The 60,948-nt window shown below is 43.2% G+C and overlaps 1 protein-coding gene across 2 annotated transcripts; it reads right to left on the bottom strand.

Annotated features, from left to right (window-relative positions):
* Nucleotides 1–257: 257 nt before the first annotated feature.
* On the bottom strand, nt 258–59,734 carry CARS2 (cysteinyl-tRNA synthetase 2, mitochondrial). 2 transcript variants are annotated; one of them, XM_050948923.1, is made up of 15 exons: nt 59,414–59,734; nt 59,070–59,120; nt 50,251–50,368; nt 45,667–45,738; nt 44,983–45,088; nt 44,094–44,177; nt 43,173–43,302; nt 42,689–42,822; nt 36,569–36,636; nt 33,320–33,386; nt 23,185–23,323; nt 20,844–20,967; nt 19,500–19,598; nt 17,499–17,759; nt 258–469 (listed from the first exon to the last, which is right to left on the bottom strand). In XM_050948923.1, exons 1-15 carry the CDS (start codon nt 59,680–59,682, stop codon nt 395–397), a joined length of 1,797 nt encoding a protein of 598 aa, XP_050804880.1. In that variant the 5' UTR covers nt 59,683–59,734; the 3' UTR covers nt 258–394. The 2 variants fall into 2 exon arrangements, with proteins under 2 accessions (XP_050804880.1, XP_050804889.1); XM_050948932.1 differs by lacking the exons at nt 45,667–45,738; nt 50,251–50,368; nt 59,070–59,120; nt 59,414–59,734 and having other exon boundaries at nt 44,094–44,149; nt 44,983–45,006.
* Nucleotides 59,735–60,948: the final 1,214 nt, after the last annotated feature.

Raw genomic sequence — 60,948 nt, 5'->3', positions numbered from 1 at the left:
GCATGAATAATCAGCAGGAGCAAAGGGAACTTCAGAGCTGCACTCTTGTTCTGAGTACCTATTTAAAATATGTGAACCTGGCTCATAGGCTAATTACTAGGATTATAGATCCCATTTTACAGCTGTTCAGTTGTGTTTATTGTTGCATTACTTGAACAAAACCACCTACGTTACTACCAGCTTATTTCACAATAGATGCAGAAAACGACCAATGACGTCTCAAAGGGAAAAAGCAAGTTGTGGCAAGCAGAGAGGTATTTAAGTTAACACTCTTTATTATTAGACACATTTCTGTAAGGTTCCTTTTTGAAACTTTGATTGGGAAATAATTAATTTAGTTGTTCCTAAAGCATTCATTGCAACATGATCAGTCCACTCATGTTCCTGTGCTATATCAGCTGCCAGTTTCAGTTCTTTGCTCTTCTCTTCGTTGATCCACCACTTCCCACGTAGAAGTAGTACCCCTGTCCTGTAAGGATAAATAAGTGGGTCAAACCCAGTAAATTTTTTAATACACACAGTACTTTGTACCTGGTTAAATTATTTAAATCCCTAGAAGCAGTCTAAGTGAATCTGAAACATTCTGTATTAAACTCAAAAGGCAAAAAAAACAAACAAGCAGGTACTTGATTATTAGAAAGCTGTATTTCCAAGCTGTCATAAACAGATAGTTAAGGGTTAATGTCTCTCTTACCTGTAAAGGGTTAAGAAGCTCAGTAAACCTGGCTGACACCTGACCAGAGGACCAATTGGGGGACAAGATACTTTCAAATCTTGGTGGAAGGAAGTCTGTGTTTGTGCTGTTTTTTTTGTTCGTCGTTCGCTCTTGGGGTTAAGAGGGACCAGACGTACACCCAGGTTTTCTCCAATCTTCCTGAATCAGTCTCTCATGTTTCAAAATAGTAAGTACTAGCCAGGAAAGGCGGATTAGTCTTATGTTTGTTTTCTTAACTTCTAAATGTGTCTTTTGCTGGCAGGATTTTTACCTGTTTGCTGTAACTTTGAATCTCAGGCTGGGGCTTGGGGGGGAGTCCCTCTAGTCTATATGAATCTAAATACCCTGTAAGCATTTACCATCCTGATTTTACGGAGATAATTTTTACTTTTTCGTTCTTTAATTAAAAGCTTGCTTTCTTAAGAACCTGATTGATTTTTCCTTGTTTTGGAATCTAAGGGATTGAGTCTAAACTCACCAAGGATTGGTGGGGGGGGTGAAAGGAAGGGAAGGTTACTTCCTCTTTGTTTTAAGATCCAAGGAGTTTGGATCTGTATAGCGTCCCAAGGCAACCCAGGGAGGGGGAAGGAGGGGAAACGGTTTTTTTCTCCTTGTTTTAAGACCCGAGGGGTTTGGGTCTTGGGGGAACAGGAAGTGTGCTAAACACTGTATTTTGGCTGGTGGCAGTGTACCGTAATTAAGCTTAAAAGTGATCATGCAGGTCCCACTTTTTGGACGCTAAAGTTCAAAGTGGGGAAAAGACCTTCACACAAGCGTCAATAGCATTGCTATTGATCAAGTTAAAAGAAAAAGGTGGTCCTATCTTTTCACAGAAAAGATCAAGTTACTTTGGGTGAAGAGGCAAAGACCGAACAATAATTTTTCAAAATGATGGCTACGTTATTGGGGAGGGGCTAGTGGAAACTCCATTTAGTTTAAATTAATATGGCATTGGCATGAGAAAAATATTGCAACTTCAGTTCTGAAACATTGCTGAGACCACATTCTGTGATAGGAGAAGAATATTGATTAGGTGATGAAGATACTCTAATGCCTACTGTTTTTTAAAACAATAGTGTGTACCTTCTCTTTGTCAGAATAGGTTTTCATGTTTATAACTTTTGCAGAAATAAAAGGGGCCTCCTTTATGGCCCCTAAATGAGAATAAACTGCCTAGTACATTTTGAGCTCTTTAAACTTTAAAAGAATGAAGCAAGGTTGAATATTTTTAATAAAATATCTTTGTATGATAGTCCCAACTAGTCACTTCTGCCTACTATTATTACGTAGCCATTCGACTGCAGTTTTGGGAAATAAACTGAAAGTGCCTCTGAAGAGTTCAACAAGCCAGTAATGGAATTTTCAGATCTACCAAGTTTGACTGGTAATAATGAGGAATATTTAAAGTAGTATGAGGTATTAAATACATATAGAACAGAAAAATAGAGTTTGATACATGAACAGATTGAACAGAGCAATAGATTATTTGTCAGCATGAGCTGTGTTAGTCAAAAAGAATTCAGTTCTATTAAACCTGAAATTAGCTTTCTACAGAGAAATGTGAAGTACATGCAAGAGTTACCAAATAAAGTTACATTATTTAAAAAACTGAGTAAAGTTAATTAATCTGTATCAGCAACAAGAGTGAGACACTGGACGAAATCCGTACCTTCAGTATCTGAGCCAATAAAGGGACAAATCCTTTTGTAACATTATGGTATTATGTAAATCAGATTTTGAGGATACATTTTTAAAGAAGTTTGAATATTTTTATATAGTTTAAGAAAATAAGCTTTCAGGAAAAAAAGTCTCTAGTGATTTATTTGAGGCTAAATTCAAATTAATAAAGACAAACTAACTTATTAGCATTCTAGGAATTAGAACTTGGGAGTTTTACTGGCTCCTCTTTAGTGCAGGTACTATCAAAAAAAAAAATTTTAAGTGGTTACTGTTGACAGATTCCAAATAGTTCTTACATTCTTATTTTAAAAAGACAGCAGGAACATGTCTCACTTTATAACCACGGCCGTCTCTACATGAGGCTTTTTTGTCAGTAATTTCCCACCATCGGTCCCAATAAAAGTGCTGGTGTAAATAGGATTCAGGCGGCCACCAGCATCTTTTCTACAGCAACATTCCTGCTGTTGCTGAAACAATGGGATATTTTTGGCACAAAGTAGTGCAGGCAAGGCCATACAACGAATAATTTGTGGCTAAGACTTTGTCAATATAGCTCTACAAGAATCACAGAATGTCAGGGTTGGAAGGGACCTCAGGAGGTCATCGAGTCGAACTCTCCGCTCAAAGCAGGACCAATCCCCAACTAAATCATCCTAGACAGGGCTTGTCAAGCCAGGCCTTAAAAATCTCTAAGGATGGAGATTCCACCACCTCCCTAGGTAACCTATTCCAGTGCTTCACCACCCTCCTCGTGAAATAGTTTTTCCTAATATCCAACCTAAACCTCCCTCACTGCAACTTGAGACCATTACTTCTTGTTCTCCATGTTGGAAACAAGTAAAATAGCATAAAGTGTCTGACCAAATCTATCACCTGTTTTAGACTGTAGCTGCTTAAAACAGAAATTCATCTGTGTCACTGCTAGTCCCAGCTCTAAGTGATGAGCCTCAAAAGTTCAGTGGCTCAGTTTTGCAAGGGCTGAGAACAAGGGGATGTCTGACTGTAACACAGATCTGAATACTTGTGCTACAATTACAGGGCTGAAGCGTTGGAAAGGATAGCAAGGCAAGAGGAATGGGAGGAGCAGTATTGGATTGAGGGAGATTACATAATCTCTTGAAGGAGAGAAGGCACCTCTTGAAATGATGGAAGATGAGAATGAGCCAATTAAGGTGTTTTTTTAAGGGGAAATATGGCTGGAGAAAGGGAAAAGACAAATAATTCAACAGTGGCATTATGGACAGACTAGAGGCAGAGAGAGAGGCTAGAAAAGAAGGCGGCTACAGGCACTTAGTTCCATTCCTTCTGCACTGTCCTATTTAAGTGAGAGGACTGAGGTTGCTTTTCACAATGACTTCTAGGAGGAAAGCCCCACCTTCCTATCCAAAACCAAAGTTAACAAAGAGCATGAAAGATCAGTGCAGATAGTGTCCCTGCTTCTTGTCAAGCCTACTCCAAATTGCTACCATTCTACATCATAACCATCACTGGCCCTTGTTTAATCCAGCTAAAAGGCCAGATGGGGATTTCAGAATATGGCAGAGAATGTTTTAACAGCTAAACAATAAGCTCTTAGTAATTACACAAGTAGCCACAGCTGCAGTAGAGAGGTGGGGGAAGAATATAAAGCTAACGGATTGATCGTACACGACCACTTCATTTCTACCCACTACTTGTCCAAATGCACGCAGCGTAGAGCAAGTACTGAGAGATACTGACAAAGCGTGTGAAAAGGGCAAAAATAAATGCTGTCTGACACTGGAGAAAGTCCAGAGAAGAGCAAAAATGATTAAGGTCCAGAAAACATGACCTATGAGGAAAGATTTAAAAAAACTGGGTTTGTTTAGTCTGGAAAAGAAAAGACTGACAGGGGACATAATTTACAAGTATATAAAAAGACGGTTACTCACCTTTGTAACTGTTTTTCTTCGAGATGTGTTGCTCATATCCATTTCAATTAGGTGTGCGCGCGCCACGTGCACGCTCGTCGGAAGATTTTTACCCTAGCAACACTCGGTGGGTCGGCTGGGTCACCCCTGGGAGTGGCACCGCTATAGCGCCGGATATATACCCCTGCTGACCCAACGGCCCTTCAGTTCCTTCTTGCTGGCTGCTCTGACAGTGGGGAAGGAGGGCGGGTTTGGAATGGATATGAGCTACACATCTCGAAGAACAACAGTTACAAAGGTGAGTAACCGTCTTTTCTTAGAGTGCTTTCTCATATCGATTCCAATTAGGTGATTCCCAAGCCTTACCTAGGCGGTGGGGTCGGAGTGAGACGTTGCAGAATGCAAAACTGCTGAGCCAAAGGCTGCATCGTCTCTGGACTGCTGAACCAATGCGTAATGTGAGGCAAAGGTGTGAATCGATGACCAGGTAGCCGCGCAACATGGGCCAGGAAAGCGGCAGATGAGGCTTGCGCCCGAGTAGAATGGGCGGTGAGATGGCTAGCCGGAAAGTGAGCCAATTCATAGCATGTTCGGATGCAGGATGTCACCCAAGATGAAATTCTTTGGGAAGAGACCAGCATGCCTTTCATCCAGTCTGCCACCACTAGAAAGAGCTGAGGCGAACGTCGGAAGGGTCTGGTCCTCTCGATGTAAAAGGCGAGAGCCTTGCGGACATCCAAGGTATGCAGTTGTTGTTCCCGACGTGATGAGTGCGGCTTCGGGGAAAAAGACTGGGAGAAAGATGTCTTGATTGACATGAAAGGCAGACACCACCTTGAGGAGGAAAGAGGCGTGCGGTCGCAGCTGTACCTTGTCCTTGTGGAATACTGTATACAGGGGATCCGCTGTCAAAGCCCAAAGCTCCGATACTCGTCTTGCCGAGGTGATAGCGACAAGGAAGGCTGTCTTCCAGGAGAGGTACAGCAGCGAGCAGGAGGCCAGAGGCTCAAAAGGGGCTTAGATCCCAGGTAGGGGTCAGGCGTCTGACTTGAGGGTACGACCGCTCCAATCACTTAAGGAACCTGGAAACTATGGGGTGAGAAAGTGCAAGGGTCATGAACTTTCCCCTGGGTAGAAGGCGGAAATAGCTGCCAAATGCACCTTTACAGAAGACGCCGCCAGGCCCTGCTCTTTCAGGGACCATAGGTAATCCGGGACAGATACCTGTCCGGGGACTAAGTTATTTTGAGCACACTAGTAGGAGAAACGCTTCCACTTGGCGAGATATGTTGTCCTCGTGGAAGGTTTCCTACTGCCCAAGAGCACCTGTTGTACTGAGGCAGAGCAACGCAACTCAGACTGGCTCAACCACACAGCAGCCATGCCGCGAGATGAAGGGATTGCAGGTCTGGATGGTGAAGCCTCTCGAAGTCCTGTGTTATGATGTCCAACCACAGTGGCAGGGGGATCGGGTCTGCCACTGAGAGGTCGAACAACAGGGTGTAGCAATGCTGCCTCGGCCATGCTGGAGCAATGAGGATCAGGTGGGCTCTGTCCCTGCGGAGCTTGAGTAGGACTCTGTGGACGAGCGGAAACGGTGGGAAGGCATGAAGTAGGTGCCTCTTCCATGGGATCAGGAATGCATCTGAGAGGGAGCCCGGGGAGCATCCTTGGAAGGAGCAGAACACTTAGACATCCTTGCCTCTCGAGAGAACAGGAGATGCCATGTGGGGAAAGCCCCACCTCCGGAAAACAGAATGGATAACATCCGGGTATACTGACCACTCGTGAGACAGGAAGGACCTGCTGAGGTGATCTGCCAGCGTGTTCTGGACTCGTGGAAGAAAAAGACACTACCAAATCGATAGTGGGCTATGCAAAAGTCCCAGAGGCGAATGGCTTCTTGACAAAGGAGGGAGGAGCATGCTCTGCCCTGCTTGTTTATGTAAAACATGGCCGTTGTGTTGTCCGTGAACACAGGTACACAACGGCCTTGTAGATGGTCCCGAAACACCTGGCATGCTAGACGGACTGCTCTCAGCTCCCTCACGTTGATGTGCAGGGCCAGCTCTTGGGGCAACCAGAGGCCTTGAGTGTGAAGGCTCCCGAGGTGGGCACCCCAACCCAGAGATGACGCGTCTGTGGTTAGGGCCACGGAGAGTTGCGGTGGGTGAAATGGCATCCCTGCGCAAACCAGAGAGGGGTCTAACCACCAAGTGAGAGAGTCGAGAACCTTCCTGGGGATAGTGAGCACTGAATCCAGACTGTCTCTGTGTGGACGGTATATTAAAGCCAGCCAGGTTTGGAAGGGATGGAGACGTAGCCTCGCGTACTTGGTCACGAAGGTGCAGGAGGCCATGTGACCTATTAGGCCAAGGCAAGTGTGCACCAACGTTGTTGGAAAGGACTGAAGACGTCGAATTATTGAAGCCATCGTTTGAAAACGCAACTGGAGGAGGCAGGCTCTGGCCAGACTGGAGTCCAGAACAGCTCTGATGAAGTCTATTCTCTGCGTGGGTGTCAGAGTAGACTTTTCTGTGTTGATCATGAGGCCTAGGCTCCCGAAGAGGTCTCTGACGATGCACAGGTGCTGCGATACTTGTGACTGGGAAGTCCCTTGAATGAGCCAATTGTCGAGATACGAGTAGACGTGTACTCGACAACGCCGGAGGGAGGCGGCTACTACAGCCATGCATTTGGTGAAGACCCTTGGAGCTGTTGAAAGGTCAAAGGGAAGTACCGTGAACTGAAAGTGTTGGTGGTTGACCACAAAACAGAGGTATCGTCTGTGTGGTGGATAAATGGCGATGTGGAAATAAGCGTCCTTCATATCGAGGGCAGCATACCAGTCTCCTGGATCCAGGGATGGGATGATGGTCCCCAGGGATACCATGCGGAACTTCAGCTTTATCAGGAATTTGTTGAGTTCTCGCAGGTCTAGGATCGGTCGTAGACCTCCCTTTGCCTTGGGGATTAAGAAGTAGTGGGAATAGAACCCCTTGCCCCTCATGTCTTCTGGCACCTCCTCTATGGCTCCCAGTTTTAGGAGCACCTGGACCTCTTGTAAGAGGACTTGCTCGTGAGAGGGGTGTCATAAACAGATAGCTAAGGGTTAATGTCTCTTTCACCTGAAGCACCTGACCAGAGGACCAATCAGGAAACCGGATTTTTTCAACTTTGGGTGGAGGGATTTGAGTGTTTTTGTCTTTGTTTTCTGGCTGCCTGCCTTCTCTGAGCTTTGGAGAAGTAGTTCTGTTTTCTAATCTTCTGTTTCTAAGTGTAAGGACAAAGAGATCAGATAGTAAGTTATATGGTTTCTTTTCTTTGGTATTTGCATGAATATAAGTGCTGGAGTGCTTTGATTTGTATTCTTTTTGAATAAGGCTGTTTATTCAATATTCTTTTAAGCAATTAACCCTGTGTTGTATCATCTAAATACAGAGAGAACATTTGTACTTATTTTTCTTCCTTTTTATATAAAGCTTTCTTTTAAGACCTGTTGGAGTTTTTCTTTACTTCAGGGAAATTGAGTCTGTACTCACCAGGGAATTGGTGGGAGGAAGAAATCAAGGGGAGATTTGTGTGTTGGATTGCTAGCCTGACTTTGCATTCCCTCTGGGGGAATAGGAAAGTACTTTTTGTTTCCAGGATTGGGAACAGAGAGGGAGATTCACTCTGTTTGGATTCACAGAACTTGTGTCTGTGTATCTCTCCAGGAGCACCTGGAGGGGGGAAGGGAAAAAGGATTATTTCCCTTTGTTGTGAGACTCAAGGGATTTGGGTCTTGGGGTCCCCAGGAAAGGGTTTTCAGGGGGACCAGAGTGCCCCAAAACACTCTAATTTTTTGGGTGGTGGCAGCAGGTACCAGGTCCAAGCTGGTAACTAAGCTTGGAGGTTTTCATGCTAACCCCCATATTTTGGACGCTAAGGTCCAAATCTGGGACTAAGGTTATTACATGAGTAGCAGCGGTGGGAGATAGACAGAATCCAGAAGCCAGTAGAAATATTGTATTTTTCTTTTCTCTGCTAAGGGCTTTTTAGCAGAGAGAAGCAGTTGGTTTTAAAAGGGAACCAGAGAGAAATTTTTTTTTTCTGCTCTCTCTGGCAGTTTGTGGCTTGCATGTTAAGCAGAAGTCGTTAAGGACTATTAACAGTCTTTTGTCACACAATAGCACTCCCATTGAGAGTCATACCAGCACTATATGAATGCAAATAAAGTGGTTTTTCAGGTTTACTTGACATTGAAGATTAGCTAGAGAGAGAAAAGGAAAAAAGCACTGTTGCTAGGCAGACTTCAGGAGGCAACAGAGAACCTGCAGTTCAGAAGATAAACACCGGAGGGCACCCCAACACAAGAAAACAGGAATCATGACTTCTAAGGCAAAAATTGCGGCCGAAGAACAAATCAAAGAAGCTGAACACAGGCGACAGATGGAGATGAAAGAAAGAGAAGAACAGATCAAAGAGGCAGCCAAAGAGGCAGCACACAAAAGAAAACTAGAAGAAGAAGAGGTGGCCCACAGAAGGAAGCAAGCAGAAGAAGAGGCAGCCCACAGAAGACAGATAGAACTCCAGAGGGAAGCCCACCAACAGGCCATGGAATTAGAAAAGGCTAAGCAACAGACTCCAGCCAACCCTAACAACCCGGCGCCACATATTGCTCCACAGCCCAGGAAATTTCCCACCTACAAGGCAGGTGATGACACCGAGGCCTTCTTGGAAAATTTTGAAAGAGCCTGTCTTGGGTACAGCATTCCCGAAGACCAGTACATGGTAGAATTGAGGTCACAGCTCAGTGGACCTTTAGCAGAGGTGGCAGCTGAAATGCCTAAGCACCAAATGAATGACTATAAACTTTTTCTAACCAAGGCCAGATACAGGATGGGGATAACCCCAGATCATGCCCGTCGGCGTTTCAGAAACCAAAAGTGGAAACCAGAGGAGTCATTTCCCAAACACGCCTACTACATTGCAAAAAACTATGAGGCCTGGCTAACAGGAAACAACATTCAAACCTTGGAAGAACTGAACCTCCTCATACAAATGGAGCAGTTCTTGGATGGTGTTCCTGAAGACATCACACGGTACATACAAGATGGAAACCCCAAGAATATCGCTGAGGCGGGGGAGATTGGAGCCAAATGGATGGAACTGGCAGAAAGCAAGAAAGCTACTGTCAAGGGGAACGATTACCACAGGGGGCACACAGACCATAAACCCTACAACCGAGGACAGCCAAAGACCCCACATACCACCCAAGTAAAGCCACAGATACCCTACCCTTCAACCTCACCAGTCTCCAGTAACTCACCTCGGCCCAGTGACCCATCAGATGGAAGATGCTTTAAGTGTAATGAACTGGGACATATCAAGGCCAACTGTCCCAAGAACACCATGCGAGTGCAATTCATTACACCACCATCACACCAAAGATCCCCAGGCCCGGATGCCTCTCAAATACCCTTGGAGCGAAGGGAAAATTTGAGAGTGGGCGGAAAGAAGGTTACTGCGTGGAGAGACACGGGGGCACAAGTGTCAGCTATCCACCAATCCTTCGTTGACCCCAAATTCATCAACCCAAAGGCCAAAGTTACAATTTACCCCTTCATGTCACAAGCTGTAGACTTGCCTACAGCTCAACTGCCTGTCCAGTACAAAGGCTGGTCAGGAATGTGGACTTTTGCAGTCTATGACAATTATCCTATCCCCATGCTACTGGGGGAAGACTTGGCCAACCAGGTGAGGCGGGCCAAGAGAGTGGGAATGGTTACACGTAGCCAAACCAGGCAAGCTTCCAGACCCATTCCTGTTCCTGAGCCGTCCACAGAGGCCCCGTCTGTGTTACCAGAGACCCAGACAGAGGTAGTGGACCCGGATTCCATGCCAACCACTGAAACAGCCACAGCACCTCCAGTCCCAGGCCCGGAACTGGAACAGCAACCAGCACCAGCCATTGCAACCCCATCTTCAAACTCAACGCCAGAGGGCGCCAGCGAGCCAAAACTGGCAGAAGCAACAGACAGCCATACCCAAAAGGCTCAGCCAGAGCCTGAAATACCCTCAGGTGCACCAGCGGAGAGCGGTTCACCAGCAACGGAAACAACCCCATCACCTACATCGCTTCCAGAGGGACCAAGCCCAAGTCCACAGTCTGAGGAAGAACTGGTGACCCCAGCCTCAAGGGAACAGTTCCAGGCTGAGCAGGAAGCGGATGACAGCCTTCAGAAAGCTTGGGCGGCGGCACGGAGCACCCCACCGCCTCTCAGCTCTTCTAATCGATCCCGGTTTGTTATAGACCAAGGACTTTTATACAAGGAAATTCTTTCTGGTGGACACCGGGAAGAATGGCAGCCGCAAAAACAGTTGGTGGTTCCAACTAAGTACCGGGGGAAGCTCTTAAGCTTAGCCCATGATCATCCCAGTGGCCATGCTGGGGTGAACAGAACCAAGGACCGGTTGGGGAAGTCCTTCCACTGGGAGGGGATGGGCAAGGACGTTGCCAAGTATGTCCGGTCTTGTGAGGTATGCCAAAGAGTGGGAAAGCCTCAAGACCAGGTCAAGGCCCCTCTCCAGCCACTCCCCATAATTGAGGTCCCATTTCAGCGAGTAGCTGTGGATATTCTGGGTCCTTTCCCAAAAAAGACACCCAGAGGAAAGCAGTACGTACTGACTTTAGTGGACTTTGCTACCCGATGGCCGGAAGCAGTAGCTCTAGGCAACACCAGGGCTAACACTGTGTGCCTGGCCCTAACAGACATCTTTGCCAGGGTAGGTTGGCCCTCTGACATCCTTACAGATTCAGGGTCTAATTTCCTGGCAGGGACCATGGAAAAACTGTGGGAAACTCATGGGGTGAATCACTTGGTTGCCACCCCATATCACCATCAAACCAATGGCCTGGTGGAAAGGTTCAATGGACCTTTGGGGGCCATGATACGAAAATTCATCAACGAATTCTCCAATAATTGGGACCTAGTGTTGCAGCAGTTGCTGTTTGCCTACAGGGCTGTACCACATCCCAGTTTAGGGTTTTCACCATTTGAACTTGTGTATGGTCATGAGGTTAAGGGGCCATTACAGTTGGTAAAGCAGCAATGGGAGGGGTTTACGCCTTCTCCAGGAACTAACATTCTGGACTTTGTAAGCAACCTACAAAGCACCCTCCGACACTCTTTAGCCCTTGCTAGAGAGAATCTAAAGGATGCTCAGGAAGAGCAAAAGGCCTGGTATGACAGACATGCCAGAGAACGTTCCTTCAAGGTAGGAGACCAGGTTATGGTCTTGAAGGCGCAACAGGCCCATAAGATGGAAGCATCATGGAAAGGGCCATTCACGGTCCAAGAGCGCCTGGGAGCTGTAAACTACCTCATAGCATTTCCCAATTCCTCACTAAAGCCTAAAGTGTACCATGTTAATTCTCTCAAGCCTTTCTATTCCAGAGACTTACAGGTTTGTCAGTTTACAGTCCAGGGAGAGGATGCTGAGTGGCCTGACGGTGTCTACTACGACGGGAAAAAAGACGGTGGCGTGGAAGAGGTGAACCTCTCAACCACCCTGGAACGTCTGCAGCGGCAACAAATCAAGGAGCTGTGCACTAGCTTCGCCCCACTGTTCTCAGCCACCCCAGGACGGACTGAACGGGCATACCACTCCATTGATACAGGTAATGCTCACCCAATCAGAACCCCACCCTACCGAGTGTCTCCTCATGCCCAAGCTGCTATAGAACGGGAGATCCAGAACATGCTACAGATGGGTATAATCCGCTCATCTACCAGTGCATGGCCATCTCCAGTGGTTCTGGTACCCAAACCAGATGGGGAAATACGCTTTTGCGTGGACTACCGTAAGCTAAATGCTGTAACTCGTCCGGACAACTATCCAATGCCACGTACCGATGAGCTATTGGAAAAGTTGGGACGTGCCCAGTTCATCTCTACAATAGACTTAACCAAGGGGTACTGGCAAGTACCGCTAGATGAACCTGCCAAGGAGAGGTCAGCATTCGTCACACATGCGGGGGTGTATGAATTCAATGTCCTTCCTTTCGGCCTTCGAAATGCACCCGCCACCTTCCAGAGGCTGGTAGATGGTCTACTAGCTGGACTGGGAGAATTTGCAGTTGCCTACCTCGATGATGTGGCCATTTTTTCAGACTCCTGGCCCGAACACCTACTACACCTGGAAAAGGTCTTTGAGCGCATCAGGCAGGCAGGACTAACTGTTAAGGCCAAAAAGTGTCAAATAGGCCAAAACAGAGTGACTTACCTGGGGCACCAGGTGGGTCGAGGAACCATAAACCCCCTACAGGCCAAGGTGGATGCTATCCAAAAGTGGCCTGTCCCAAAGTCAAAGAAGCAGGTCCAATCCTTCTTAGGCTTGGCCGGATACTACAGGCGATTTGTACCCCACTACAGCCAAATCGCTGCCCCACTGACCGACCTGACCAAAAAGACCCAGCCAAATGCAGTTAAGTGGACTGATGAGTGTCAAAAGGCCTTTACCCAACTTAAGGCAACGCTCATGTCTGACCCTGTGCTCAGGGCCCCGGATTTTGACAAGCCATTCCTAGTAACCACCGATGCATCTGAGCGTGGTATAGGAGCAGTGCTCATGCAGGAAGCAACAGATCACAACTTCCATCCTGTCGTGTTTCTCAGCAAGAAACTGTCTGAGAGGGAAAGTCACTGGTCAGTCAGTGAAAAGGAATGCTATGCCATTGTGTACGCCCTGGAAAAGCTACGCCCATATGTTTGGGGACGGCGGTTCCAACTACAAACTGACCATGCTGCACTACAGTGGCTTCATACTGCCAAGGGGAACAACAAGAAACTTCTTCGTTGGAGTTTGGCTCTCCAAGATTTTGATTTTAAAATTCAACACATCACAGGAGCTTCTAACAAAGTAGCTGATGCACTCTCCCGTGAGAGTTTCCCAGAATTCAGTAGTTAAAAAGTGTTCTTAAAATGTAGAAGTCTGTTAGTTATATACTTAGGAGTATATGTAAAGGTGTATGTGTTGTATTAATCTGTTTATTTTCAAGTTCTAGAAGGAAATCGCCGCCAGTGAGCTTCCCCACTGTCTGCAATTTGGGGGGCGTGTCATAAACAGATAGCTAAGGGTTAATGTCTCTTTCACCTGAAGCACCTGACCAGAGGACCAATCAGGAAACCGGATTTTTTCAACTTTGGGTGGAGGGATTTGAGTGTTTTTGTCTTTGTTTTCTGGCTGCCTGCCTTCTCTGAGCTTTGGAGAAGTAGTTCTGTTTTCTAATCTTCTGTTTCTAAGTGTAAGGACAAAGAGATCAGATAGTAAGTTATATGGTTTCTTTTCTTTGGTATTTGCATGAATATAAGTGCTGGAGTGCTTTGATTTGTATTCTTTTTGAATAAGGCTGTTTATTCAATATTCTTTTAAGCAATTAACCCTGTGTTGTATCATCTAAATACAGAGAGAACATTTGTACTTATTTTTCTTCCTTTTTATATAAAGCTTTCTTTTAAGACCTGTTGGAGTTTTTCTTTACTTCAGGGAAATTGAGTCTGTACTCACCAGGGAATTGGTGGGAGGAAGAAATCAAGGGGAGATTTGTGTGTTGGATTGCTAGCCTGACTTTGCATTCCCTCTGGGGGAATAGGAAAGTACTTTTTGTTTCCAGGATTGGGAACAGAGAGGGAGATTCACTCTGTTTGGATTCACAGAACTTGTGTCTGTGTATCTCTCCAGGAGCACCTGGAGGGGGGAAGGGAAAAAGGATTATTTCCCTTTGTTGTGAGACTCAAGGGATTTGGGTCTTGGGGTCCCCAGGAAAGGGTTTTCAGGGGGACCAGAGTGCCCCAAAACACTCTAATTTTTTGGGTGGTGGCAGCAGGTACCAGGTCCAAGCTGGTAACTAAGCTTGGAGGTTTTCATGCTAACCCCCATATTTTGGACGCTAAGGTCCAAATCTGGGACTAAGGTTATTACAAGGGGTCCCTGAAGAGGGACGGGTGGGGGTGGGGTTTGAAACAAACTGGAGGTGATATCCCACTTCCACCATCCAGAGGACCCAACGATCTGAGGTTAGCTGGGACCAGGCAGGGAGGAAATGGGAGAGGCGGTTGAAAAAGGAGGGAGAAGGATCCGGTAGGATAACTGGTGGGTCATCCTCGGACGTCCCATCAAAAGTTTTGTTTGGGCCCTGTTGGTGGTTTAGGAGGCACTTGATTGGGTTCCTTGAGGACCAGACTGCCTCCGCCGATTCCCCCTGCCACGCCTTCTGGTAGTGTCCTCACGCAGCCTAGACTGGTTGTAAGGGCGGTGTGGCTGGGGGCGGAAGGACCTTAGTTGGGACACTGGCGTGTACATACCCAGCGAGCGTATTATGACCCGGTTGTCTTTCAGACTTTGCAACCTGGGGTAGGTTTTGTCTGAGAAAAGGCCCTGGCCCTCAAAGAGTAAATCCTGACTGGTCTGTTGCAATTCAGGGGCAAGGCCTGAAGCCTGGAGCCAGGAGATACGCCTCATCGTCACTCTGGATACCAGAGTTGTGGCAGCTGAGTCCGCTGTATCCAGGGAGGCCTGGAGGGAGGTTTTTGCTACCTTTTTACCCTCTTCAAGCAGGGCCGTAAACTCTGGACGGGACTCCTGGGGAAGAAGCTCCGTAAACTTCCCCACGGACACCCACGTATTTAAGTTATACTGACTTAGGAGGGCTTGTTGGTTTGCCATCCTAAGTTGGAGGCCCCCAGCCGAGTATATATTGCGGCCTAGGAGGTCCATGCGTCTAGCCTCTTTTGCCTTAGGAGCGGAAGCTTGCTGGCCATGACACTCCCGTTCGTTCACAGATTGGACGAGCAGGGTGGTGGGTGGGTGTAGAGATATTCGTACCCCTTTGAGGGGACCATATATTTTCTCTCTACTCCCCTAGCTGTAGCTGGAATTGAAGCTGGGGATTGCCAAATGGTGTCCGCATTGGCTTGTATAGTGCGGATGAACGGGAGAGCTACTCTAGTGGGTGCATCAGCCGATAAGATGTCCACGACTGGGTCCTCTATTTCAGTGACCACCTCCATCTGCAAGTTCATATTCTGGGCCACCTGCCTCAAGAGGTCTTGATGGGCTCCGAGATGGATTGGTGGAGGGCCTGAGGAGGATGTTCCTGCTACTGCCTCATCAGGTGGCGAGGAGGAGAGGCCTGAGACCAACTGGTCCTGAGGTGGGTCGTGCACTTGAAGGGCGTCATCTGCATCAGGTGGAACCTCAGTGATTGCAGAGGGAATTGGAGCCTCGTCCGTGCCCATAGGGGGAGGGCGGCTCACTGTCACCTCTGGTACCCGGTGTTGTGACAGGGCCGAGCATTGAGCCACTGATGGAGCACCTTGGGCCTGGTGGTATGCCCATGGTGTCCAGAAGGACCAGTGATGAGGCCCTTGTTCGTGGGTTTGTCCCTGCGGATATGGCTGGGGACGTCAGATTCCCCCTCCTGATGGCAGAATGCACTGCCAGCCTGAGACGATAATGATGTGTGTCTAAAAGGCCATGGTGGTGCCGAGAGACCCTGGGAGGGCGGTACCGGGAGCTATGGCAGTACCGGGAGCAAGACCGGGACCTTCTATCGTACCAGTGCCGGGAGGTCGACCGGGATCTCGAGTCCCTTTGCCTGGAGCGACTGTGGGATACACGGTACCGAGATCAGTGCCGAGAGCCAGATTGGTACCGGGAGTATCTGTCTGGTGAACGAGATGTTGAAAGTTGCCGCGAGTGCGACCGGTACCACGATGGAGACCGGTGCCAGGACTGCAAGCGGTGCCGGGAGCAGGAACGACGTGATCGAGAGCGTCTGCGAGACAGTGATCTGGAATGACGTCTCTCTGGTGGACCGATGGAAGGAGGCCTAACGAGGGCCGGCTTGCCGATGGATTGAACAACCCGCACCGGGGGTTGAGGACATATCAGCTCCGTCATAGCAATGACCTTCCTTGCCATAGAGAAGGTCTCTGGCGTAGAAGGGAGAACAAGTTCAACCAGCCGGAGCCGGGGAGCTGTCTGGCACCGGACTCAAAGGCCCTTGTGGTGCCAGGTGGAGCTGCAATCTGTGGTGCCAGCTTCGACGGTGCCGCAGCGGATGACGGTGCTTGATGAACAGTCTTAGACGAGTGCTCCTTCCCCAAGGCCGGAGTCGGAGCACTATGTTGTTTCCCAGTCAGGGAAAGGGAGCGGTGCCGAGGAGTCGGTGCTGGGACTCCTTCTCGGTACCAGAGTGATCCGGTGCCGAAGGGGCGCTCCTTATGGAGGCAGTCTGTTGGGCGCTCGGTGCCGATGTTGCTGGACTAAGTGCCGACTCCATGAGGAGCTGCTTCAAACGGAAGTCCCGCTCCTTCTTCGTCCTTGGTTTAAATGACTTGCAAATGCGGCACTTGTCAACAAGGTGGGATTTCCCTAGGCACTTGAGGCAGGAGTCATGGGGATCCCCTATTGGCATCGGCTTTTGGCACGCCGAGCACGGTTTGAATCTCAGTGCCTCGGGCATGGGCCCGCACTGGGGTGGAGGAAAGGGGCTAATCCCCAATCCCCCCTGCAACTATTAACACTAACTATAACTACAAGAACTCGAACTATAAACACAGTAAAGAGCAAAGAACTACGGGAAGCTAGGGATGTGGATATCAGCAAAGCCGCGCTCCACAGTTCCAACGACCGTCATGGGTGGTAAGAAGGAACTGAAGGGCCACTGGGTGGGCAGGGGTATATATCCGGCGCCACTCCAGGGGGCGACCCAGCTGAGCCACCGAGTGTTGCTAGGGTAAAAATCTTCCAATGAGTGTGCATGTGGCATGCGCATACCTAATTGGAATCGATATGAGCAAGCACTCGAAGAAGAAAGGTTGTTACAAGGAGGAGGGAGAAAAATTATTATTGTTAGCCTCTGAGGATAGGACAAGAAGCAAAGGGCTTAAATTGCAGCAAGGACAGTTTAGGGTGGACATTAGGAGAAACCTTCTAACTATCAGAATGGTTAAGCACTGGAATAAATTGCCTAGGGAGGTTGTGGAATCTCCATCACTGGGGATTTTTAAGAGCAGGTTAGACAAACACCTGTCAGGGATAGTCTAGATAATACTTAGTCCTGCCATGAGTGCAGGGGACTGGACTAGATGATCTCTCGAGGTCCCTTCCAGTTCTACGATTCTAAGAATTACTAAAGGAGTTGCAAAGACAGTATTTTCTCAAACCTTTATGTTGATTCCAAATGCAGCAAGGTCTCGCCGCAGGTTGTCACAAGCCTGCAGAAGGGGTTCTCGCTCCAGCAATAACTGTTGTCTTGTCTCTTTCTCTTCCTGTTTTGTTTCCTTTGTTAGAATGGTACCTTCCACCTGCATTGCTTCTGTTGCTCCAGGCATAGCAAGAGCATAATTCCGCACCTTGACACGGAAGCTCACTAGCTCATCAATCACACTGGAAAGCATAGCTAAATTTTTGTTTTCTGGAACAACCTATAAATCAAAAGCAGCAGCATTAAAATATTACATCAGAAAATGAGTTCAGAATGTATTCTGTTGAATGAATACTGCTTAAGGAGGGCTTGTCTACACACAAGGCATGTATACATTGCAATCAGGAGTCTGATTACAGCACAGGTTGGCATACCTCCACCAGCTTTTAATCAAGCTAACACAGCTAAAACCAGTAGCATTGTTGCAGTGATGCAGCCTCTACATGCTGCTATGGACCCTAGGTACATACTTGTATCACATGTTCATGCCATCATGTCTTCACTGGTATTTTGAACTGTGCGATCTAGATTAAAGCTGGAGCAGGTAATGCTAGTCCATGCTGCAATCACACTTCTGCTACCCACAAAGTTGTACAGCTTTAGCTATACTGAACACAGTTATAGTGGTGTACCCGTGCTTTGCTAGTGTAACTTATTCTAGTTGTGAGGCACTTTTGCACCAGCATCTTATCCATTTCCAAATCCCTCAAGACTTGACTTTCAGATGTCTACAGAAACTTTACCATCCAACAATGGCTAGGCAAGTGGCAAACAGACAACTACTCCAGGCTTGTCTAAACAGGGAAGTCATTCCAGAATAGCTATTCCTGATTAACTCCATCTGTGGATGCTCTTAATCCACTTCCAAAGGCAGTGGCTCTGGCATGCTTGCAGTAGATCCAAACAGTCATCCCTTTATCAAGGCATTATTTCAATTCAGTTACAACAAACTCTCTTCGAGAAAAACCAGGCACAGAGTTCTCAGGGTTCTAATCCTACCCCACACCAACATCTTCAGCACCACCTGAAAGCCCAAGAGAACCCATAAAGTGTGCAAAAGGTCAGAAAAGCATGTACTTAACTAGGTACAAAGGGCACAGAATGCAGATTAATATGTCCTACATGAAAATTACATGATTCCCCCAAATACAGTATGTCACCAAAAACCACAACAAATGCATAAAGCAAATGTGTGGACTAATAGCCAGCTCCTAACATACACAGCTGTTCAGAAGCCAAATACATCAGAAGCTGCTCTAACACAGTAATACAAAGGAACTACCTCAATTTATGGCTGAAAAGTTACTGATTTTAAAAGGCTTGTGTGTGCATATACTATAAAGAAATGGATGTTTGTTTGAATCCATCAAAAATTATGATATAGATCTTCTACCTCACAAAAGGAAATTTGCTCCCTGTTAAGAATTTAATAGCATCTGCAAAGTTTAGGACCCACAGAAAACAAGCCTGGAACAGCTCTCAGTTCCTGTCCTGTTTATTTTTTAACTATATAGTATTGGATTATTGCCTTTGGTTTTTAGCGTCTCTCCACATAGCACTCTTGCTCTGGCGTTTCACTGGTTTCCTTTTCCTCCCTGTTTCTACCTTAGCCAGTACTTAAGGACGTCAGTCACAAATATATTCTTGTTTCACGCCCCAAACTCATTTCCACTGCACCAATGCCGCAATAGAAGAGGCATAGGAATAGTCAAGAGCAGAATTTAGCCCATACTTTGTTCTACACTGTTCAGCTGTGTTTCATTTTCCTTCTCTTCTAACCCACACAATTTACATCTGTGTTTCTGCATCCGTTACAACAATCAGAACCACCAGTTTTACCTAGATTGTGCTTTTATTTTTGTAAAATATTCTGTAAGATGTAATGCTGCTGCTGTTACTATATTGTTGTTATAATACAAACCACCACCACCCATGATAGATCTTTAGAGCGGTTTCATACCTGTCTGTTTCCAAGAGATATTCCAACAGTGTTAAAGAAGTCCTCTATATAGGAAAGCATGGTCCCATACACAACAGGGCTTCTAGGAGATCCACCTTCCTGTTACATATCACAACAACAAAGCTGGTGACCAATACAGTTTACTGCAGGCCTCAAGCTGCCAATATATGGTTTGAAGTCTATGGTTTTGACTACCTTGGAAACTTTTTTTTTTTTAAACCAGTTATGCTAGTATAATCCATCCATGCGGAGAAATATTCTGGTAGAAGAGTGGGATTTTTTTCAGTTTCACTTATGTCATTTGGGAAGGCTTTTAAGTTAAATCATAGACACTCCTATACTGGAATAAGAGTGTCCACCCCAGGGACTCATAACTATTGCATTTTAAATTCCCGTTTTGGGTTATTAAAAAAAAACAACCCACTCCCTTTCCCATGTAGACAAGGCCTATGAGCATGAAGAAAAATGAAAACTAAATTAACAGCTGAAGTTCTTCAGGTTAATTAATTACATCAGCTGCTTCAAACGTCACCTTCTGTCCTGCTGAGTTAGGCACCGTGAAGGCCGTTTTCAGACTCCCTGGCAGGATTTGGCTGCTAACACCAAGAGACTGATAATTAAGCAGTCAGAGACAATGAAGCACAGAAGTTTAGTATCTGACCCAAGGCCAAAGATAGCATCAGTGCCAAAATTAGGATCAGAACCCCCCCAGGGCTGTGCTTTTGCTTTATTTCCACCCTTGAACTCTTGCAATCAGCCACCCAAAGCCTCCTCTGCTTCAGCATCAGGTTTTAACTGGGGCCTCAAATTGCCAATGTATGATCTGAAGTATAGCTGGAGCCTTAGAGGGGCAGTTTGAGACTGCATTTATGATTTGCCGATAGCAGAGGCAACTGGTGAAGGGTGAATAAAACAGGTGCTGTGTTAACCGCCATTGCCACCCCATGCACTTGGAAGTCCTGGTCATAACAATGACGTTTTTTACAAAATAAATCAATCAATCCCCAGTCCACTCTTTGTCGGTATTATACGGGTAGAAAGCAGGTATGTGCAACAAGCATTAAAGCCTATGGCATATGACAACACCCTCAGGTGTCTTTCAGAAGTCTTCCCTATGAATACAAGGCAGCAGGAGAGAAACGTGCTTTGGACACAGTGAAGCATAAAATAATAGCACAGAATTCTAGAGATGCAGTCTGGACAAATGTGTGTCTTTAAGGTCAACAATCTGTAGAGCTTTGTTTCTGCTGGTCTGTTGTGTGAACAATAAACTAATCTGTCTGAATTAAACAGTAGGACTGTAGACAGCTGTCATTTTCTGATCTCTCTATCCTAATGGGTTACCTTAGTAACAGCCTTAAGCTGTCTGTTGCCATGGTGAATGAGGTCCATAATTGCAGCAACAGCCCTGGAGGTGTCAAAGTCATCTGCAAATGCAGCCTTTACATTTGCTTTTGTGTTGGCTAGCCTGAGAAAAGAAAAGGTAAGGATGGACACTGTTGCCAGCAGAGTACTAAATTCATCTACTATCAGCCTGAGGGAGTCATCTAAATGACACTGTTATTTTGTTCTAGGGTGCCCAGATGTCCCCATTTTATAGGTTCAACCCCAATTTTTGGCTCTTTTTCTTATATAGGTTCCTATTACCCTCCACCCCCCCGTCCCAATTTTTCACATTTGCTATACGGTTACCCTACTCTGTTCCTAGCTGTACCATAATGGGCAATGCTACAGCACTGAGAATACATTTTCCAGTGCAAAAGGGGAAAGCTATGTTGATCTAAAACTGAACCGTTACATCCACTCAGGAAATATGACATCATAATTCACAGTTATCAATGGCTACATGAACAAAGTTTGGCCATTCAGCTGTTATTTGGGAAACTCATTTATAATTTTAAAAAGTAACAAGTTTGTTTGCTTGGTTGGTTTTTTTAGCAGGCCATCTTTCACACTACCTGTGGGTCTGAGATCTGCAGGAGCCAAGTTGCATGTGGCATCCCAAAGCATTGCAAAAGAGCTGACTTGGAATCAGCGAGGAGCCTTGGTGCAGCACTGATGCCACATCAGAGGACACAGGTTGAGGAGCAAGCTCTCTTTTCTCATTTGCGGTGCTAGTGCGACTCCAACACCGCGTCTGTGCAATACCTGGCTCAGAGGGAAAGGCCTGAAGGCCCTTTGTTACAGAGAAGCTTTGGGGTGTCAATATGGGAGGTGCTCTTGCCCTCTCTCCCCCAGTGGAAGAATCAATGCTACCAGTGCATTTATTAGTAAAAGGGGATAAATGGCAACTTGTAAACAGTGTGTAGCTGTCAATGGCCTCCTCTCCTACACTGCTTATCAACCCTCTGTTTATTCCCACTGAATTCAGTAAGTCATCTGACATGAATGATTGCACTATAGCCTGCTTAAGAGCCTCAGACATTATGCTGCCATCTCTGGCTCCCTTCTAACTCTGTTTTGCTCTTCCCTTTGTAGTCATTCTGTGTCTGGTGGCAATTGCTCATGAGATGATAGATCAGGGATCGGCAACCTTTGGCATGCGGCCCATCAGGGAAAGCCACTGGCGGGCCAGGACGGTTTGTTTACCTGCAGCGTCCGCAGGTTTGGCCGATCGCAGCTCCCACTGGCCACAGTTCATCAATCCAGGCCAATGGGGGCTGCGGGAAGCAGCGCAGGCCCAGGGATGTGCTGACTGCTGCTTCTCCCAGCCCCCATTGGCCTGGATTGATGAACTGCAGCCAGTGGGAGCTGTGATCGGCCAAACCTGTGGATGCTGCAGGTAAACAAACCATCCCGGTCCACCAGCAGTTTTCCGTGATGGGCTGCGTGCCAAAGGTTGCCGATCTTTATGACAGACTGTTGCTCTTGAGGTCACCACTAGGGTCCTTTCTCTTTTGTGTATCTACCACTGCCCCATCATTAACATCACTCACCTGTTTAATCTCAGCCACTTTTACATTGCTGGCACCTAAATTCATTTATCCTATAAATCCTTCACTGATATCCCCTTTCGGCTTCCTTTCCTCCTGTCCCAAACACTACAATACCGGATTGCCTTAACTTTCTTCAACTGGCTGCCACCAGCTGCTGACATCCTCCTGTTTGGCCAGAGACGCGCTCTCAGCAGCATACCGAGCTCATTCACCTTCTTTCAACTATGACCTGTCCACTTGCCCTTCGGGACCACAATCTTGCCAGCCTCAGCTCCCTATCACCTTCTGTCTCATTCACAGCAAAATCACTCTCTGTGTCTTCAGGGTCTGCCCCACCCAGCTGTGATCTCATTCTTCCCTATACCACCTTTTTTCTGGCCCTCTCCACATCCCACTCTCTCCTCTCCTCCACGTCAGAACTCAATTGAGAGGTTATGTCAGTCAAGAGGAGCAAAGGAACCTAGGTAAGGCTACACTACATACACACCATGCATCAGAGCGTAGCAGACTATGCAAAAGTGCATCAACTAAAGGAAGAAAGGGGAAAAAAAGCAATTGGAAAGTGAAAAGGAAGAGGATATTACTTCTCATTCTCCCCCTTTATCTTGACCAGATGGATTTTTGTACAGCTTTTTAATGACATGCAATGTGGCACAGAGTTCAATCCCTAATAATCAATCAGGAGTTCACAAATTACCATTCATATAATCAGAATCTTCAAGTGATACAATATATATATTTGCACTCACATCTCCCACAGTATATCTTCCTTAATGGGGTCACACACCAGCTGTCCTTTCATATAAGCATTTGCATCACTAATAAAAGAAGAGATGGCCTGAAGGAGGTTCTTTGCGTCATTCATGGTGTCATCACCAAATTCTATTGCTAAAAAAATAAAAAATTCATTTAGATGTTATGATACAGAAGATACTGTGCAACATACAGAGGAAACAGGGCCATGAGAAAATATTACAATATGAGTTCTTCACTATTTATCTGTCACAGCAAAAGTTTTGTTAAGTTACCTATGAATTAAACTAAAAACAGGGCCATGAGAAAATATTACAATATGAGTTCTTCACTATTTATCTGTCACAGCAAAAGTTTTGTTAAGTTACCTATGAATTAAACTAAAAACATTAATCTTTAGGCATATTAGATTTTATGGTTCTAAAACAATCCAGTAATTAAAAATGGCACAGCATATATTTATAGAAAGCAAATACAATGGCCCAAAGATTATTGAGAAAAAAAAAACCTATCTGAAGCAGAATCTGATATTTTACAATTGTCCTTCATGTGCTGAATGTTTCTATCTAGCACAGTGCTTCTCAAAATCAGGCCATCGCTTGTTCAGGGAAAGCCTCTGGCGGTCCAGGCCAGTTTGTTTACCTGACACGTCCACAGATTTGGCCAATTGTGGCTCCCACTGGCCACGGTTCGCCGCTCCAGGCTAATAGGGGCTCTGGGAAGCGATACGGGCCGAGGGATGTGCTGGCTGCGGCTTCCCACCATCCCCATTGGCCTGGGACGGCGAACCGCGGCCAGTGGGAGCCGCGACTGGCCGAACCCATGGACACAGCAGGTAAACAAACCGGCCCGGACCGCCAGGGGCTTTCCCTGAACAAGTGGTGGCCCAACTTTGAGAAGCACTGATCTAGTAGGGGCCCCAAAATAGTTAAACCAGCCATATTTGTAATTACCACTAAAAAATTAAGTATATAACTCACTCATAAAAATCAAGAATAAATTATCAAATCTCCTGATGTGTAATGCAAAATATTTACTGTTTTTAAAGAGGCATACATATTATATATTTAATTAACTATAATAACATCTTCAGTCCATCATACCAATGTATTTCATGGAGCTTGGTATTGCACTAAGAGGGATCCTAGTTTTAGCCTATGTGAAAGCTCTGCAATTAAAGTCAGGGCTTACTAATAAATATTTGCTTTGGATAGAAAAAAAAAATCTGCTCAGGTTTGAACCATAGTTTTTGAAATAGTGCTGAGAACAGTCCGTCTTTGGCTACACCCGCAGACAAACCATGGACAGCACCAGTCGATCTGCACCCACCACTGACATCAGGTGAGGATCATCTTCCTAAATTACACAAAGTTCTACATACTTTAACTTACACTGTAATATTGGAGCCAAATGCAGCTCTCGTGTAAGTTTTTAATTTAATAAATTTTAATTGTAATTTAATTTTACTTTAATCTAATGTAAGTGGGCACTACTCACATTGAGTTGTGGCCACTGGAGGTTGTGCCCACCAATATCAGGGCTGAATTTAAAACCTTACTCCTCTAGTGAATGAAGCCAGACTAAGGTACACAGCCTTCACATACCCACTGAACTTAAGTAGGGCCATACCAATTTCACGGCTGTGCAAAACGCACCACGGACCGTGAAATAAGCCCTTCTCAGTGAAATCCGATGTCCCCTTGTTCCTAGGAATGCCCCAGCAAAGGGGCCTCCTAGCTTCGGCTGGGCTGGGGAGAGACAAGACTTGTCCATCCCCTGCACAGCCGCTTTGGGTGTGTTTGTGGGGGAGAGATTAGACCCACCCTTACATTGCCTCCCCTGGCTGCAGGACACTCTGGGACTGGACAGCAGCACCAGAGGTTCCTGCAGATGGAGGCGGCTTGTGGATGTGGGTCCAATCTCTCCTTATTCCTAGGAGTGCCCCAGCAAAGGGAGATCTTAGCTCCGGCTGGGCTGGGGGAGGGACAGGACTTGTCCATCCCTTGCACAGCTGCTCTGGGGGAAGAGAGGAGGAAGATCAGACACATCTCAACCTCTGGGAACCTCCTGCAGCTGCAGGAAGCTCTGTGGTTGCTGCCTTCAGCGCTAGGCTCTGAATGCATCACGGAAGTTAGGGTGACAATCTTGCAACCCCCCTACAACAACTTTGTGACACCCCCCCATCCCATTTTCAGTCGGGACCCCCATGGTTACAACACCATGAAATTTCAGATTTAAACACCTGAAAATGTGAAATTTACGTTTTCAAATCCTATGGCCATGAAATTGACCATAACAAACCGTGAATTTGGTAGGGCCTTAAACATAAGTAACACTGCTTGCCACATATACATGTTTTCTGACTAACTTACACCGAAGTATAGTTTATTATAGTGTACCGCTCCTTATATCAGTGCTTAGCTTGACCTACAGTCTCCTTGGCAACCTCCCTCTGGCCCCACAAGCACATGTGTTACAACAGTCTGCTTTGTATGACTACACAAACACTGAGCAAACACACACACCATTTAGAAAGGTAAACAGTATGTGCAAGACAGAGTTAAAACTGTGGTGGAAGCCATAGGCTTGACCTGATTTCACTGACACCAATATAAATCCAAAAACAAGTTGAACAGCTTAAACAGACTCTCTCTGGATTTACCCCCACTATAACAGAGGTCAAAATCTGGCTCTATATTTGAGAGATTCTCAACTTGTGGACAATTAAAATTTGTCTTAATGTCGCATTAATGTTGATTTCATAAATAAAACTTTACTGTGTCTTTCAAATCAGACATTTACTTTTTTTTTTTTTTTTTTTTGGTTAAAAAAGAAGTTACAGAAATTGGATACCAATTTTTATCCTTCAAGATTACCCAATTAATTACTCTGGTCACAGGAACTGTAACATAAGCACACATGATAAATGTTTAATACAGTGAAATCCACTTTGATTAAAGCAATTCTCTTCCACTGATTTATCCCTATCTACTACACTACAGTTACAGTCAAGTGCAGATGCATAGTCCAGTTCAAATGTGTCCAGCTCTAGAGTGGAAGACAGGAGTGGATCACTCCAAAAAAATCACACTGTTCTGTATGCTATCCCTGAAGCTCTGGTACTGGCCACGGTTGGGAGACAAGATTCTAGGGTAGATGGACCGTTGGTCTGATCCAGTGTGGCAGCTCTTGTGTTCTTATGTTCATTCATTCATGTCTATAATCACCTTGGATTAAGTACCCGAGAAAGTTGTGTCTCCTGCACAAACAACCTTTATCATCCTGGTGGACAGCTCCATTGTGCCAGAGGAGCAGAGCTGTTAACCACTGTCCATACCTCAGAGTTTCAGGAGATCGTTATCGAGCCTAGATTATTAGACTCCTGTCATAAATAAAGTGGGGGAGGGGTAACTACCTTTTCTGGACACTCAGCCAGTCTGTTAACTATAGAATTCCTCTTAGTAGCTATTCTCTACTTGCTTTACCTGTAAAGGGTTAACAAGCCCACAGGTAAAAGGAAGGGAGTGGGCACCTGACCAAAAGAGCCAATGAAAGGGCTAGAACTTTTTAAAATTGGGAAAAAACTTCTCTTTGTCTATGTGCTGTGGTTCTCTGGGAAAGAGGGGAGCAGAGAGCAGTTATGCTGTGAGAAGCTGAAAGCCAGATATGAAAAACCATCAGATCATACCTAGAGATTGCTTATCTGAAAGCCCAGATATGTAAGTAAATTAGGGAATGTCTAGGAAGATGCCATTAGGTTTATTTCTGTTTATTTCTTATTGGTTTGTGGACTCCTCTGTGTAACCCCAAATGCTTTTGTTTTGCTAGTAACCTTTAAGCTGGACCTCAAGGTTATTCTTGATGTTTAATTAATGTAAGTGGATTTTTTAATTCTAGCAAAAGCCTAAGTTCCAGATTTATTTTCTTTTTTTTTTTTTTTAAATAAAAATTACCTTTTTTAAGAACAGAGGGCTCTGTGTGTGTCCCCTAAGAGGTTTGTGCATACGTTGTTTAATTAGCTGGCGGCAACAGCTGATTTCTTTTGTTTTTCTCTCTCAGCTCTTCCCCAGAATGGGGATTGAAATGGCTTGAGAGCACCCCACAGGAAGGAATTTCCAAGTGTGCCTTTCTGGTTTCAAAGGGGTTTTTTTTGCACTTGGGTGGTGGCAGCATCTACCCATCCAAGCTCAGAAAGAAATTGTAACTTGCTTGGAGTGGCCATTATTAATTTTTAAAATCCTTGCGGGCCCCCACCTTCTGCACTCGAAGTGCCAGAGTGGGTAATCAGCCCTGACAACTCCCGACTCCCAAGTCTGTATTCTACCCACTAGGATATGCCTCCTCTTAAAGACAGCTATCATAGTGTCGTTGGGCCAAAAGCAGGCTAACAGAGCTTTTTGAGGAACAAGCAAAGGAGAGCAAGGAGGTACAAAGAACGAATTAAGGCAGAATTTCTCTGCATTAAGTAATTTATATAGGAAGCAGTTGCAAAAGGCAGCATACAGAAGCAAGTAATAAAAAAAAAGCTTTAAAAAGGAATTAAACAGTGGGGACGGACAGATAGACGGACACACACAAATTGGTTTGCAACAGCTAACTCAAGAGAGGGAGACAGACTCTGGCTTTTTATCTTAGGCCTTGTCTACACTACAAAGTTTTGTTGACAGAAGTCAGCTTTTGTCAACAAAACAGTGGAGATGTACACACTGAAATACTCCTCCCACCGAGTATAGCATGGAGCTTTTTGCTATGCAGTTAGAGCGACGCAGTGTCAGTGTAGACATCTCACTAGGTTATGTCACCCTAACTGGCCTCCAGGAAGTGTCTCACAATGCCCATCATGACCGCTCTGGTCAGCAGTTTGAACTCTGCTGCCATGGAGGTACACAGGTATGTGCCCCTCCCATATTTGAAGGCCTAGGAATTTTTGAAATTCCTCTTCCTGTTTGCTCAGCGTACACAGTTCACACAGCATCTTCCCAGCTGACCATGATGGCTCTACGCAGCAGGCATGCTCCCAGGTGGAGCAAACCGGAGCTGCTGAGTATATGGGGAGAAGAGGTTGTGCAGTCGCAGCTTTGCACCAGCCGTAGGAATTTCGATACCTACGACTGATTGTTAGCACCATGCAGGAGAAGGGGCACGAAAGGGACACGCAGTAGGCAGGTGTACCAGAAGGCAAGCGAGTCAAACCATTGCTCTGGTGGGGTGCTTAAGACCTGCTGCTAAGGGAGCTGGATGCCATCCTTGGTGACGATCCCACCTCCACTGCCAAGAGCCCCAGGATACTTCGGGGGAACTGCAGGCAGCAGCCAGTGGACTCAACCCCAGTGAGGAAGTGGTGGATGAGAAGGTGGAGCTGGAGAACGAAGTGGCGCATTTGGCAGGATCATCTGGTGGCGGGGTGAGTCAGGAGCTCTTCTCCACTCTGGAGGGGTCTAGCCAGTCCCAGCACTCTGAGTATGGTGCACAGCATGCAGGAGAGGGGAGCTCCAGGAAGTGCTTATTTTACTTTGAGAGTGCATGGTGAGATAAGACTGAGCTCTCATGCACTTTGTTATATGGTGGAGGAGGGATTAGGGACAGAAATTAAAAACCAAGCCTGTGCATCTACACAGTGGGGCCAGGATGGAAAAGTTTGTTAATGTACACGGGGATGTCTCTGGAATCCTCCATAGAGATCTCTAGGAAAACTTTCCTGTAGATATTCTCCAATCCTCTGCTGAAGGTTCCTTGGGAGAGCTGCCCTGTTTCTCCCCTCGCTCTAGGAAACTTTGCTGTGTCACCTGGCAATTATTTCTGCAGGGAATAGAGCAGTACACAGGCAAGGGGCATACAAGGCCAGTCTGCATCCACATGCATGCAGGAGATACTCCCTTGCATCCTGAGTTACCCTTAGGAGTGAGATATCAGGTTCAATTACTCTAGCCCGTGGAAAAGGGTGCCCATATTCAGAACCATTTCCCTAACCACTTATAATAACCCCCCTTCACAAACCACCCTTTGTCCCTTCTTGCCCTTTCTCCCTTGTCCACTCCCCTTCCCGCAAACTCACTGTAATTGGGACTCGCTGCGACCCGTGTGCTAGCCAAGGGACAGTGACAAAGAAGTGTGTGTGTAACTTTTGTGATTCACGGCTGTAAGTGCACTCACAATACAGTCTCTGGTATCAGAGGGGTAGCCGTGTTAGTCTGGATCTGTAAAAAGCAACAGAGTCCTGTGGCACCTAACGTGTATTGCAGCATAAGCTTTCATGGGTGAATACCCACTTTGTCAGACGAATGTCATGGATCTGACCAAGTGGGTGAACAGACGAAGTGGATATGCACCCATGAACGCTCATGCTCCAATACATCTGTTAGTCTATAAGGTGCCACAGGACTCTTTGTTGCTTAATACAGTCTCTATTCATTATTTCTTTGTCTTCTGCAGATATGCCCTTGAGAACACACTCCTCCACACCGGTGGAACGTCTCCATCCGATAAGACAGCGACCCAGGAGGAGATGTTCCACGAAGTGCTGCAGTCAGACACACCATGTAGCAAAATGAGCATGGAGTGGGACAGTTAATGAAAGACTGAGGCTGGAGAGCCAGGAAAGTACACAGGGGCAGGAGTGGATGGTAAAGCTCCTGGAGGACCAGACAGAGATGTTGAAGTCCCTCATTAGCCTGCAATCAGAGCAAATCCGTGCCCAACGCCCTCTCTGGCCACTACAGAACTCCGGTCCATGCTCCCCCCAAATTCCCCCACCGCATTCGTTGCGTGTTCCCGGTCCCTCGCAGTACCCCATGCACACCACACCTGGAATTACACCCAGCTGTAAGAGCCCTAACTGCAAGACTGTTCCTCATTTTCATGTCCCGTTTGTCTGAAAGTTTGTGTTTTAGACCATTATTAAACTTGAGTCTTTACTTGTGACGTACATACATCGCTCAGTGTGAACACTAAAACAGTGCCTGTAGGTAGGAATATTTTCTCGTTACACTAATGCTCAAGAAGTGAGCACTACAGAGATAATTCATGGCAACCTGACCAAATACGTCACATACAGACACACTACTGGGAATCATTGTCAAAATGCTCCTTCAAAGCCTCCCTGATTCGAACAGCCTCCCACTGTACCCCTCTAATTGCCTTTGCATCTGGCTGCTCAAAATTAGCAGCCAACCAATCAGCCTCAGCAGCCCTCCCCAGGGAAACTTTTCCCACTTCGATTCGCAAATATTATGCAGAGTACAGCAGGTCACAATGATCATTGGATTATTTTCTTCATTGAGATCTAACCGGCCAAAAAAATAAAAATAAAAACCAACACCAGCAACCTTTTAAATCGGCCAAAGATAAATTCAATGGCCATTCTGCATCTGCTGAGCCTGTTGTTGAAGCGCTCCTTGCTACTGTCTAGGTTTCCCGTGTAAGGCTTCATGAGCTATGGGAGCAAGGGATAGGCAGAGTGTCCAAGGATCACTATGGGCATTTGCACATTCCTCCATTGGAAAATTCTGGTCTGGAAAGAAAGTCCCAATGTGCAGCTTTCTATACAGTTCAGTGTTCCTAAAGATGCCTGCACCATGCACCTTCCCTGACCAACCCGCACTGAGTTGAGTGAAACTGTCCTGGTGATCCACCTGCACCCACAAGACCATGGAGAAGTAGCCCTTTCAGTTGATGTACTCCATTGCAAGATGGTCAGGGGTCAAAATTGGGATGTGTGTTCCATCTATCAACCTGCTGCAGTTAGGGAATCCCATTGCCTTGAAGCTATCAATTATTTCCTGCACATTACCCAAAGTCACAGTTCTTCAAAGCAGGAGGCAATTAATGGTCCTATATATTTGCATCCCCGTAGCCCACACCATAGACTTTCAAACTGCAAACTGATTCGCAACTGCCGCTTGCTTTTCCACAGTGAGGGCAGGTCTCAGTCTGGTGTCCTTGTGCCACAGGGCAGGGGCGAGCACTGCATGCAAGAAGGTGGCTTTGTGCATCCAAAAGTTCTGCAGCCACCACTCATCATCCCAGACCTGCATCGCGATGCAATCCCGATGGTCCGCTGTTGCAAGCTGGTCCATGAATGCCAGCAGCAATCTTGAATTATTTGTTTCCATGGAAGACAGCAGGGCAGGCACCACCAATTCACACTCTGTTTCACAGCTCATGAAATACTGCAGGACCACCTGTGTTGTGTTCATAATGCTCATCACCTGACTGGTCAGCAGCTCAGGATCCAGGCTATCAGGCAGAGATGAAGGGTGCACAGTTTAAAGGGCTGTTGAAAAATGGCACGAAACGAAGTCCATGGAATGATGGCACGGAAATAACTGCATCATAGGACAGTAAGCACGTCCCCATGATGCACCATGATCTGTTCCCAGAGCGCCCAGTGGCAGAGGGTGGTGAGATGCACTGTGGGATAGCTACCCATAATTGCAACGCTGTCAATGCAAGAGCAACAACTGTGGACATGCTCAGCTGACAAAAGGAGCGCTGCATGGATGTGCTCCACTGATATTATTAAAGCAACTTATGATCGTTGACAAAACCTAAGTAGACTTAACTCTGCACTGTAGACATGGCCTTAGGATAGTCCCATGTCCCACAGCATGTCCTGCCTTATTAACCTTATGTGCCCACTTGTATAGACAGCAGCAGCCATTCACACATACATGTTTGCTTCTGTAGGTTACTGTCAGCAAATTCTCATTATTCCCACTGGATTCCAACCAACAGTGTGTGGTTTCCTCTGTCCTTATGTTTTATCAGAAGAGATGTGCACAAGAGCCCAGACTCACTGCCGCAAGTCTTCACATCCTGTAAATGAATGAATGAGGCTGTAGCAAATGATGCGTAACCATTCATCCACTGCAGGGCTGTCGGCACTTCTCCTCGCCCCAGGGGCAGCCGCAGAAGGTTTGGCTGAGCTGTTGAATCGTTGTATTACGTTGTACATACATTTATGTAGTTTGGGATTCTATTTCTTAAAATAAAACAGGTTTGTTCAGGGTCCAAGTGCCTTGAGGTGCATGTCAAGGATCCATTTATGTGCTCAAAACTCATTGTGTCTTGTGACAGGTGCAGAGACTCTGAAGTGAGAAGCATGCCATCCATAATAGCAGCATTCCTGCCACAGAAAACCTCTCACACATCCACATTTGGGGCTTGCTCAGCATACAGATTCATCTAGAATTTGTTCTTTATTTTCCGTAGTAATGGAGGTCTGTTGCTGAGAGTCAGGCTAAGTCTACAGTGGCACAACAGCTTTGCTGCGGTAGCACCATAGTTACTTCCTACATCAGTAGAAGGGGGTTTTCCATTCGAGCAGCTAATCCACCTCTCCAAGAGGCAGTAGATTGGAAGAATTCTTCCATCAACCTAGTCGCATCTACTCTGGGGGTTAAGACAACTTAACGATGGCACTCATGGCACAAAATTTGTCACAGCCCTGAGCAGCCTAGCTAGATCCATCTAATTTTTAAGTGTAAACCAGGCTTCAGTCAACTTTCTCCTCAGTCCTTTCTGTGAAATATTTTAGGAATAAACAGCACTCCTAGAGCTTTCGATTTTAAGTGAGTGAAAGTGAAAAAATAGATCAACCAAGCTACATCCCTCAGGGGCTATAAAAAATGTTGCATCCTGAGCACTGGAGTTAGGCTGACCTAACCCCAGGGAAGATGCAGAAGAATTCTTCCATTGAGCTAGCTATTGCCTCTTGGAGACATAGATTAACTACATTGATGGAAAAACTCCTTCTGTCAATGAGGTAAGCATCTACCTCAAAGTGCTACAGCCACGCAACTGCAGCGCCATAGCTGTGCTACTGTATTGTAGACATACCCCTAATATGAGCAAGGAACCATTGAGGCAGCGGAAAAGTGTAGTTCCTACAAATAGCTAAAGTTATTTAAGCAGCAAAAAGACCTCTGTCAGTGAACTGTTCGTGCATGAAAATTCCCAGCATGTAACAGATCAGCACACACTACCAAGGTGCTGAGCAATCTTCTACTCATGGGAATTAAAGTAGTTGGCTCTACATGAAGATAACCCAACACATTGCAGCACTGACTCCTCAGCATTTTAGAGGATTGTGTGAAAAGACAAACTAATCAGCCCCTTTTTTTTCCCTCTTACCTGATCTGTAGTTGCTGCGTAAACAAAACATTCTGAATTCATCCGCTGAATTCTTTGTCAAAAAATCCTAATCAATAAACAAACAAAGAACCAATATTATACCAGACACAGTCTAAACAACAGATCTTCATTGTGTAATTTTACACGTTGGATTTGCATTTCTGTATTTTGTGTTCATTTCTTAGCCTTTTGGGAAAGATTAATAAATACATTTTTGATTATCCTGTTTTGCAATTATAATGTTTTGAAGTATGAAAATGATTAAAATATTAATTGTTCAACTTTAATTTAAAGTTTATTTGTGGCAGAATTAAACAAGGCAATGTCAGATATATACCAGCTGTTGATATAAAGCACTGAAAGATGCATTTGAGATTAAATTTTCATCATTATGATCATCTCAAACAAAACACACAGTATGAAGGACAAAGAGAAAAGTAAACCTGAAATGTGCTGAGATTCAGATACAACAGAATGGGGGGAGGTACCCTGAAGCCTTGCTAGCTTCACAAACAGAATGTTGGGTTTGTTGAACTAGATTAGAGTTTAATTTATGTTATAATTAAGAGCTTAGACTATGTAGGAATAGAAGGAAAATCAGTACTGTGTGAAAGTTAACTTCTCCTGTACTACCTTGATTTATCCATAAAGACCTGTCAAAATCCTACTTATCCAGAGGGTAACTCCCTCATTTTGGATTAATGTTAAGGTTGCTTTAAAACTTCACTCCTGTGACAAAGAATTTCTCTGAGTCTTCCAAAGAACCATTTCAAATCGTGATGGTATATTTAAAAATGGTCAACCACTTGACAACCCTGTCTACTTGTCAGCACAAAGAGTGGCAAGTAACAGCGAATGCTACATTCATGATCTTTTAATTTAGCAGATGAGAGGCAGTAAATTGGTAGTACCTCTACGTGCTGCTGAACTATAGCATTGCAATGAGAAGTTAGTACAAGTCTGAAAAGATGGGAAAGCAAATAAATGCATATGGAGATTTAGCTTCTGTTTCAATATTACAGCAAGCGACACAGTGAAGGTAGCAAAATGTCGACCACATACAGTGTCTAAAACGAAAATAGAAATAATTGGGGCAATCAAGGCTAAGCTAAATCAAGAACTGGACTGGGATACTAAATTATCTGTCTATACGCTTTATATAGCTTAGTAAATTCAAAGTGCCTGAAGACATTGTGATAGTGTATGGTAAGACAGTATTATGCCTAAGGAAGGAAATAAACTGTATGAATTAAAACTCTGAGCTGGTGCAAGGCCCATCTGAATTGGCAGATCTCGATAGATGGGTATGTGTATCTATGGGTATATGTATATTTTTTAAATCTATGTTTTAGGGGAAAAACATGTCACTCTTCAAAATAGGATGTGTGGGAAAACTGAAAATATTCACACGAAACTGATTTGGGGGGAGAATATGAATAGCTATTTTAACAGACCAGAAGGTGTGTGCCTGTGGAATACTGCAGAAAAGCACAGCTTGATCAAGGGCATCGAACGTGGCTGCAGGAAAGGAAAGTCATGCCTCACTGACTATTTGCAATGTGTTCAGTGTATTACTGGCAGGGGAGACAATGGGATGGCAGTAGGCAGCATCATCCTAGCCTTGATTTTTTTTAGAGCTCACATGAAAAGTCCCATATAGGGTTTAACTTTCACGATGCAGAATGACTAAACGCGAGGCAGTTTGGTTCACTGATCTGCAAATTACCTACAGGACAGGATTACCTTCATTAGTCACAGCTAATCTATGTATATTCAGACTAAAGAAAAATTACTCTGGGATATGGCAGAGAGGAGTGCTGGGTCTGCAGTTATTTATTGTTAAATGTATCCGACTTGCCCTGCATGTAAAAACTACTGGTTATGACAAAGTTCTCTTCACCTTCACAGGAACATTCTCTCTCAGCTTATAACGCCCCATTAGAAATGCAACTGTGGATGATTTCTAATTTTTTAAGTTGTTCTTTTTGCGTTAACCCTCATTCCTCCAACTCCTCTCCAGCATCTGTCTACACTAGGAAAATTACTGTCAAAACTGGCAGCAATGGGTAATTTTCCTAGGGCAGATGAGGCTTAGCCGTACACAGACAGCATCAGGAGAATTAAGAATAAAGCAGCTCACATTGCACTCTGATTTTCAAAGGATTATAATTAGTCTTCCAGGAGGGCAGAGAGAGAGGAATGTATATGCTGAGACAGCCTTTTAATCCTTGTCTACATGAGGAAAAATTACCCATTGCTGACACTCAAGTGCAGCTGAACTGGTGCTAAACACAGCTTAATTGTACATGTAATCAAGGACAAACTGTTACGCACCACTTCAAAAACTGTGGTTAAACCCACTAATAAACATATAGACAGGAGCCACCAGAAGTGAGTGCTTCTGTGGCGTTAGCTAAGAAAGCTGCTTTTGGCAAGAGCCTATGCCTCTCTAATACGGTATTACCGTCTAACAGGATCGCATAGGCTGAAACAGACCCACTCCTGGCACTTGATATTAGCTACAAGGTAAAGATCTATTTGAGTTAATAAGAGAATGACAGTAAAAAAAAAAATACAATTAAATTAAATTTAAAAAAAAATGCCAGCTACAACAGCCATCTACACTGGCATTGGAAGATAAATGTCAGTTCCATATAAAAAGGTTTACGTTACCAAATCCTGCTTCATGTTAAATGAGATAAGGAATGAAGTCTCAAAAAATTAGTGCCCCAGATTCTAAAAGAATCTAATAGCCTATGTTAATGAATTCATATCTGCTTGTCTGCTGACCAGTTTAATAGATGGTATGAATGTTGGGTTCCAGAATATGCATCTTTGCTCATGTATGTTAAGACAGGAGTCTCAAATTCACTACGTGAAGAGAACTGAACTATATCTTTTGATTATGGCCCATTGCCTCAGCCTCAGGACTCTAAACAACCCTTGAGTAAGAGCAGGTGTCATACTGATTACTAAAGGTTAATATGCCCAAATAAAACATAATGGGCACAAAGGCCCCCAATGTGGGGAACAGAGATAACTTCTGTTGGTGAGAGAGAGAGGCTTTCAAGCCTACACAGAGCTCTTCTTCAGGTCTGGAAATCTGGGGAGAGTGCTCCTATAAAGGACAGGATTTAAGCACATGATTTGAACATGTCCACGTGTTTTCCTGAAATCAGCGCCATAATGAATTATAGCATACTAAACACACATACAGCAAAACTTCTCTAGTTCACAACAACATATTACCTTAATTGTAATGTAGTTTTTTAATGATTTTGACATTTTTTCTTGATTTCCTTTAATAAGCAAATGCCCTGGAAGAAAAAATGTAGTTAAATTAGTCTGCTTCTGAATGAGTGGTGGATGGAAAAGCAAACTCTGCTTTGAGGAACTGGAGGTAGAATATACTTGGATGGATTTTTCATAACCATTTCAATGCAGTGCTTCGTATTTTCAACCACAGCTTTACCCAAAATCCTACACCATTAGGCACCCAGAGCTTTGGATGGGGACATTTTAAACCAATCTAAAGAAATAAAACTAATGGAATGGAAGAAAATAAACAGCTTGTTTCTACCAGAAATGCCAACACACACACTTCTAAATAATAATAGAAAAAAGTCTTATCTTTTGACATCCCACAGTGATATTTGGAGTCCTGTAAAGCCTCCTCAAACATATAGTATCCTCATGCAAAACAAGGCATTTTCCAGCCAAATTCAAAAATAGAATAAAGGTGTAACACTGCCAGACAACTAATTCAGAAGCTTTGCCTTACAACAATGCCCATACAAAATGGGCAAGTTTCAAAGTAGGGAAGAGACATACAAACCTTCACCAAATTTAGGATTTAATAGGAGCAGGTGATACTAAGGGTTCTGTAATAGATGAAACAATGCTGGCAAGATATAAGGAAGGTCACACATACACAATGAAGTTCCACCTTAAAAGGACTTGAAAGTGAGCCAAGGATTTTGAAAAGCAATCAATAGTTTTTACCAGCAGCTTCCCAAAGCAAAGGTAACTGGAGGCTGTTTTCCTTGTGAAAATCTAGACTTAGAAATGTTTCAGGAGCTAAAAGTCATGCAAAAAGTTAGTGGGAAGACCAGAGAAGAATGAACTAAAGGGGGAGTCATAATATATACTGAAAATAATATGCTGTATCTGGGACTGCATCCTTTTCACACAAGACGGATATTTCCCTGGCTGCCCCTCTAGTACAACAGACCAGCCCTAATTAACAGAAGGCAAGCCCCTGAAAATGCACCCACTTTAGATAACCCGATCACGTGAACGGTATGGTCCTGGCGGCATCATGTTTATACCTATGGACTGCGATGCTCTAAATCTGACATCCCTGCAAATAGTCATGGATAAACCTGCTCCCTTCCATCTCCAACACATCTTGGTCCCATACACGTGGTTTAAAATTAGCTTGGGCCATATTGATTTTTAAACACTCTATTATCAATGTGAACTTTATTTAAATCAAATACAGAAACCGTATCTAGCCTATGCAACCTTAACTGATTTTAATCACAATTTGGCACCGTCAGCATTGGCCAGAGGGGAAAAGAAATAATTAAAGGGCAAGGTTAGCTAAAGCATACTTCTGAATGTCCCCTTCAGCTTGGTGAGTGGGGAAATTCAGCATGGAATTGTTCAGAGGTCTAGTGTGGATGGACCCATAGTGTAGACAGCCTCAGCCTCTTATTTCCACACTCTTACAGAGCTTAAAAAAGAGAGAGAGAAAGACTGAGGGTTGGGTGACTTTGTCACCTGTTAAGACAAAAGACCTTTCTCAGACAGAGTCTATTTAGACAAAACCAATGAGGTAACTGTGACGGGCACAAACCCTTGTCTCACAAAATCTCCTGTTTGTGGCATTGCTCAGGATTGAATAGTGCCGTGCTTTGCCGCTCTGAGTAGGAACGCTCCTAACACTTCTTTGAACAACACTCCAGATAATTTTGCTCTGCATTAGGCTTTGCCACTGCATCATCTTATATTGGTATTAGGGATATCTACCTTGTATATTATGGTCCTCTTTCCCACAGTGGTTATTCTGATTTAGGGTGACCATATGTTAAGGGGAAAATATCAGGACCGCTGTGGGGGGGGGGGGGGGAAAGGAGGGTGTTTTTTTTCTTTTACACTTACCCATCCAGGACTTCAGTGGCAATTCATCGGAGAGCCCTTCAGTCACGGACGGTCTTTGGTGATATTTCGGTAGGGGGTAATAAACCTTGCTGCCAAAGACAGAAGCACCTGCTGCCAAAATACCACCAAAGACCGTCCGCGACTGAAGGACTCTCCGCCGAATTGCTGCTGAAGACCAGGACACAAAATATCGAGACAAATGGCCTCCTAACCGTACTCTGGTCGAGACGCGGGACAAACTCCTCAAGATCGGGACAGTTTTAAATTTTTGACCAGAGTATCTCTATCACATGGTTCCATGAGAAGGCATCAGCAACATCTGAATTATTTCAAATCCCGCTCCTCTATATGAGAGAATCCCATCACTGGCAGAGGATGGTTCCATTAAAGAATCTAAAATATCAGGATTTTCAGAATTTTGGCTTGGTGTTCTTCCCAGAGGATGAGCAGTCTAAAAATAAAATCTTTAGAAGATGATTTATCCTCACGGCAGGGATTTTCTTCTAATGGGGGCCAGTATTCCGGAGTGTTAGCAGAATTATTTTTGCAGCTGAATCATTTGTCCTAAATAATTCACAATATCCTCCTCCAGCAGCATTCCTTAACTGAAAGAACCTAATTTATTGGCTTCTAGAGAATCGTCAACTGAATTCTCACTGGAATCCAGTTCTCACTCTCTTTCTAGGAGAACTCAGAATCCTTCATTCTTTCCTAGACAAGAATGTTTCTACAGTTTGACTTAGAACATTTAAGAAAAAAACTGAAAGGTTTCTGCCAGCTAGAACCCCTCATTGAAAAGTAGTGAACATCCTTCACAAGAGAAACCACTAAACTCGCCTGGATTTAGGGAATAAAGCTCACCTCTTGTGGATAACAGACTGCCACGGGACGAGTTCCATTTGTTGATTTACAACATACTGTACTCTACACTGCGAGCTGAAACCTGCATTCAGTGTAACCAATGCAGGTGGTAATACATGAAACACTCTGAGTCATTCCCAGTACAGTATTATTATTATTATTTATATTATCATAGGGACCCCACTGTACTAGGCACCATACAAATCCAAACAAAAAGACAGTCTCTGCCCCAAAGAGCTTCCTAGTAAATTTTAAAATTTCCATTGGCCCCATGAAGGTCATATTTGCCTATTAACAGACAAAACAAAAATGGACATATTTATATTGACTTGAAAACTAATACTTTGTGATTACAGCTCAGGAATTTTTGCATTAGAGCTGCGGCAGTAAGAATCCAGGGGTCAGTACTGTCTATACTTGTAGTCTCAGAAAGTTAAACTCAAACATATTGGGTCACAGACTGGGTTTAAACCAACAGTGGCATTTGGAAATTTGATCAACCATGGCTCCAACATTACAGATATACACAACTGCAACAAGAGCTTCCTCCAAGCAGAACTGTACTATGGGCATTACAGTTCTACAGTTCTTTAGTCTCATTCTGATCACTTTGCAAATCCCCATGAATTTAAATCTACTGCTTAAGCAAGCTGTGCTAGGCCTATGTTTATATACCACATACTACAGGTCTTATTCTGCAGCCCTTACTCACATGAGTAGTTCAGTGAACACAATGGGACTTCTTGCATGAAGAAGCAGTACTCAACATGTACAGGGGCTGGGGATGCAGAATCAGGCTTTATTACCACCAACTTTGGAGAAAGTCAGAATAGGGTGACCAAATGTCCCGAACAAATCGGGATTGTCCCGATCTTGAGGAGTTTGTCCCGCGTCCTGACCAGAGTACGGTTGGGACGCCATTTGTCCTGATATTTTGTTTCCTGGTCTTCAGCAGCAATTTGGCGGAGAGTCCTTCAGTCATGGATGGTCTTCGGCGGTATTTTGGCGGCAGGTGCTTCTGTCTTTGGCGGCAAGGTTTATTACCCTCCACCGAAATACCGCCAAAGACTGTCTGCGACTAAAGGGCTCTCCGACGAATTGCCACTGAAGTCCTGGATGGGTAAGTGTAAAAGAAAAAAAAACACCTCCTTTCTCCCCCCTCCGCAGCGGTCCCGATATTTTCCCCTTAACATATGGTCACTCTAAGTCAGAATAACCACTGTGGGAAAGAGGACCATAATATACAGGGTAGATATCCCCAATACCAATATAAGATGATGCAGTGGCAAAGCCTAATGCAGAGCAAAATTATTTGGAGTGTTGTACAAAGAAGTGTTAGGAGTGTTCCTACTCAGAGCGGCAAAGCACGGCACTATTCAATCCTGAGCAATGCCACAAACAGGAGATTTTGTGAGACAAGGGTTTGTGCCCGTCACAGAGTCTATTTAGACAAAACCAATGAGGTAACTGTCTGAAAAAGGTCTTTTGTCTTAACAGGTGACAAAGTCACCCAACCCTCAATCTTTCTCTCTCTCTTTTTTTAAGCTCTGTAAGAGTGTGGAAATAAGAGGCTGAGGCTGTCTGCACTATGGGTCCATCCACACTAGACCTCTGAACAATTCCATGCTGAATTTCCCCACTCACCAAGCTGAAGGGGACATTCAGAAGTATGCTTTAGCTAACGTTGCCCTTTAATTATTTCTTTTCCCCTCTGGCCAATGCTGACGGTGCCAAATTGTGATTAAAATCAGTTAAGGTTGCATAGGCTAGATATGGTTTCTATATTTGATTTAAATAAAGTTCACATTGATAATAGAGTGTTTAAAAATCAATATGGCCCAAGTTAATTTTAAACCATGCTTGAAAACAGTTTGCTATAAAACAAAATGGTATATCATAGCTGATATGGCAATTGAACTGCCTCTGGTGCTCACCTGTGCTAAGGGGTATGTGAATCTCCTCAAGATATAAAGTGACTAGTTTGTCAACCTTGCCATCAAAGACAATGTAAATTGTTTGGATCACTAAGACGAAGTTAAAGAAAGCTAGAAAGAAAGACTTTAATAGAGTTATGACAATTTAGACCAGTTGATGAACTGCTCCCATGGCTTTAGGGAAAATTTAAAGGTAAAGTACCCAGAGAGTGAGTTTCAAATAGACTGGGCAATACAACAACTGTGGTGAGTTGTGGAGAAACAAGACTGAGAAAAAGAGTAGGAGGCAGAGAGAAGAAATCTTTGTTTGAAGTTATTTCTTTTTCCAGGATGCCAGGACCCCAGGACAGGCAAGAATAAAGCAAAGGAAGTCAATTACAGAGCATGTTAGACACAAACAATCTTGTTTCTCTTCTCATGACTGGAAATAATGCTATTAATAGATAAAAGTTTCTCTGCTGAATTTAGTGGATTTAGTGAATTTAGAGTTAAGTGCTATGTCAACAACAGAATAATTACATATTCAGAACTCTGGTATCTTTCTCTAATCCAGACGTTTCTCTGTTGGAAAACACCACTGGGTTTTTTTCTTTGTTAATCTGTTTATACACCTCAGCATTATCCTCAGGTCTCATTTTCCATTGGCACAGATGACTTTCCCTACCACGACTCAAATCCTTTTACTACATTTATAAATACTGCCGTTCTGATTACAGCTTTCTATTGAACACTATTTCAAGCCCAGTGCACCTGATGCTGTGACTTAAAGGACTCCAAGAATGATTTGTAACCCATCACAATTTTGGTGCTTCTGAAAATTATCATCAGACATCATCTCACAGAATCCTGACTCACCTACTTACCTCGCTCACCTTCACCCAGATTTTGGGGGTTCTGATTCCAAGGTGTGGTGTTTTTCTATTTTTAGGCATATATGCACATGCATACCAAAGTAACTAACTAACTAACTAAATCTCTTCTATTTTTCTGGGACAAATAAATATAAAAAAGACACATGATCTCAACATTCTAAGGAAAGCAGGTGAAGGATGAGTGAGAATTCTGAGAGACTATATCTTGAAGGAGTAATAATTAACGTTCCTTTCCAATTGTTTCATCCAGGGCAAAAAAACCTAGTTTAACTACTTAGAAACTTCCAAAAATCCAATTACAATTAAAAACTCCTACATTTCTGAACTTATTTAAATAAAATGAGTCAATCTGTATTATTTAAGGTAAAATTCATTTTCAATGACCTTTCTTAAATTTATTTGGAGAAAACAAACTTGGTCATTGTAGCAATGCATCTATATGTAAGTTTTTCTCCATATTTTTAAGCATAAAAGCATGCCATGAAAAGCTGAAAGCCAAATACAAAAATTAAGAAGACTAAATTTAAGTTGTTACTTACCAGAATGTAGAAAATAATTTCCCCATTGTTCACACTGATGATAAACCTCACACTGTGCAATTTCATTTTCATGATGTGGGAACGCAAGATCTATGCCACCAGTATGGATATCCAGTTGGCTTCCAAACATTGTACTACAACAATATTTTACTGGTCAAAACCAGACCACCACAAAAGCCTTTGTAAGGCAATGCAGTAATTAACAGAATGAAACACTTTAAGTCCAAATGCTTTCTCCAGTTTATTACAGTAACAGAACAAGTATTTTAAAAAATACTAAAATCTCAGCAATGTATTTGCCAATTTTCACTTTCCGCAAAAATGAACACGTTTTCTTTATAGGCAGCAATTTTTTATTTTTGTTTAGATTAAAGAATTACAAATTACAATATCTTTTCCTTGTTCCAGTTAGCAAATCCACATCAATCACACACGCACGCAGGCACACACACGTGCACAAAATTAAAGATCTAGGAAATCTGACCTCGAAATTGTAGAGCACTCGATGTGCCAGCCAGGTCTTCCTTTTCCCCAAGGAGAAACCCAATAAAGTTCTTGAGGTTTGGCTGCCTTCCACAGGGCAAAATCTTTGACATGTCGCTTATCACTATCAACTGCCAATCATTTATTATTTGTTAATAAGATAAGTCTCCAAAAAGAGTAAATGCATGAACCATTCAGAATGTCAGTAAAGGGAGCTATCCAGATTTTATTCTTGAACAGACCCTTCCATTTTCCTGTATTTTTTTTCCTATCCTGGAGGACAGACATGTTGGACACAAAGTGTTCAACAAAAATAATATCCTGAACAATCTACTGTGAGCTAGAAATGGACTCTGATTCATTCGTCGTCCTTAAGGCAAGAAGGGATCATTGGATCATCAAGTCTAACTCCCTTTGTAACACAGACTAAAAAATTTCGCCCAGTTCCCCCTGTATTGAACTCAGTAACTTGTATTTGACTAAAGTAGATCATCTTATTTATACCAAACTGATCTTAGCTCCCACTAACAGACCCACACCTAACATATTTCTAACTCTATTCCACCCAGCAATAACCTGGAAAATATAAAACACATTTCTCCTAAACACTGATGATCCGGTGGTTGCAGAATAACTTTCCTTCCAATTTTTCAGCAAGAAAACTGTATTTAAGTGAAGTAGAGTCAGAAAAAAAAAAACCCTTAAATACATACAGCGAGAAAAAATGGTCAAAACTTCTTTAACACTAAATAAACATTATCTACGAATTAAAGTTACAAAAGAACTATGGCTGAGTAGGAGATGCACTGTTTGTATTGTGTTAGCCTTTCATATTAGGATTTCATACACACACTAGTTAAGCCTCAGAAAACACATTTAACTAAAACAAAGTATTGATCCAAACCAGTCCATATCAACATACCCATCTCCTCTTGTACATCAGGGTAAACACTTGTTAACTTTCCATATCGTTCTCCCCTAGATTTGACATCAAAATAAACATTACCTGTTAGAAAACAAACACTGAGATTTATTACAAAGATACGGAGCATGCACTTTGCCAGTGCGGTGAAAAGGTAAACACTTTTCCTGAGTAAAGCATCTGTTGCGTACCGTTTCCTAAAAGAATCATTCTGCTCTGGAAAGTAACTGCAATAATGAGAGCATGGGTTTCCATGTTTACAGTGTCTCAAAGACTACAGATTAAGTTTGCTTGTCTCGCACATAAGACTATTTTTTCTAACCGCAAACCCACCCTAGGATATAAAAGTCATACTGGGTTCTTTTCTGCTCACATAATATCAACTGTACTCTTCAGGACTCAAATGAAGCCTCTCACAGGTGTAGTTAATACGCAGCTGAGGTCCCCCAGCAACCACAAGCCCTGCTTCTAAAACCCTACTATGCACTGTTTTGCAAAAGATGTGCTCTGCAATGCATAGGGGATGCACATCTTCCCATAGGGACTACCAGGTTCTTATCTTGCACAAACCTCTGGTGTAATAGAGTGTGCCAGTTCCATGGTTTTCTAGCCCAGAATTTCCCCACAGGAATTATATAATTCAGTTAATGCCCATAAAGAACAACATTAAAAACTCAGTTACATTTAAATTACAATATAATTATACATGTTCTTAGCATTTGTATACAAAGTGTATTAAAGTTATTCACAGCATTTTCCTTATTAGTTATCAATCAAAGGAAGAGATGTTATCTGAACTGACCCCAAAGTGGTATGGTCATAACTCCAATTACGAGAATGAATTTCTTGCACACACATTAACATCAAATTGTATTGCTAGAAGTCTTACCTTCGGAGGTTGCATAAGCATGTCCACTAGCCATTATTCGTTCTATAAAAGAAATTATCTGAGGAATATTTTCAGTCACTCTCATATATACTGTTGGGGGAAGAACCTTAAATAAAGAAGCAAAAGGAATATGCTGCTGATAAGCTACATGACAATACTAGCATGTTTAAAGGAACATTGCCAACTTAAAAACATCCCTCGGCACGCACTGCTTCCTGCAGTCCCCAATGGCCTGGGACGGCGAACCGCAGCCAGTAGGAGTCTCATCGGCCGAACCTGAGGACGTGGGAGATAAACAAACCGGACCGGACCACCAGGGTGCTTACCCTGGCGGGGCACGGTCAAAGGTTGCCAATCCCTGTGCTAGGCACTGCCCAAACACAGGCAGAATACAGTACCCATCCTGAAAAGCTTATAACTGTTCATTCATTCCCTGAGACAGTTTCTTCCTTACCAAAAGACACATGTAAACATATGGGGATCAGATGAAATATTATAAAAATTTTCAAAGGGAATTTAAAAAATGTTCACTACATACTATTTAAAGGATGATTAATCAGAAAGTATTTTCAAATTAGTCAATTAAAGTTATAACTTAAAAATCAGGTTGTCATTGTTCCTTTAACAAATAAATGTACTTTATAATAATTTCAGTTTTAAAAGATAAATATTAAATATTTGTACCTTTAATGCAGTCATGTCTTGTTTAAAGTCTTCTTCATAAACTCGGGCAAGAGCTAATGGTGATATGTTCATCTGTAGAAGAGAGGCAGATGAGTGAATCATAAATCAAAATAATACAAAATATTATAGTCTTAGTAGTCAATTAATGGCTAATTGGAAGAGTTATGGGGCCCCCTGAGGTTAAAAAAAAAAAGTAAGCACGGTTTATTAATCCAACATTCAGTTCAGAGGCTATATAAAAGATAGTTATCGCATAAAAGTGTTATTTTATTTATCTTTTTTAATTATAGGGACATTTTAATCCACAACTTCCTATAGAAAGTGACTAAAAATTAGGTCCAGAAGCCTTTTATTTTTATTCAGTAAGGGACTTCACTTCCAATGCTAAGCTTACCTCATATTCATGGTGCAAGAAAGTCATTTACAACCCTTACAGATATATGTCAGAGTTATAAAACAGAGACTTACAGACACCACACAGGATATTTTTTATCATTGAAATTTAATATGATATTTCAACTTTTCATTGCTGTTCCTCAAATATGTGAATGGAATTGGGGAAATGAACTGATAGTCAAATATTTGTGAAAGCATAGTAACACTCCAACAATATCTACAAGTTTCAAATGTAGACTCTGTGGACAGCTAGGCACAGGGATCTTTACAAAAGTGAATAAATAAGTGGGAAGCAGAAATAAAGAGTCAGTTTGCATTTGATATTACATTTGTCACAAATGCTCATCATATCCAGGGCTTGAAAAATTCACCAGAACAAAACCTTCCTTGGCAAGTGGAGGTGCTATGTCATCTAATTTTGCAAGATTTAAGTTTCTAGTCCTTACATTTTGGAAAATAATCTGCTGCATGTGAACCAACGGAAGGCTGTCTTTCTGAATTGGCAGACAGGAACAACAGAATGAAATTAACAGAACAAAATTCAATTTTATTGCTGCCATTCAGAATCAGGTGAGCAGAAACACATCAGTTTTATTCTGCAGATGCTATTCAGGAATTTTATAAGCAACTAGCGGCAGGCACTAGGGTCAAGATTTTAAAAGGTGACTTTGGATGCCTAATTTAAGACATCTTTAAAAGGCCTGATTTTCACCAGGCTAGTGCTTAGCACAAGGATCAGCAACCTTTGGCACGCAGCTCGCCAGGGTAAGCACCCTGGCGGGCCGGGCTGGTTTGTTTACCCGCCACGTCCACAGATTTGGCCCATCACGGCTCCCGCTGGCCACGGTTCGCCACTCCAGGCCAATGGGGGCTGCGGAAAGCGGTGCGGGTTGAGGGATGCGCTGGCCGCCACTTCCTGCCACCCCCATTGACCTGGAGCGGTGAACCGCGACCAGTGGGAGCCGCGATTGGCCGAACCTCCAGACCCAACAGTAAACAAACCAACCAAGCCTGCCAGGGGGCTTAACCTAGCGGGCCACATGCCAAAGGTTGCCGATCCCTGGCTTAGCACTTTTTGAACTATCTATCGGAGTAGCCAGGAGTTTGGGAGAAGAGGAAGAATAGAGGAGGATCATCTCCTGCAGCCGAGAGAAGGCTTGGTGTAAAAGGAAAGCTTCTTCCCCCTTCTAGGAATCACAAAGAAGTTGCTTCAGACACTAGAGCCTCCAAAATGAATCCCTGAACGAGGTTTAGGAGCTAGCACCCCGACAAGAATCTCAGTATTAGTAAGACTTCTCACAAGGCATTGCCCCTCAATCTCACTGAGGGTACCCTTCCTTAACTTGCTTATTGATCTTTGGCTCTCTTATAATGTATTCCGTTATCAGGACTTGAAAAACAATCGGGTTCAAAATCTAGAGGATAGAAGGAATCAACAGTAATTAACAGCATGAGAGCATAAAGAACAAATCTTTTCAGACAAAACTAATTGCTTTTTGGATTGAGAAGGAGAATGCAATTATGTCCTATATCTGGACTTTGGTAAAGCATCTGATACAGTGTCAAGAAATCTTACTTCCAAAATTAATTCCGCTTCCTTTGGATATGAACCCTACACCCGTGGACTAAAAACTGGCTGAAGGATTGAAAACAAATGGTAATGATTAATGCCCACTGAATAAGAGATAGTCGCCCTGTAGAGTGACACTCAAGGATTGGTGTTTATTAAATATCTTTTTTTTTAAAGAGCTGGAAGAATCACAGGAAATAAATGTTAAAAAGGCCTGTTAGGTTATCTAATACATCCTCCTGCTAATGCAGAAATGTCCTTATGATATATTATCCAGAAACGCATTCTTCAAATGGGGATAAAGAGCAAGCTAATTGCATCTGAAGACAATGTTCATGGGAACGTTTTCAAGATACCAAAGAAAAAAAGAAAAACACCACAAAAGGTATCTAGAGAAGTTATAAAGTTGGGATCAAAGCACCAAATTCTGGTGTGCTCAGGGTGCTGTTTGACCAAGAGCCTTTCCTGGAGCTCTAAACTAGTGAAGAAGACTAAAGGGGAAAAAGCAGACGCTAAGCAATCTAGAAGTATTGTGGTTCCCACAGTCCGTTAAACTGAGACTTGGTTCTGTAAATATCATTTAAGGCACACCAAATCATAGCTGGGATTTATTTTTAAATAACTGTATGTGATATCTATTATTTGTGCTGTTGCTACCACAACTCTTCTAAAAGACTTTCCCACCTAGTATTACGACAAACCTACAGTCCTAACCACAGGATTTGTTACTGATGGCCACTCTAACACTTCCTCTATAAATACCCATAAAATGGTGAGGAGACTTCAGTATGCCACTGTTCTACTAACTGTAAAAAACACCCCTCAAAGAAGAACATATGGGACTTGGTAAAAATAGAATAAAAGGATCAGACTTGTTTAGCATAGTTATAAAAGTTCTGACTGCTAAAACTACTTCATAGCGCAGACTTCAATCTTGACAAAAGAATGGAGCAAATGAACCAGAATTCTTTTAAACACATTAAGTCAACTTTTTCTCCAAAGAAAGCACTATGATGCTCTTATGAAATAAAAATTCTCAAGACAGACACGCACACATGTTTTAAATGTAGGTCATATGTTAAAGCACTGGCCTACAGCCATCAAGAAAAAAATATTCCTAAAGGGAAGGAGTAAGAATGAGCAAAAAATTATTTTATCAAAAGCATATCAAGACCAGTATGAGAAAACTCTCTACATTTACTGTGAATAATAGTTTAAAAAATTGATTTTTTCCTTGTAATCATTAAATGTTATTTTTGTACAAACTGTCACAATATATCTCACATCAGGAAAAGAACATGCAGTTTGCAGCTGAGATCTATTGTGACAGATTCCCTCGTGTTCCAGAAGGCAGGAGCCACCAGGTTTTAAAACCCAAAAAACTCATTTTAAATCTTTCAAAAAATAATTAGCATTCACAATTTAGCTGTATATTATTAACATTTTATGATCTGATAAGGATTTTATCGAGCAGAAAAAGAGGTAGAATGACAATTCACTAAGCTCAGTTGGTAAAATTGAATTGATTAGCATCCCACTGAGAGCAGTTTACAGTCAAAGCTTTTAATTTAGCCAACAGCCATGAGACAACAGTGAAAACTTTGGGAAAGTTATTAACTACCTTTACTCTAGCAATCTAGGACCCCACCGCTGTAAAGACTTATATGTAGGGGGGGGAGGGATAGCTCAATGGTTTGAGCATTGGCCTGCTAAACCCAGGGTTGTGAGTTCAACCTTTGAGGGGGCCATTTGGGTATTCAGTTGGGGATCGGTCCTGCGTTGAGCAGGGGGTTGGACTAAATGACCTCCTGAAGTCTCTTCCAACACTGACAGTCTATGATATCCTTCATGTTAAGCTTGTGAGTACACCCATTTGAGTTCAGGGCCTTGGAAACCATTAAGAAAGGTAGCACATATACAACTGAGAGACAGATCATGTCAGTGAATCCTTGCCTAGTTCTAGGTAATGTTCCAATAATATAAAAATGTTGTGGTGTTACTCGACCAAAATACAACAGAGCCCTCTCAGTCCATTTCATTATACAACTAGATCCTTCCAGGTAGACACTTGAGAGATGCTAAGCGCCTGCAACTTGATTTGATGGAAGCTCCGTCCTTATTTACAGAACAATAATCTTCTTTAATGACCAATTCCAAGGCTAATAGCGACAGGTTAGATCATTTCTGTAAATAGCAGCTACTATGGACAACTCTCCAAAGTTCATTGGTTAAAATTTTCCACCTACGACTGAGAGGGCTTAAGACAACTCCTCAACTCGAATGAGAGCCTCAATGACTTTCCACTTTCCCCAACAACCTTATATTGCAAAAATGGTCCTTCCAGCAGAAGACTAAGTAGGGTTGCCTTTGTAGTCAATGCTATGGCATTTGTTGTACCTACATTTCACTGAGGAACAACTTTATACACTGCCTCCTTCACAGAGCTATATATGCCAGCTCTGCCAGATTCCCAGCCTCTACTAGCCCATGAGTTGAGAGCCCAGGAAACAATTAGCCAGTGATTTTTAAAAACAGTAACAAAATCAAGGTTGTTGTCCAAAACTACTCAGTACATTAAACACTATAAGCTTTTGTCAAAGTAAACATCATATATTTACCTCATTGGCTCTTTTAATTATTTTGTCATCTATGTCTGTAATCCCCATCACCATGACTACTTGGTTGCCAAAAACTTTAGTTATTATTCTTCGAATAATATCAAATCTAACATAGGAACTGAAAAAGAAAAAGAAAGGCTTTTAAATGTGTATTATTGGTAATAAATCTAAATAAAATTAATAAACAGCAAAAATCACTCATACAGAAGCTCTGAATGGCCTAATAATGAAAGTGAAATAGAGAGAGAACAATGATAGTCTTTAGAGAGAGAGAAAATATACACAAAATGCTACTCCAGAACTAGTTACATTCTGTAAAGAAGTTATGCAAATCTCAGTTGAACTGGTCTACCCTCTTCTGGCACTAGTGACACATTACATCAAATTTTCTGAAGTGTTTCTTTTCTTTTCTTCATCTCTTTAAAACAATATACTGAAGTGAGATTAGGTTAACCTAAAGGCTTACCACTAAAATGAACATCACACTCACAATACTCCATATTCAGTTTCTAAAACCACTAATACCTCATTCACATTCTGAAACACTCCTTTTTTCATGTACTACAACACAGAATTAAAAAAAAAGAAATCAATACAAATGTGTTCCAAATAAAGTTGTATGGGATCAGCTAAATAAGTACTGACCTCAGTTACACCAATGTAGTACACAAATAGTTTTATTTATATAACAACACAGGTCTTTTTGGATACCAGGCAACAGTTTTTACAAATGTTTGAGAAGGAACCATTTTAAATTATTCACGAACTTCAGGACAAATATATTGTTTTAACAAAATTCATGAGGGGAGGGATAGCTCAGTGGTTTGAGCATTGGCCTGCTAAACCCATGGTTGTGAGTTCAATTCATTTAGGGATCTGGGCAAAAATCTGTCTGAGGATTTGTCCTGTTTTAAGCAGGAAGTTAGACTAGATGATCTTCTGAGATCTCTTCCAACACTGATATGCTATGAAGCCATTTGCTACTGTAAGAATCTCAGGTCAGACTTCCAAAGAAATGTCTTTGGACTCAGTAAAGGGCAGCTATTTCAGAAAGGCTAAGCAACAACAGCAGCAGCATCTCAGGAAAGGGCGCAGACCTGCAAGGTGATGACCACCTACAGCTCCCATTGACTTCAAAGGCAGTTGTGGGCATTCAGTACCTCACAGGACTGGGTCCAGAAGGAAATTCACAAATCTACATTTTCCATTCCATCCAGCATGCTGAACAAACTGGAGACTGTGTTTACTGTGTCTGCAAAAACAAACAAAGCTCAATTAACTCTGCAGATGTATTTGCACCTTTCACTTAGCTGCCTGGAGGTGATGGTGATAACATGTCTTCCCAAAAATTCTCCGCCCCACATCATACATCACAAATGTCATCTTTGAACTACACGTGGAGAAAAGCATTGTTACTTGCTTGAATTATGTCATACTAAAACATGTCTTTGAAAAGGTAGCATATACAACTAAGAAACAGATCACGTTAATGAATCCCTGGCTAATTCTAAGTAAGATTCTAATAATATAAAAATGTTGTGGTATTAGTCCACCAAAATACGCCAGAGCCCTCTCAGTCCATTTCACTATCAATAAAAGAATCACCATCAATGTCAAAACGCTTAAAATTAAATCCACCAGCTCTGTGGTTTTCTTTGCTAGTACACGTATGAACATTGCCCTGTTCCCTGCTATACACCTCTACTCTGTTTTTAGAAGAAACATGCAGAAACCTTGGCATTTCAAGGAGCAGGATTCTTTTATTCTTCAATAGCAACATGCTGACTAGAAGAAAGCAGAGTCAAGGGGTGGCACAGAAAAGAACCAAGCTCTTGGCATTATTATTGCTAGGAATCACTCAGATGAGAAGCTGGATCCTAACCAAGTTGAAACCCTCATGTCAGCAAACTGAAAAAATTTCTGAAGTCAGTGTTTAAAATCAAGGTTACATTTTGATCCATTAACAGCTATTCTCTTAAATGGGGGCACATGCTCTGTACAAATGTGCACAGGACCCTGGTTCTGACACCTGGGGGCCGCTGCACAGCAAATAAAAGGGTCGTTTGTTTGTAGGGGGCAGGGGAAATGTAACGTCATTCTTTTCAAAACCCCCCTGCAGATGATAATCTCATTTCCATTGTTAATTCACTTCTGTATGTGTGCCATTACTTCTTTCATTACTTGTGTCTGTCGTGGTTTAAAAAGAGGAAAAAATAGAAGCTTGTTTGAAGAATTCAAGTAATAAAATGGCATCCTTACTCTTTAAAAAAATAATTTTGATTTTTAAAAGAGTTAAAATATAACTTTAGGGACCACAAACGCTTTAAACAGAGCCATAGTGACAGCAGCATCTCTCTTCATGCTACTACGAGCGGTGGGTCTCACTCGTACATTATCGGCCTGGATGCCTTCCCATGTTTTCTAATCAACTGCCTTCCACATGAACATCCTTCAGCAGCAGATGACTGACCAGCAGCTGCAGAAGCAGGGGTCTAGAGCAGAAGCAATCTACAAGCACAGCCAACTACAGAGGGAAATTAAGAGAATCCTGCCATCTTAGTCAAATTAATGCTTAAGTTATACCTAACTAAGCAAGGCAATTGGGCAATGTGAAGGCATAAGAACCAGTGCAAAGTTATGCACATTGGAAACAGGTGTGAGAGTGGTAGCCGTGTTAGTCTGTATCAGCAAAAAGAACGAGGAGTACTTGTAGCATCTTAGAGACTAACAAATTAATGTGAGCATAAGCTTTTGTGGGCCAAAACTCACTTCATCAGATGCACACAGTGGAAAATACTGTAGGTATATTATATACACACACACACACGCATACATACACACACACAGAGAAAACATGAAAAAATGGGTGTTGCTATACCAACTCTAACGAGACTAATCAATTAAGGATGGCTATTATCAGAAGGAGGAAAAAAAACCTCTTTAGTGATAATCAGGACTGCCCATTTCAAACCGTTGACAAGAAGGTGTGAGTAACAGTAGGGGAAAAATTAACATGGGAAATTAGTTTTTAATTTGTGTAATGAGTCATCCACTCCCAGTCTTTATTCAAGCCTAATTTAATGGTGTCCAGTTTGCAAATTATTTCCAGTTCTGCAGTTTCTCCTTGGAGTCTGTTTTTGACATTTGAAATGTTTTGACTGTTTGAAATGGGCCATCCTGATTATCACTACAGAAGTTTTTTTTTCCCTCCTGCTTATAATAGCTGACCTTAATCGATTAGTCTCATTAGAGTTGGTATGACAACACCCATTTTTTCATGTTCTCTGTATGTGTGTATATATATATATTTTCTGACTGTATTTTACACTGCATGCACCTGATGAAGTGGGTTTCAGCCCATGAAAGCTTATGCTCAGATAAAATTGTTAGTCTCTAAGATGCCACAAGTACTCCTCATACATTGGAAAGAATCATTTGAATTACTCATACATGTTAGTGAATTTTAAATTAGCCCATAACAGCTCAGAAAAAGCTGTCAGTGACATTGTGACCAGTTCAATGACAGCCTCTGCACAGCTGAAGTCAACAAACAATATATGAAAAAGCAAAAGGAATGGGGTAGAGATTGTAATGCAGCTATGTAATGTAATCAATAGTGCACCCATACTTTGAATGCTGTGTTCGGTTCTAGCTACCCTATATAACAAAAAAAAATGAGAAAGAGGTAGATTTCAAAGATGGGAGATTAAGATGATTAGAGGCATGGTGAAACTTTCATTTTTTACTTATATGGAAGACTGGAGCTGTTTAGTTCAGAGAGGGGACAAAAAGAGGTACATGAAAAAATAAATAATATAGAGAAGGTAAATCAGGAACTCCCACATACCCCTTCTTGCAAAGGGCAGCAGAGAGAAGAGGACAAAAAGGATAGATGGATACATTAGACAGATAATCAGAAAAAAGAGACCAAAACAAGGTGAAATTCCCTGAGTTGTAAAGGGTCTGTTCAACTTTAGACCTGTCCAGGGAGGGAGGGTGGAGAGATGAATGGGCAGACATGCAGAACTGCCTCCTCACCATCTCTGAATAAGTGGTGGTGGAAAAGAGAAGGGCCATATACAGGAAGTATATAAGAGGAAGTACATATACAGATCCAGAGGCTCCCAAACCCCTAACTGGGGATACATTATGTTGGTTCCTGCTATTCTAGCCCACAGAATTAATGCATTAGTTGTGTAGTAAATTGGTAAATTAGTTGTGCATTGTTTTAACAAAGTCCATGAATATTAAACATTCTGCCCCACATTTAATTTCCAGGATAATGTCTGACTATTTAGGGTTTGCACTAGAAAAGTGACATGTGCAGAAAAAGATAATAGGGGTAAGAAGGAACTGGGATAATAGTAAGAAAAGAAACAGTAGCAATTTCTACCTTGAGATCCAATATAATTCACTATGCGAAAGTTATATGGGATATCAAGTTAGGAATGAGCTACTATAGTGTATGTTTTGGGATTCCACTGAACTAAAAGAATGTACTCACCCATGCTAAAGTACCTTAGAAGCTAGCACACAAGAGCTACATTAAAATAAAACTTTCTGGAAAATTATGGGTTTCCTCCTCCCAGGCCATTACTAAATACTGCCTTTTGCTATTTGCATTCAGTTGACATTTACCTCCCTACTCTCAAAACCTAGAGCATGGGTTTCCAACCAGTGGGTCCCAAACAGGTTTCAGGGGTGTGCAGTGATACTCCTATTTGTTACAATTAGATGGGAGAAGGGTTCTAAAACTTTATGTTGTAATGTGGGATTAACATGAAAGAGGTGGAGAGCCACTCCTCGCCCCCCCCCCCCAGGGTGACCAGCTGTCCTGATTTTATAAGGACAGTCCCGATTTTGGGGTCTTTTTCTTATACAGGCTCCTATTAACCCCCACCCCTGTCTCGGTTTTTCACATTTGCTGTCTGGTCACCCTAACTACCCCAGAGAAAAAAAACCACTTGAAGAAGAGCCTAGAATGAGGTACTGGTGGAGTAAAGAAGTTTATTGATATAGCAAGGTTAATAATTTTCTTGAACAATGACATTTTAAGCTATTCTTCCAAAATGAACAGTGTCAATGATTTATATTCTGATAACCCTCTTCCCCACCAATTTGTAGCACTAAAAATAGGGGTTATTTGGAAGTTAAAAAATAATCATATTGCATATTAGGTATTAATTAAAAATAATTCATGTATGGTTTCCTGATTTTCTGACCTTTATTAGCCATCCAGATTATTAAAGCTCTGTCAGAAAGTTACAGAAAGGATGGGAAACTACAGCAATAAACACACAAAAATGCAGCAACACATAAGTATTGGGAGTGCAAAAAGGAGAGGTTGCCAGTTCTATGTCTGGACACTTAGTATTCCAAAACCTGCATTTCTGCATGAGATACATAGAAATCAATATTATAATTCTCCTCTCAAGTTCCTGCCACAGCTAAACATTGAGGGAAATGGAACACAACGGGTTAAAAGAAAGAACACAGTCAAAGTCAGTGAGGCAGCATAAGCGAAGAAGAAATATTTACAATATTAAGTGGCATTTGACATTCATACCACTAACCATGACCTGAAAGACACGTTTCCTCCGAGATGGAGTAAGATGCAATACACTCTATGTTAAGCAGCGGTGCTGGCACAACTTTTATAATGGAGGTACGGAAGGCAGAAACCATGTATATGGGTTGTTACTACTACTTCAAGCCTGGGGGTGCAAGAGCACCCCTAGTTCCAGCACTTATGATTTTAAGTATCATAGGCATGAACCATAAGAGCTGCTGAGCACTTGCAACTTCCATTATCTTCAGTGGGAGTTGCAGATATTCAGCACACCCAGTTCTTAGCAGAGCTAGTAGCATTCTTTCTTTAACACGGTTAACGTATTTTTCAAAGTTATTTCTGCCATACTAGCACATCATATTATTGTTTGTATTGATCTCTTGGGAAGCCTGAAAGTGATGTGTTCACTCTCTCAGAGAAAAACCCTAAATTGAATGTAACCATATAATAAACTACCCTCTCGCCACCAGTGGAGGTAACTCCACTCCAAAATTGAAACAAGCTGTCTAGAAAATTTAAGATCATATCCACAGTTCCTGTCCAAGCTATACATATTCTTCTCCTGCTCCTGCAGTACAGATGAAAGCTAAACTTCCAAATCAGCAAGAGTTTTGTCTACTGTTCAATTGCAGGACTAGCAACCCGAGGCCCTTAGAGTCTCTCTGGCTCACACTAGCAGTTATCACATGCCTTAAATCTATTTTTTTTTTTTTAAGATGAAATACTTCCTTTACAATTGACCCCATACTCCGGTCCTACACACACACAAACTGGTTTATTACTATAAAGCTGTTAAGTGAATTTTGAAGTGTTGGCAGGTTTGTGTGCTTTGGTTTTATAAAAACAAAAGGCACTGAATTTTTTATAGGGAGGAAAAAATAAGTCACACAGGCTTTTCAAACAGTTTAAAGAAAAAAAAAAGAATTTTTGAGCCTACCAACCTTAAAAATGTCCCTTTAAAAGGCTAACAGCCCCATACTGTTTTTTCTAAGTGCTGACACAGTAACCAAGCCAAATGAAAGGAAGAAATCATTCTTGCAGCCTATGTTCGTATGTAATGTGATCAAAAGAGCTGCTTATAGAAATCTAACGGTCTTTAACTTGTCTGCACACAGGCGTTTAGTAAACATGTACTTCAAGCAGTTTATTCTTAAGGATTTAAAGTTAATATTTCATAAACAATTGGCACAATTATTCATTTTTTTAGTCCAAATTTAATGCGTCATATCTGCTGCTCTTCTTCCAAAATGTTTAAGACAGATTGATATGGAACTGTCTAGCAAATTAAAGTTCATGTATTATGTATAATAGTCACATTATGCAGGTATGATCCAAAATTGTATAAATGAAAATATATACAAAAAAAATGTTTTCCCCTCCATAGGAACAAACTGCTGAACTGATCAGAACTTGAAAAGCCCGGATGTATTGACTAACTAGTATATGTCTGACTTAGTGCTAAAACAGACAACAGAACTTCTCCTTCTGTTTCTCTGTACAGTAAATGCTACCAATGGCAGCTGTACGCCCGGCTCCACTCTGGAAAAGAGCATATAACATAAAAGTATAGAGCTGGAAGTCATCCAGTCCAACCACCTGCACCAAGGGAGGACCAAGTAAATCTAGACATGCCTGACACAGGTGCTTGTCCAATTTCTTCTTAGAAACCTCCAGTGATGGGGATTCCACAACCTCCCTTGGAAGACTATTCCAGAGCTTAATTATGCTTACAGTTACAAAGATTTTCCTAATATCTAACTTGAATCTCCCTTACCGCAGATGAAGTCGATTATTTCTTGCCCTGCCTTCAGTGGGCAACAACAGATCACCATCCTCTTTATAACATATTTGAAGATTTATCAAGTCCCTCCTCATTTTTCTTTTCTCGTGATGAAACAGGCCCATTTTTTTTAACCTTTTCTCCTAGGTCAAGTTTTCTAGACCTTTTATCATTTTTGTTGATCTTTTCTAGAGTCTTTCCAGTTTGCCCACAACTTTCCTAAGTGTGGCGCCCAGAACTGGACACAGTACTCCAGCTGAGACCTCACCAGTGCCAAGCAGAAAAGGTCAGTTACCTCCTGTGTCTTACATATGACTCGCCTGTTAATGCACCACAGAATATAAGTCTTTTTCATACCTGCATCATATTGTTGATTCATGTTCAATTTCTGATCTTCTATAACCCCCCGACCCTTTTCAACAGTACAACCACCTGGCCAGCTATTCCTCATTTTGTACTCGTACATGTGATTTTTTAATTCCTAAGGCCTTGTCTATACTAGAAAATTAAATTGGCTTAACTACTGGTCACTCAGTGGTGTGGAAAATCCACACCGCTGACCAGCACAATTAAGATGATCTAACTCAGCACATAGACAGCGCTAGGTCAATGGAAGAATTCTTTCCTTGACCTAGCTACCGCCTCTCGGGGAGGTGGATTAGCTACGCTGCCAGGAGAACACCTCCCGTCGGTGTAGGGAGTGTCTACACATAAGTGTTGCTGCTGTGCCACTGTAGCATTTTAAGTATAGACATACCCTTACCGTAGTACTTTGCAGTTGTCCTTGCTGAATTTCATCTTGTTGATTTCAGACCAATACTCTAATTTCTCAATATCATGTTGAATTCTAACCCTGTAGCATGTAATCAGTAATGTGCAGAAGTCCAACTCCCAGAGGAAGAATTTAGCAAATGAACAGGATGGGGCAGTTGCCAAGCAGCTCCTCTGAAACAAAACGAGCCGTTTGTTTCACTGTTGAATAGACTTCACCAGGAAACAATTGCATGATGCTAGCTTTCATTTTCTGCCTCTGGTAAGAGGTACCATCTTTCTTAGGTGAAGAAAAGCAGCTTGTCCTTTGGATAGCAATTACATTTCATTCATCTACCTCAGGATGTTGGTTGTCCTGGACTGCTGGACACTAGAGGTTTGTCTACACTGCAATTAAAAACCTGTGACAGGCCCATGTCAGCCAACTTGGGCTCACGGGGCTCAGGCATAGGGCTCTTTAACTGCAGTGTAGACATTTGGACTCTGACTGGTGCCCGGTTCTGGGACCCTGTGCTCCAGCCCGAACCTGAACATCTATTTCACAATTAACCCCATAGCCCGAGCACTGGAGCCTGAGTCAGTGTTTAACTACTGCACTGACATACCTTAGGTTCCTTCTAGTCCTACCCTGTAGTCAGTCACCTGACATCATAAAACATTAATGTGGAGTCTTCCTCCTAGAATTTAAAAACAACTCACCAAGCATGCCCAAGGTGTGCATGATCATACACTGTTGGCCCACAGCTATACCTGTGAACAAAGTGAAGATCCAGTGAAGAACAAATCATAAAACAGTCAAAGACTGTTTGACATATTACCTGCTGCTATGGACAACTAAAAATAGATACATTAACCAAACTGAATATCACAGTAAGGTGATCAGCTGTGCAGGATAGATCCCTTTGCAATCAGTTTAAAAACAGGGGAACACTGACAGGCCCTCCCCGATCACACCAGCAGCATTATTTTTAGAGGGCTGCAGAGTATAACCTTTTATATTTTGTATTGGGCTGCCCAATGATTAATGCTATTTAAACCGCTACCAGGTCGCCACTCCTGCATTGGCCAGTATTAAGGGTTCTTTGCTTCTGCTCAGGCTGTTGTAGGTCTGGATCCCAGTATCCCGGCCTGTGGGTTTGATCCACTTCCTCCCGAAGCCAGAGCAACACCTCGGCGGGGAGGCCCGACTCCGCACCAGCCCGGCCTCCGCACCAGCTCCTCGGCCGGCTGCCCCGGGGAGCTCTCCCCGGCTCGCGGAGCGCAGGCAGCGGGAGGCAGCGGCCACCCCGGGAGCCAGCCGCGCTTGCAGCATGCTCGTCCCGCGCCGCGCAACCACCCCCGGGGCGGCGAGAGCTCCGCGCGGGGCTCGCCAGGCTGCAGGCTCCGGCTGAGCGGGGAGAGCGGCGCCCGCTCCACGTGGGCTGGGGCGTCTCGGCTGGAGGCGGAGCTGCGGCCGCGGCACAACCCGCGCCGGGTGTAGCTACAGCAGCCGGAGCGCCTGTGCCGGGCACAGGGAGGGAGCGGTGTAGCTACAGCCCGAGCGGCAGGAAGGGGAGGGGTCTGGGGCTCTGTCCCAGCGCCGGCCCCGCCCCGCGTGGTCTCGGGGAGAGCAGCGCGGGGTACCGAGCCGGGCCGCCTGGGGCTCTGCTCCTGATGCTGCAGCGGCGCCTGGTTCGCTCTCCTCCAGCTGGGCTCGCAGGGGAAACTTCCAGCGCCTGAGCAGCGGCCATGCCCGCCTGGACATAGGAAGGGTGGGGGGGTAGACTTGCTCTTGCGGTAAAAAACGTCGCTGCCTGCAGTTTCGCCTGTAATCTGCTCAGCTACTTGAAGTTAAGCTCGTGCCTAAAAGTTCGCAGGGTGAGAGCCTAATTTATATCTAACAAAGGAAGTGGATCTGAGTGTGTGCGCCCCCCTACCCCCATCATAGTAGCTCATAATCTATAATATATTTAGACTTGCAGTACCCTTGTGAGGCAGCCCCACACCATTGTATGGTTGGGGAAACTGAGGCACGGAGTGATTTTATTTTTTTTAAGTAATTTGTTCAAGGTCACACAAGGGCTGAAAAATAAACTTGGGTCTCCCAGCTCCCCAGGTAGCACCCCAAACACTGAACTATCCTTCCTCTTAGATTTGGAGAAGCTTTTATTAAGATTAATAAACCAATTTCAAACAATTTGAATAAAATACATAAATGCTAAGTATTAGTACAATAGCTTTATTTTTGTCAAATTTTCAGGACAGACAGGTAAACTTTACAAAGGTCTTGTATACATGAGAAAGTTGTCTGAGTTGAACCTAAATTGTCTTTTAAATCAATTTACTTAAACTGTTGCAAACCCTTGTGTGAACACTCAATTTGAATTAGAAGTGATTTATTTCAGTTTATCTTAATCTTGTTCATAATCTACTTAAACTGTTTATTTCAGTTTAGTTTAAACTGAAATAAGTGTCCGTTAGGGTTGCTAGGCTCCAGTTTCTGACCGGAACACCCAGTCGAAAAGAGGCCCCGGCTCAGGACTAAGGCAGGCTCCCTGCCTTCCCTAGCTCCATGTGGCTCCCAGAAACGGCCACCAGG

This window comes from Gopherus flavomarginatus, chromosome 1, assembly GCF_025201925.1.
Source record: "Gopherus flavomarginatus isolate rGopFla2 chromosome 1, rGopFla2.mat.asm, whole genome shotgun sequence".
NCBI classification, from domain to species: domain Eukaryota; kingdom Metazoa; phylum Chordata; order Testudines; family Testudinidae; genus Gopherus; species Gopherus flavomarginatus.
Note: the sequence above shows the minus strand (reverse complement) of the source record. Positions and strands in the feature narration are given on the sequence as shown.

Bases quoted from the DNA above. Each gene is read 5' to 3' on its own strand.
- CARS2 (XM_050948923.1), bottom strand. From the start codon at position 59,682: ATGCTGCAAGCGCGGCTGGCTCCCGGGGTGGCCGCTGCCTCCCGCTGC. The intron at 36,637-42,688 runs GTAAGTAACAAC...TTTTTCTTCCAG, and splicing joins AAATTATTTTCTACATTCTG to GGCATTTGCTTATTAAAGGA. The intron at 470-17,498 runs GTTTGAGAAAAT...TTATCCTTACAG, and splicing joins CATTTGGAATCAACATAAAG to GACAGGGGTACTACTTCTAC.